Consider the following 62,459-nt stretch of genomic DNA (forward strand, 5'->3'; position numbering starts at 1 on the left):
GGGAATGACTTTTGGAAGAACTTGGTTTGAACAGGTGATCTTCCACTAGAAAGCCACAGATGGGGAAACTGAGGCTCCTTCAGTACCAAGGTAGCAGGTTTGTTGCTTTGGCTTATCTTGTGTGTCCAGTGAGAGAACGCCCGTGCCGTTGGCTAGCTGCCTTCGTCTCCGTTCCAGGCGTCTGTCTCTCTCCTGTCACCTCCTTGCTGATGTCTCTCACTCACATCGGCCTAACTTGGGCTGGCGTTAGTCTCTTCCTTGCAGAGGCTCCGAGCAGACCCTCCCTCCTGCGGCCCTGCCTCCAGCTCCACTCCTCAGATCCACCACCCCTATTTCCTGGATCTCCACATGTAGAAGTGCGAGGCTGGATGTGTTTCTACCTACCTAGTGCCCCCCGCCCCCCGGATTGGCACCTGCTCCTTGACCCTGACTCATGTCTCCAGCTAGACGGCCAAAGACTTGAACATGGGCAGATACCTTATGTTACTGCTTCCTATCGGAGGAGCTGAAGCCTTTCCAGGTCTCTGCTGGCCAGGTGGACCATTCCCCTGAGGGCTGAAGGACTGATGTGCTCTCTGAGGAACTTTCTTTTACAGTCGCAGTTACTCAGGGCTGCCCTTTCTTTCCAGGGTGATGGAAATCCCTAGGGAGACTTTCCTGCCAGTCAACTCCTTCCAGGAATGCACCCTGAGAAGGGAGGGCGCTCCTGCGGGGCTGCCATCCTTGGTGGCTCCACATGCTGCTTTTCCTGGCCATTCCTGAGGTCCCGTCCTAAGTGAAACGACTTAAGGTCTCAGACTGGCTGTAGGGGTGTTAGGGGGCTCCAGGTAGGACGGAATGTCTGCTGAAACTCAGAAGGGAAGGAGAGACAGGTGTCCAGATGCTGGCTCAGCTTCTGGGTACCTTGAGCAAATGGGAACCGCCTGGGATGGCGTATCATTAACAGTCTCCATGGATCCCTAAGGTTTGTTATCTGAGACCTTAGGGCCCAAGTGTGGTCCCTGACAGGCCGTTAAGCGGGGCTCTGCTGTCAGCCCCCAATTACAGACAGATAATAGTGAACACAGAAAAAGATTTACTAATGTGGCCATATTGGGAAGACGACAAAGAGCTGCAGTGACCCCAGAGTCTGTCTTCCAGGCATGGACATAAAGTTTGGATTAAATTTTTAAAGGTATTTTGTAATTTTTGTGTATGAATGTTTTGCTTGTGTGCATGTCTCTATACTACATGTGCATGCCTATCGTCTACAGATTCCAGAGAAGGGCATCAGATCACCTGGAACTAGAGTTACAGAAGACTGGCCACCATGTGGATGCTGGGAACCAAACCTTGGTCCTCTGGAAGAGCATCCAATATGTTTAACCACTGAGCATCTCTCCAGCCCCTGAAATTCCGTTTTAAATGGACTGCAAGGGGTGTGCATATTCAGCAGTCTCGGTCAGATGTAGTCCCACTGAGGTCACAGTCGTCACCGAGCCACCAGTGCCTCCTCTAGTCACACTTGTAAGATGGTTGACAAGTTGCCAGTGTGGCATTGAAATCTCTCTGAGAAGTTCCTCCTGGCTGGCACCAGGCTCCAGCCTTTTCATTATTTCAACGTGAGATTCTTTAGCGCTGCAGTCTTCTCTCTTCCCAAGACTGTTACAGTCCTGAGTCCTAACAAAGGCAGGCCTCTGAAACAGGGTCTCACACGGGCCTCCCAGTGTGGCAGAAAGGGGGGGTCTTACTCCCTTTGCTCGAGTTGTTGAGCAGGGAATAGCTTAGGGAAAGTGGCTGGCTGGCAGAGCTGGGCATAAAGTCCTCTCCACACACTGTTCACACCCTGCCAGATTCTTCATATAGAGCTAAGGGATTCTTTACCGTGTGCCCTGAGGGTCCCAGCAAGATCTTCAGCCCCAAGAACCCCTCACTGGCATTTCAGTCGGCAGCTACCAGTGAGCAGAGATGAGAGATGGTGGTCCGGTTCTGCTTCTGTTGCTGTGAAAAAAATACCGTGAGAAAAGCAACTTTGAGGGACAGAGGGCTTAGTCTGTTTGCAGGTTATAGTCCATCACTGGGGGGTCGTCAGGTAGGGACTCAAGCGGCTAGCCCAGCCATGGTCAAGAACACAGAGGGGACGGATGCATGCATGCATACCCGCTGCTCAGCATACCTGCTGCTCAGCATACCCGCTGCTCAGCAGCTCTCTCTACTCATTCATGTGTAATCCAGCCTAAGCCCAGCTGACGCCCACTTTCAGGCTGTGTCGTCTCACATCAATTCATAATCAAGACAATCCCCAGACATGCCCACAGGCCCACCTGATATATACAACCCCCCACTAAGACTCTTCCCAGGTGACTGTAGATTCCGTCACATTGACAACTAAAACTAACCACCACCGATGGCAACTATGGTTCCCAAGAGCTTTCTGATCCAGGGTCAATAAGCACACATGTGGCAAGTGTTTCCCAGCCCAGGGCCCCATGCTGGGGGATGCCCTGGGGACTGGTGACCAGAGACTTCCAATATGGGACTTGAACTGAGGAAAATGGCAGCTGTGTCCTGCATGTGGAGGGGCATGAGAAGGGACACCTATCCTAGGATGAGAGAGGGAGGCTGGGAGCAGGGTGGTGGGAGTGGATGACGGAACAGCTCTTGTAACTGTAGGTAATGACCACACAAATTCCCTTTAGTGATTCTTGTGCTTCTACGCCTGTGGTCTCTGTTCTTCTAGCTAGAAGTGATTTGACTCGATGCAAAGGCAACCAGTTTGAAAATTACCTGTCCATATCAAGTCACTGGTTTTTAAAAATCTCAACTCAATATAACATATATTTAAAACATTACATTTTTGGCACTGGAGAGAGGGTTCCGTGGTTAAGAGTGCTGGCAGGTCTTCCAGAGGACCTGAGGTTAGCTCTCAAGCACCCGTTTCAGGCAGCTCATAACCACCTGTAACGTTGGCTCCAGGTTCTGGGGCTTCTGACCTTCAAGGGCACTTCCACTCACAAACCCAGACACACAATTATAATTGTTAGTCGGGCGGTGGTGGCACACGCCTTTAATCCCAGCACTCGGGAGGCAGAGCCAGGCAAATCTCTGTGAGTTCGAGGCCAGCCTGGGCTACCAAGTGAGTTCCAGGAAGGGTGCAAAGCTACACAGAGAAACCCTGTCTCGAAAAAATAAATTATAATCTTTAAAAGGTAAACTATTAACATCTTGGTCACATTAGCCACATGTCAAGCTGGCCAACTCATATGTGGGTGCTGGCTGCTTTACTGGATGGTAGATAATACAGGAAGAGTTATCAATCATGTGAGTTAAAACTAAGAATGAATCATACTTGTCTACTGTCCATAGAGATACATGGGATCTTTCTCGAAAGAAAAGAAACTTATAATAGTAGTTGCCTGTGAGGGAAGGAAACTGTACCTTATTTTTAAAACTTTCTCAGCCTGTGGATAATTTGTCTATTAAACTTCAACAGTGATTCTAAAAGCTTTAAAAAGTTACACATAGGGGCTGGCACACACACACACACACACACACACACACACACACACACACACACACGCACGCACACACAGTGCCATTGGGGTGGTTGTGTATTGAGTAGAGTGGAGAAGGTGTCTTTATGGGAGTCAGTTGCAATCGTCTGCATGAGAGAGGAATGGAATATGGTCAGGACAAACATGAGGGCTGAGATGAAGGAAAAAGGAGACTGGACATCCATTCCCTGTGAATAGAGCATCAGGGCTGGGAAAAGGTAAATCATATCTCTGCACACCTAGGACTCCATTGTAACCCACCATGGTTGAATGGAACAAGTCCAAGGATTCGGGGCTGGTGAGTCGTCGTGGGGCTCCGTGGCTGCTGAACTGGAGTTGGTGGCTGTGGCTTCTCTGAAATGTTTTCTGTGCAGCGGCAGTCGCTGCTCCAGCACTGTGTATGGAGTGGCTGCCCCTTTTCAGGACTGAGACCCAAATGCTGTTGGAATCATTCACTCGGCTTGCTTTTGCTATTGCCCCCAGCTGTAGCCCACTGAGCTTCTGGTGACTTCTAATACAGTGGTTCTCATCCTCCCTAATGCTGCGCCATTAATACAGTTCCTCATGCTGTGGTGACCCCCAACCACCAACCACAGCATTATTTAGTTGCTACTTCATAACTTCAATTTTGCTGCTGCTATGAATTGTAAGGTAAATATCTGGCATGCAGGATACCTGTGGTGGGATCCCCAAAGGGGTTGCGACCCACAGGTTGAGAACAGTGTGAAAGGGACACAGCCGTTTAGCCCATCCTACGGGGATCTTAGCCCGTTCAAAAGCTTCTTGAGCCGTTCTGTCCCAGCCCCACATGGCCTCCTTCTTTACCAAGTGTTTCCTAAAACTGTAAAGTGCTCAGAGGTTAGCATTATGTCATAGGTTATAGGGTGTGTGTTAGATTTCTGAGACAGCTCAAAGGGACAGGAGGCAGAAAAGAGACAGGCATCTGGCCGACAGACAGGACTGTGTGTTAGCACGTAAGGTGAAGGGGAGCTTTTCTCCTGCAGAGGTGATCTGCCTTGGGGAAAAGCTGGTGCAGCCCTTTATAGGACAGGGTGAAGGGCTTGAGAGTGGGGGGATTGTAGCAGCCATGGGAGCTACGTGCAGTTCTGCAGTCTGTCTTTCCTGAATTGTGTGACTCTGTAAACATTATCTCTGTAAACAGTCTTTCTGGGATGACTGAGCAAGACCATCTTTAATGTTGTAGGAATCCTGTTTCACCACCAAGACTTTCTATTAGTCTAAACTCATAAAAGATATAAAAACGGGGGCGCGGGGAGTAGGGGTGTTGATCCTTTTTTAGCCGCTTTCTGCTGAGGAGGGTCATCTTCAGGAGGAGATAGTTTAGGGTCCATTGAAGAGGGGTCCTCTGGTCACTTAGCAGGAGGAGCGTTTTAAGTTGATCGGCTTCGAAGGATCATGCAGTTGCTGTGATGCATTCCTGGGGAAACTTTGGAAAAATAATTAGAGCTGTAAATAGATGGTTTGGTTATAGAGCAAAACAGAGAGGTTTCCCAGAAAGGTGGATGGAGTTGGGGGAGAAATAGGGGTGGGAGGCAGTGAGCTGGTGGAGGAAGTGGTGAGAGTCCATTCAGGGTGACAGTGACAAGTCCCACTGCCAGGAAGGCTGCCCCGCAGTGAGCTAGCAGAAGCAGCAGGAGCCATAGAGCACTGGGGGAAGGGACCCGGAGAAAATGGAGGACTGATGCCAGGAGCTGGCCTGGGGTGAATGGGATGAAAGTTCCTTCCAGCCAGAGTTGCTCTGCTGCATTTGAAGGTCTTTTTGCAGATGTATCAGGAAACAGTGTTGTAGGGTGAGAGCCATTGGGAGAGCTTACGTGGAACATTTTGTTTGGTTATAACGTGAAGTTCAGCAAGTAAAACATTTAAAAGACAGGGTAAAACCATAAGTATATGGACAATAAGGAGGAAAGGAGAGATCCGAGGGAGGAACCAAAGTTGGAGGGAACCAGAAGCCATACGCAGGAGGAGGCTTGTGGTTGAATTTTGCCTGGGTCTTGTGTCTTTAGCCCCATCTCAGACCAATTAGAATTTGTAGGTGCAGAAGCAGCATCATTTGTGGAGGAGGGCACAAATCCCATCCTTAGCAGCCATCAGATCTAGTCTTGGAGTACCGCAGTAGACAAAGGATTGAGTTGGTGCTCAAGGATGTTAAGCCGATCTGAAATGTAAGGGTTTTTTAGTTGTGAGCTGGTGAGACAGAAAGGTTATTTGATGTGAAGACGGCTTCAGTCCAGCTGTTTTAGTTCCGAGTCCTGAAAAGAATGGCAAGAAGAGGCATGAGTCGGATGGCCCATGGCCCAGTAGTCCACCTTTTAGGAGTCACTGGAAGTGCTTTCATGGGTTTGGAGGTACTGATCTATCTTTAACTGCTTCACACTGACAAAATGGGTGATGTAGAAGGGGCAGAAGTTAGAGCATCTTAGAGGAGGGTCCATCCATGGGGCCACAGTAAAACCCAACAGATGACAGAGATCCAAAACATAAGTCAGGAGATAATAACTGTACAGCCTGTGGGGAACGTTAAGAGACAAAGTTAATGAGGAAAGTTTTTTTACATCAAGATTAATGTAAGTTAATATGAGGTTAAATATAAAGTTATAATACATATGGTTAAATGCAATTGTACAACTGCCTGGACCATGTACAAGAGTTCTGTAGAAGGATAAGGTAACTGTAATCAGCTGTTTGTTTGCATCAGACTCCTGTCTAAGGAACAAGCACCTGGAAGCTTTAGTAAAAGAAATCAGTTAAAGTCAGCATCAGATTGACAATTTAGAAGAGAAATAGAATCCTAGTGCATCATTTTTATAGCACTGTCAAGCAGAGTTTCCAAAGACACCGCTTGGCTAGTCTGAGTGACTTTCCAAAGCTGTGAGTTTGGTGACAGTATCTGGCAGCCTCTTTTAATCGGGATACATGGGTAGTTAGGGTGTGGACCCTGGGATTAGCTTTTGCTAAGAGGCAGAATTAAAAAAAACAGGGTAAAGATTATGACCGATTGAACTAGCATCCAGGTCCCATACCAGTCAGGCTTAGGGACAGTGTTCCCCTGTTCACAGCATCCTCATATGTCAGTTCAGGAGACATTTGAGTGGAGAGTAATTGTATTTGTCTCTCTGTTGTTTGAGACATTTTGGATGTGGGTGCAGACTCTGAAATCCTCTCCCAGGCAAGAGAACCCACCCCCCTGTCATGTGAGACGTGAGGAATAATTCATCTTCCCTGTAGATAGGAGGAGGTTCCCTGCTCTGGCCTACACAGCCACAGACAGAAGCAACAGACTTTTGGAAGGTCTTGTTTCCCCGAGTATCCTTATTCCATATTGAGGCTAGCCTGCAATTTCCTGTGGTGGGGAAGGGTACACAGCATGGGGATGTCCTGCCATGCAAGTGCATTGTCAATTTCAGCCGTGTTACTCAGCATTCAGTTTTTCTATAACCTGTTTTTTTTTTTTAAATATACCTGATTTTTAATATTATTTCACATTAAATAAACTTTCAGTTTACTAGAAACATATTTTGAGTTACTTGTTTTAGGCTTAACTTTGATAAAATATACAGAAGACTACATAATTGGAGATATAAATTGGTCTCTCCCGCTAAGCTCATCTCTGTAAATGAATTGTATTTGTATTTATTATTTACAAGGTGACTGATAATTGGCTTTTTTTGTTTGTTTGTTTTTTTGTTTTTTCAGACAAGGTTTCTCTGTGTAGTTTTGGTGCCTGTCCTGGATCTCGCTCTGTAGACCAGGCTGGCCTCGAACTCACAGAGATCTGCCTGCCTCTGCCTCCCAAGTGCTGGGATTAAAGACGTGCACCACCACCCGGCGATAATTAACTTTTATTTCTTAATTATCTTCAGCAGTTTTTAATAAAATAGTAACTTTTGTTGTTGTTTGTTTGTGTTTTGAGACAGTATTTCTCTGTGTAGCCCTGGCTGTCCTGAAATTCGTTCTGTAGACCAGGCTGGCCTTGAACTCACCTGGGCCTGACTCTTAGCCATTTTACTTTTTATATGTGTTTCTCCAGAATAAAAAAAATTTAAGTACCATGAGACATAACAGTAACAACTAAATTTACCGTTTGTTGTAAGAAACCTTTCTAAGGGGAGGAGTTAGGCAACATTTGGGGCCTTTACTCAGTATCGATAACCATTTTCTCATTGCTGCACAGGTGGGCGACCTCCCCATTTTTTTGTTCTTAGCCTGTACACCCAGAAATCCTTGAAGTCTCCTATAATTAGGGTCTAATTGCATACAGCTGGGAGGAGTGACCCACAGGTGGAGGCCTGATGACCTGGCTATCTTAAATCCCAGCTGTGATTATTTTAAGCCGGCAAGGCTAAAGTTATTATTGAGAGATTTTTTTTTAGACAGAGCATCTTTTCCATCCATAACCAGTTTGTTCCTGTTTCACCCGCAGATGGAAGCAGACAACCTGGAAAACTTAACCAATATTTGTTCTCTTAAGAAGATGTCAAATTGTTGCCGGGCAGTGGTGGCGCACGCCTTTAATCCCAGCACTTGGGAGGCAGAGCCAGGAGGATCTCTGTGAGTTCGAGGCCAGCCTGGGCTACCAAGTGAGTTCCAGGAGAGGCGCAAAGCTACACAGAGAAACCCTGTCTCGAAAAAACCAAAAAAAAAAAGATGTCAAATTGTCAATAATATCAATATCTGTAACCTAGAGACCATCAAACAGAACACTATAAAAATACAAGCAAGAGTACCCAGACTTGAGGGGGGTGGGCAGAAACAAAAGCAGACAACAGACACGAGGCAAAGGATTCTCAAGAGCAGAAAGATTATCCTAGCTCAGCTGAGAGAAACAGGCTTGGAGACCCAGCAGAAACAGCAGGCATTTTGCTTCTGGATGTGGTTGCAAGCTGGGGCTGAGTGGCGGGGATGAAAGTGTGTATGGGGTGTGTGTGGGGGGGGGCGGGGGGAGGTGGCTTGGACTATTTTCAATTCTCAATTTCATTTTATGAGGATATCTAAATCAATTTAGATACTGAAATTTGTAAGTTCCAAATTCGGCTAGCAGTGGCCATTGTCCAATATACATGGAGGAAAGTTTTGGGCCAATAGCTGAACAAGTGTGGCTGGTCTGAGGTCTCCCAAATGGAGCTCTTTTAGATTGGCCTACAGACAGGCTAAGGAGGTATCTTTTGGTGCAGACAATTTGGAACCCATGGTGGGTGCAAAACTAAGGTAAAAATGGGTCAAATCAGGCCACCTGGAGATGTCCCTCAGGTTTCAAATTGACCCAACAGATCTGAAATGTAGGAGGGACATCCCCACTCTTGTATGTTTCCAGGAGCTGAGAGACTGTGTGGCCACTGGAGAGTTCTCAGAACTCTCTTCCAAGCAATTCTCACAGCCTGTGGAAAGCTCCGGGAACCCTCGACCAAGAGAGTCTCAAGACGAGACAGAGTGGGACTCCTGGAGCCCCTGAGGCCTAACTGGAGCCCCTCTGAGTTAGGCCCCATGGGTTACCTTGTCCTGACATTTTGCTGTGTTGGATTCCTGGTCTGATAGAATGGAGAATTAGCCTTCCCCCTGGAGGTCAGACTGAGTCAGAGCAAGACAGAGAAAAGAGAGAAGGGTGGAGACAGAGTGGAAGAAATGGCTGCCTGAGGGAGGTGAGTGGGGCCCGGGGACAACCAGATGAGAGCAAGGGAGACCCATGTGGAGGGGTCGGCTTGCTAGTGAACCTTGGATACCTTTCCCAGGTTTTAACACCAAATGTTAGATTTTTCGGCGGTGTCAAGAGACAGAAGGCAGAAAAGAGGTCGAGTCTGACCTTCAAGGGATGAGATTGTCTTTGTTAGCACGCAGTGAGGGGTAGCCTCCCTCCTGCAGGAAGCTGAGGGTCTGCCAAGGAGAAAAGCAGACTGTGACCCTGTGAAGGGCTTGAGAATCGGGAAGTGGTTGCGGCCATGGGGGCCACGTGTAATTCTACAGTCTGTCTTTCCTGAAATGCCTGCTTCCCGCAAGACACTGTCTTGGGAGATGGGTTATCTCTGCAAACATGCTTTTCTGGGCTGACTGAGCAAGATCATGGGAACCTTGTAGGAATCCTGTTTTACTATCAAGGCAGTCAGTGAGCAAGATAGAAAGCTAGCCATGGGCCACGGCTTCACGACAGATAGTGGGTCTGTGACAGCAAACTTGGGAAAGTACCCAAGATCTACTGTTGCCCTTTCCAAGTGAGTTCAAATTGGTCTTAAAATCCAAGAATGACTTCATTTCCCTTCAAGGGTGTGAGGCAGGGTGTCCCCAGTAGTACAATACCCCCAATGTCCTCTGGAGGTGGGGAAAGCACCCTTTACATATGTCTGCCACAGTGCTGGTCTGCTCCTGCGTTTGCGTATATGGACTTGTCCTATGCTCTGTCTCACACAGGTGGTCCCTAGTCCTGAGGTCTTTTTAGTCTTTCTCTCTGCCAACAGGCTCATTCCATATGCTATTCTCATAGCTCTCATGCACCAGTTTTCCTGCCCTTATGCGCCTTCCTCAATGAGAAATAAAATTTTAATGTAAGTGGGTCCATTTTGACAATGCAATATATGTATACATAACAGTATTAAAAACTTTGTAGTTACTCTTTTAGAAAAGTTTAACAACTAACAAAAAAACTTGCGTCATTACAAAATAAATATTTCATGCTCGCTTAATGAGTGAGAAATTTTTTTTAAAACTCAAAGTAGTCAGAATGCAAATACTAATCTGGATATTGAAGACACCCAATTCAGAGACCATAAAATGCACTCAAGGATCTACCACTAGATGGAGCAGCTGAGCAGGAACGGTGCCTATTCTTCAATTGGGACATTCTAAAGGTTTTTTTTATATATATATTATTTTATAATTTAATTTAATTTTGCATATCAGCCACGGATTCCCTTGTTCTCCCCCCCTCACCTTTCCCCCTGCCTACCCCCCATTTCTATCTCTTCCAGGGCAAAGACTCCCCTGAGGATTGAGTTCAACTTGGTAGATTCAGTCCAGGCAGATCCAGTCCCCTTGTCCCAGGCTGAGCCAAGTGTCCCTGTATAAGCCCCAGGTTCCAAACAGCCAGCACTGAGGACAGGTCCTGGTCCCACTGCCTGGATGCCTCCCAAACAGATCAAGCTAATCAACTGTCTAATCAACTGTCTCACTTATCCAGAGGGCCTGATCCAGTTGGTCTAAAGGTTTTCAAATCATAGGGCTGTAGAATTTCTTCCAAACTTGCCAGCCTTCATTGGTTGTGACTTAACCCTAAGAATACCTTCCAACTCCACTCTGACCCAAACTCATGTCAGTTTATGGTATTGGTTTTCTTTTCTTTTCTTTTCTTTTCTTTTCTTTTCTTAATGTGCATTGGTGTTCCGCCATGGGTGTTGGGTCCCCTGGAACTAAAGGTGCAGGTAGCTGTGAGGTGCCATGTAGGTGCTGGGAATTGAACCTGGGTCCTCTGGAAGAGCAGTCAGTGCTCTTAACCGCTGAGCCATCTCTCCAGCCCCCTGTGGTATTGGTTTTCTACCCCACACATGTTTGCTTGGAACTGCCGTCCAGCATGGCATAGACAAGGGGCCGGAGATCTGGGAGAGACGCTTTGGTAATTTATTTTTGTCAGTGTGTATATGTGCATGCATGGGGGGAGGGTACACATGTACCTGTGTGCATGTGTGTGGAAGCCAGAGGAGAAATTTGGGTATTGCTCTTCAGAAGCTACACACCTTGTTTTTGAGGCAGGGTTCCTCACTAGCCTAGAACTCACCAAGTAGGCTAGCTGGGCTGGCCTTTTTTTTTTTTCCAAGAAAAACCTTTAAAATATTTTATTATGTTATTAAATATACTACATATTATGATACAACATACCATTCATAAACTATAAATGTGATCTGTTAAAATTCTAGTATGGTGTCAGGTTGACATGATAATGGGATGTTATTATGTAGTTGTTAAATACATCATGTTCATGTTGTTGCAGTATTTTGTAATTTCAAATAATATCAAAACAAAAGCTTTCTTAACTGGTGCTGAGATGTGTTTTCTGGTGTCCTAAGAAAGCCAAGGCAGAGGCCTGGCAGTGGTGGCGCACGCCTTTAATCCCAACACTTGGGAGGCAGAGCCAGGCAGATCTCTGTGAGTTCAAGGCTAGCCTGGGCTACAGAGCGAGCTCCAGGACAGGCTCCAAAACTACACAGAGAAACCCTGTATTAAAAAACCAAAAAAAAAAAAAAAAAGAAAGAAAGAAAAAAGAGAAAAGAAAGAAAGCAAGCCCAGGCAGACTGCTGATGTGACACCTGAGATTCTGGGCTAACTGAAGATGTATGCAGGTTTGGTCTTGACAGCATACCTGAGGGTACAGACTGAGGTGGAGGAGACTGTATTGGTCTCCTTTCTGTTGCTATGGTAACGCACCACGCCATATGGAAAGATAGTTTATTTGGGTAAGTAAGAGTCCATAATGTTGGGGGGGGGAGAGGCATGGTAGCAGGTGGCCCTACCAGGAAGCTGAGAGTTCACATCTTAAACCAGAACATGAAGTAGAGAGAGTGAAGTGGAAGTGAGGCAAGGCTATAAACTCTCAAATCTTGCCTCGAGAGGCATACTTCCTGCAGCAAGGCTGCACCTCTCCCTAACCTCCCTAAACAGTGCCACCAACTAGAGACCAAGTGTTCAAATACTTAGGCCTATGGGGGACATTCATTCAAACCACCACACTGACGCTAACAATTCTTTCATGTCATCTGAGTGGTTCTACTGAAAGGGAATTTGGGCAGGCAGGAGCCACAGCTGAAGGTTTTGGTTATTTGGTAAGCAAGTACAGATGGCACCTGCAAACAACAGCACCTGCCACCGCAGGAAAAAAATACCCATGATGCATCTGTTCTGCTGAACCACAACGCCTCCGCAGGGACGGGATAGAATTTCTGTGCCTTTCCAGGCCAGACCTGGCTTTTAGGAGACATTAAAGCAAGGGCAAGTAGGTACACACTGGCTTCTAAATCTGTTTTCTGAATTAAATTGAAGGTATTGCTGAATCCCAGCTAGGCGTTAACAGGGGTGTGATGTTGCAAAAATAGACAGGGTCTGACCTTGAAAGGCTAACAAGGACTTTTTAACCAGGCTAAGCACGTTCTCTCCACTGAAGCACATGATGACTATGACGTTCTCCTGGCATCACCCAAGACTGTCACAAAAAGGTGTAAAAGCAATTGTAGAGTACCTTCTTCCACCAAGTATGTTCCTGGGTCATGTCAAGTCCTCTTTGGAATAAGGACTCCCCAGAGAGTCATGCACCCAGTTAAAGCCCTGCTGCAGAGTCCGTCTGGGTAAGCTACAGACCTAAGATTTCTGTTTCTGGTTGGCGGCTGCTCCTGTGTACTGACTGAACCTTTCTCCATGAAGAGGTGGTACTTTTCCCTCACGGCTCATGCTCGCAGGCTTCCATGTCCTGCTTAACAAGGGCAGCCAAGGGAGAAGCTTGGACACGTCTGTGTGGTTCCATTAGATTGGCTCAGCCATGCGATGGAGCTGACGTTGACGCATTCCTTTGTCCACATTACTAGGCACCTCAGGCCAGACACCTTCCAAGATGCTGACTGTGCATTGGTAAAAACAATAAACCAAAAACCTGTCTTCCCGTGGATTATTTTGTGGTGGGGAGCAAGAAAAGAGCCATGTAAACGTCTGACTACATCAACAGGTGCTATGAAGAACAATAAAACTGAGCACTGGGCTGGAGGGCATGGGATGGTGGGATGGGCCAGATAACAGCCCCCACAGGTGAGCTATCTCTAGTCCCCTCAATCTGGGAGTGTTCCCTTACATGACAAAAATCACTTTGCAGATGCAAACTGTGAATTGTGACGAGAGGGGGTTGGAGAGGACCTGAGTTCAGTTCCCAGCATCCACACTGGGCAACTCACATCTGCCCTCTTCTGGTCTCATCAGGCACCTGAATGCATATGTGTGCGCACACATCTTGCACGTGTGCACGCACGCGCTCGGCCGCGCACACAGACACAGATAAAAAACAAAGCATAAATATTAAAATAGTTTTGAAGTGAAGAGATTAGATTGGTGAAAATAGTTAAAAACAAAATATGATAACCCAGAAAACTTCAGGATAAAGACAGAAGAGAAAGAAAACAGCTTCAATTTTTAATGTGAACCAGAGTGAGAGCCACAACACATGTGATCTGTTGAGAGTGCTGACATGGAAAAAAACACCTTTTTACACAGCCTGGGAGATACACCCACTACAGTGCTGCTGCACACTGCTGCACGCTGCTGCATGCTGCTGCATACTGCTACAGTGCTGCTGAATACTGCTGCATGCTGCTGCATACTGCTACAGTGCTGCTGAATACTGCTACATGCTGCTGCATACTGCTGCATGCTGCTGCATACTGCTACAGTGCTGCTGAATACTGCTGCATGCTGATGCATACTGCTGCACACTGATGCATACTGCTACAGTGCTGCTGAATACTACTACATGCTGCTGCATACTGCTGCATGCTGATGCATACTGCTACAGTGCTGCTGAATACTGCTGCATACTATTGCACACTGCTGCATACTACTGCACACTGCTGCATGCTGCTGCATACTGCTGCACACTGCTGCATACCGCCACTGTGAAGGTTCATCTTCACTGTCACCTTGACAGGACTTGGAACTGCCTAGAAGACACAGCTCTGGGCATGCCTCTAAGAGAGTCTCCAGAGAGGTTTAGCTGAGGAAAACGCACCCTGAATGAGCAGCATCATGGGCAAGGGTCTTAGACTGGATAAAAGGAGAAAGCAAGTTGAGCACCAGCAATCATCTCTCTGCTTCCTGACTACAGAGGCAACATGATCAGCTGCCTCAGGTTCCTGCTGCCACACCTAGCTCTGCTACCCGCCGTGATGGACCGTTTCCTCAAACCATGAGGCAAGATAAACTCTCAAGGAGCATTTGTCGGGTGTCCATCACAGTGAAAGGAGCACCTCCTGCCCCCCACAGTCGGGTGTCCATCACAGTGAGAGGACAGCGCCTCCTGCACCCCACTGTCGGGTGTCCATCACAGTGAGAGGACAGCGCCTCCCGCACCCCACTGTCTGGTGTCCATCACAGTGAGAGGACAGCACCTCCCGCACCCCACAGTCTGGTGTCCATCACAGTGAGAGGAGCACCTCCTGCCCCCCACAGTCGGGTGTCCATCACAGTGAGAGGACAGTGCCTCCCACACCCCACAGTCGGGTGTCCATCACAGCGAGAGGACAGTGCCTCCCACACCCCACAGTCGGGTGTCCATCACAGCGAGAGGACAGTGCCTCCTGCACCCCACAGTCGGGCGTCCATCATAGCGAGAGGACAGCGCCTCCTGCACCCCACAGTCGGGTGTCCATCACAGTGAGAGGACAGTGCCTCCTGCACCCCACAGTACACACCAGAAACTTAGTTGGCAGTGCACAGTGTCAGAGGTGGGACCTTTAGAAGGTGATTGGGCAGACTGAGAGAACAGATTGCCACTGTTACCAAATGTGCCGGTTCGTCCTCAGGGGAGTGGATTCCTGAGAAGAGGCTGTGAGGGCCCGGCCTGCTTCCTTTCTCCCTCTCACGTGCCTTTGTTACGGCGTGTTCACTCTTCCACTGTCCATCATGAAGATTCTCATCAGCTCTGAGCCCTTGGACCCCGACTTCTCAACTTCCAGAACTGTAAGAAGTAAATCTCCGTTCTTTCTAAGGTCCCAGATCTGTGCTGGGCATGGCAGTGCCGGCCTGTGATCCCAGGAGTGGTGTAGTCGAGGGCATGGCAGTGCCAGCCTGTGATCCCAGGAGTGGTGGAGCCCAGGGTGGAGATTTACAAAGTCCAAGCCAGCCGAGACCACACAGCAAGGCCCTGTCTCAAAACCAAACCAAATCCAAACCAACACCAAACAAACAATGACTCACTCTCAAGAGAGCTGTTCTAACAGCACACAGCACAGGGGAAGGCACAGACTGTCCCACAGCTGGAGGTGGTCCCCGGGCCAGAGGACTTGATCACACCGTCTGTCGGTGGTGGTTCGCCCTAAATTTCACCTCGTGATTAGAGAAAGCCTCCTTCTTTTCCGTTGTCTACATCCAAAGGGAACCATGTGTGTGTGTGTCTTTGTTTTGAGACAAGTCTGGAATTCACTGTGTAGTCAAGGGTGGCCTGGAACTTCTGATTCTCCTGTCTCTATTTCCTCAGTGCTGAGATTACAGGCATTCACCACCTATCTTTATGACGGGCAGTAGGCCTGCCATTTGGAAACTTAAGAAGTTCCCCACCACCTGGAGCCTGGATGATCGGTTCAACTTCTTTTGATGATTACAATTCCACGAGGTGACTCCTGTCCTGGTGTTAGACAGTGAACTCGGAAAAAGGTACTGTAGCTTTAAGAAAGAATTAAACAGGCCTCAAATAGACAGAAGTTCTCAATTACACGTTTTCTGGGGTGAATGCCTTTACCAAGGGGGAACCTGGGATAGGGAGTCTTTTACTTCCCCCCCCCCCCCCAGAAAGAATCAAAATAGTGTTTCTGATTTTCAGCTTACATTTGCTGGCACAGTGACCCTGGATCATCTATCTGGGCACACTCACCCGTGCCTTTATACACTGATTCAGGGAAGCTCCACACAGCAAGGGCTGGACACCATGCTTTCCAGACGGTGGAAGGGGCTATGAGCCAAGGTCATGAGGCTACAACTCCAGATGGGACAAGGTAGCGAAACAGGTTCTCCCTGGAGGAAGACGCCTGGCCCCTCAGACACCTTGATTTCATCGCTTTGAAGTTTTGGACTTTCGAAAGGGCAAGTGGAGTTGGTAAGCCTGCGAGCTGGTGATATTTTGTTACAACAGCTCTGGGACATGTGTGAGGATGGGAGAGGCGAATCAAAATGGGAACTCAGGCAAAGATGGAGCCTGAGAGGAACCACAGGGCATCATCTGGGCAGACAGGACAGTAGCTCCAAAGGCCCGCTTGGAAGCAATTTGTGACTGGCCAGGGCTGAGTCCAGCAGGCATTCATGATGCCTGAAAGTGGCGGGTGTCGTCAGTTCATGCTGTGGCATTGGTTTGGATGCTATTAAAAGTCGAAAGGGAGGGATAGGGATGGGGCTCAGTTGGTAGAGTCCTTGGTGAGTATTCACAAAGTCCTGGGTTCAATCCCCAGCACCCTATAAACTGGGTGTGGTAGCATATACCTGAAATCCTATCATTAGGAGGTAAGGCAGAAGGATCAGAAGTTCAAAAGGCCATCCTTGGCTCCATAATGAATTTGTGGCCAGTTTAGGGGATATGGAACTCATCTGCCATCAGAAACACAACACACACACACACACACACACACACACACACACACACACACACACACACACACACACAGGCAAGGGAGCCATTTGCTGCCCCCAGGCAGGGGTGCAATCTGGCCTGATTCACCTTTCAAAGTGTCAGGCTGACTAAGGGATGGGGCTGGAAGCTGGAGAGACAGACAGCTGCTTCGGGGTGGGCAGCAGATCCTCATGGCTTCGAGGCGCCCGCACAGACTCTCTTCCTCTGCAGGAAACTTGAGGTACCTGCTAGCTTCCTTCCTACCAACTGTAGTCTGCTTCTTTTAGCAAAACAGACTCTGGGAACTGGGTATGCAATAGAAAAGTGCCTCCTGTAGCAGAGCTGACACCCAATCTCCACCCAAGGCTGGAGGGCCTCTCCCAGCCTTGTCCTTCCTATGCAGTATTCATGTCTTCATGCAGCTACAGCTATTTTTAGAACACCATAGCTGAAGCACTCTGATCTTTTCCACAGATCCTTTTCACCTAAGATGCTCACCCTAGGAGTGGCAGGGGCTGACTTTGAACGTTTTTTGTTCCTTGTTTGTTAGTTCTGGAGATGGAACGTAGGGCCTGTGTGTGCTCAGAAAGCACCCTGCCACTGAGCTCCATCCTCAGCCTTTCTTTTTTTCTTTTTCTTTCTTTCTTTCTTTCTTTCTTTCTTTCTTTCTTTCTTTCTTTCTTTCTTTCTTTCTTTCTTTCTTTCTTTCTTTCTTTCTCTCTCTCTCTCTCTCTCTCTCTCTCTCTCTCTCTCTTTCTTTCTTTTTTGGACAGAGTCTTGCTTTGCAACCCAAGCTGACTTCAAATCTAAGATCCTCCTGCCTCAGACTCTTGAGTGCCACCATTCCTAGCCTCTCGGTCTGGTTTCTATTGTAATGAGATACCTGAGATTGAGAAGCTTATAAGGGGAGAGGTTGATTTTGGCTCGCCATCCTGGAGGCTGGGAAGTTCAAGTCATCACTTCTGGTGAGGGCCTTATAGTATTTCATAGTGCGGCAGGCTTCAAGAGGAAGTGCAGGCGTGTATGGAAGAGCAAACGAGACAGGCGTCCTTTCTTTATACCAACCTGCTTTCATGAGAACCAGCCCTGTCCTGTAAGAAAGGCCTCAGCCTTTCACTTAACACCCCAGTCGTCCTTAAAGCCTCCTATCACAAGGCTTCCGCATCTCCCTCCCATCACGGCTCTTGGTGTAGGAATTGGACCTGACGGTCAATGCATCCTTTAGAGGGATAAACCATCTTCACTCACACCTGATGTGCTGCGGTCTGTCAGGGCTTCTGTGGAAGAATTCCTTTCCTCAGCCTCAACAGATTCTTAGTTGGGTCAGAACCCTGTAACAAAAGCTGGATTAACCAGGGGAAAACAGATAGCTTTTATTTATTTTTATTTTTTTCCTATTTTTACATACAGGTGGGAGACACCCAGGGATGAGTAGTTCTCAGCAAGGTAGCTTTGAATTCCAGCCCATTCAGTATCTTCAATAAACAACAGTGAATTTTAATTTTTTTTTTTTTTATCACTAGTTTTCCACTGTGTTGGAGACCTAACCCAGGACTCCCTTGGCATTCACGATACCACGAGTCAGACCTTCAGCACAAATGGACAAGGCCAGGGAAAGGACTTTGAGCCTCTAGGGGCGGCACCTTGTAAAGGGCAGCTAGTAAGCTTGTTGATGGTTTAATTTGCTGCTGTCTCCAGGCCTCCCAGGGCCTCAAGCTGCCCTCAGTGCCTTTGCTCTCCCTGGTGGTGGGCGTCTTCTGTCTTGTAAATGCTTCTCCTGCTCGGAGGTCAAGCTGGACAGAGGGACTTTCTGCATCTACTCCTTAACTGTCCCCAGCCTAGCAACCCTTTGTATCTGAAAGTGACCTATTCAGCGGGTCTCTCCCACTGCTTTCTCTTGTTCAGCAGCTGGGAGAGCCAAGGAGGCAGGGTTGTGTAGGCTCTTACACCCAGACTGTGTGGGATGTGCCTTCTGCATGCTCTCCTGGAACAGCTCTGGGAGCCTTGTAATCTGCCTCAGGCATATTGTCAGAGGCAGCAGTTACGATGGAATAGTTACAGGAAATCCACCAAGGTGAATTCTCCCTTCTCCTCTCCCATTCCTCCATCTCCAGCTTTTCAACAGCCAGACATTCAGAAATCATTAACAAGGACTTTAAAATTTTGTGTTAACTAACCCAAGAGGTATTTCCAATGATACACACAGTTAAAAGCCTCTTGCCATCCTTTCTTATTCTAGAAAACCAGCATGGACCACTTCTGCTGGGTCATGAAGAGACTCAGTGCCTGCACAATGGAAGATTTTTCACACTGATTAAATAGTTGTGAGATGTATGGACTCATACTGCGGGGCAGTCTTGGGGCTGCTGCCAAGCAGTATGTGGGGATCTTCAGAAGATGGGATCTCTAGAGACATGGTTCCATCCTCCAGCTCCTCACGTGTTTAACCATGTAACTCAAAACAAAGAGCAGGCTCTTCAGGAAGAGAAAAGGAATCTCCCAGGGCCCTCCAAGGGGCCCTTGGCTCAGTCTGGCTCTATACTGCTCCAGTAAACATGCCAAAAGCTGGAACATTCTACATTAGGCCTAGATCACTTGGCCATTTGGCTGGTTGAGGGACCGCGTCTTCCTACCTCTGACATGGTACAGGCTGAAACCCCCAATTCTAAGGCTTTACATTTCTGACCAGTACAAAGGCTCGGGAATCTTTGCCCAAGTCCCTGACATTTATTTCCCCTTGCAGAGTCAAGGCTGGTACTCTGTCTCTTTTATTGAGAAAAAAAGCACAGGTAGCATCTACTGAATGGGGATGGTAGGGGGAACAAGGTACTTCTTTCCAGGGTCAGGAGAAAAGGAATGCTTTAGCGCTGTGGTTCTTTCTAATGCTCCATCCTTCAGTACAATTTCTCATGTTGTGGTGACCCCCAGTTATAAAATTATTTCATTGTTACTTCATAACTTTAATTTTGCTACTGGTATGAGTCATAGTGTAAATATCTGATATGTAGAGTATCTGATATGTGACCCTCAAAGGCCTTGATATAGGGCCTTGTTTAAGAAAGGAGAGGGGCTGATCACAGATCACGGAGGGGTCTCTTTGAGTGTATGAAGTCTGCTTGAGGGGCTCTTGCAAAAATGCAGTAATCAACTCTAGTGATCTCGAGGCATCAGATCTGCACACTCATTAACCACAAGCATTTTACATTTCACACTCACTCTGCTGGGCCCAGCATGTGGTGCTCCCCCGCCCCCCAAGCCCCCTCTTCCCTGCTCCCCCACCTCTGCACACAACTGCAGTGGGTAAGGGTGAGGCTGGGTAGTGCTGCCCCTGTTCCCGTCACCCACATGCAGCATCTGGCCCCCAGTTAGCCCTCTAACATCTCCAAGGCTCAGCTGTGTCATCTGGAAAGTGAGGACCAGAGAGTCTGTTTCGTAGGGCTGTTGAGGGGATGAAATGAGATGTGTAGAGGAGGGTTTTTGTTTTGTTTTTAGAGACAGGGTTTCTCTGCGTATCCCTGGTCTTGGAACTCACTATGTAGATCGGGCTGGCCTGGAACTCACAGAGATCCGCCTGCCTCTGTCTTCAGAGTGCTGGGATTAAAGGTGTGCGCCACCACTGCTCAGCAGTGAGAGGGGTTTATCACCACACCAGACACAAAGTTAAGTCCCCCTGAGGGTTTACGCATTCCTATAAAACATGCAGGTGGAACTGGGGGGGGGGGTGTCTTACTGCATATTCTTTTGCAACCACTGTGCTGGACATATGCTCCACGGATGCTCCACCCATGCTTGCTGAATGGGAAGCTCTGCAATCTGGGGTGCACTTTACAGGAAGAGTGAAAGGCCTGCGTGCAGCCCACATGTCAGCGACTCCACAGTGAGAGGCAAGTGTGACCCCAACAGTGCATCTATTCCATGAGTGCGCAAATCTCAGTTCTCTCCCAACACAAACAGGGTTCCAAATATTGACAAGTTCTAAAGTTCATGTGGAAAGACAGAGGAGTGATTCTAGACGAGTTTTGAAAATCAAATTAAACACGACAGACTCGCTGTAGGGAATGCTGAAACTGAAGTGTTAAAATTCACTTTCTGCAACGAAACTGTAAACAAAGAGTAACTGGGGATGGAGGATATAACGTTCTAAACACAAATCTAAAGGCAAACACCAGAAAGAAAAGGGTGGGCAAGTTTCAGCACATAAAACCAAAATTTTCTCACTTCAAAAATTGAAGTTGCTGAGTGTGGTAGACATGACTGTAATTCCAGGTTTGGGTTCGAGGCCAGTGTGGGCTATATAGAGAGACCTTGCTTCCCATATCCCCCAAAAAGAACAGTCCAAGGGAAAACATTTTCCACATACACAACAGATTAACACCTTCAAGCATGAACCCCAAACAACAAAACCAACTTCCCAACCTTGAAACTGGACAAAGGACAAATTCTCAAAAGTCATAGCATAAACTGGAAAAAAAAAAAATCAAACTCATGTAAAAGAAACAGTTCAGCAAACTAGCAATCCAAGAAACAAAAACCAAAACAAAGTCATTTTAATTAACTTTGGGAAAATAGCCCATGTTGTCAAGGAAATGGGAAAATGATCATTTCTCGGGGATAGTAAGTTTTGGATGATCATTTAAAAATACATACCTTGTCTTTGACCATCTGTTTCCACCTCCCAAAGTCTGATACTGGGCATGTACAGTGAAACATTAATCTATAAGGATATAGCAATTTGTAATCTATTTGTATATTCATGTAGCCATTAAAATATATGAAAAAATATAAAAGAACAATGAAATGGGAGAAAATTTGCAATATCTTAAGTGACGAGCAGCATATACAGTTGCAATGGATTACCTCAGGCAACCCCAACATAAAATGCTATTCAGAGCATCAGAGTATGTCAAAACACCGAATGTAATTGACTCTAGGAGGCTATTATATGAAAGGGCTAGATGGCCCTCTATTTCCTACGTATGGGAGAGATTTTAAAAGTGTTTTTAAAATAATTGTACAATTCAAAACTTGTCTTTGTTGAAAGCATGAAAGGACACGAAATTGCGCTGGTCTGGAAGCTCCAAGATGGGGTTCCTTTGGAAAGCCAAGGCCACCTGCTAGTGGGTGAGTCATCACCACAGGCTTGCACCTGCCCCCGCAGACGCCACACTGGCTGCTGTGCGTTTCCAAGCGTAAATGACCCACTTGTGCCAACAGCCACCTGGGCCCGGCCTGCGGCTCCAGAGAGCGAGCAACTCCGGATCTTAGTTGTGGGAATAGAGGGCCTTGCAGGGTTCACAGTCGCGGGCCATTCATGCTCCATCCGGGTGCGTGCGGGGTGCACTGGGTTGCCATGGGATCTGTGGCCCTGGTGAGCGGACGCCCCGCAGCAGCCCCAAGCTGGAGCGGCCTGGGCAAAGCCCCGGGCTCGATGCCAGGGGAACCGTCGGTGGTGCCCTGTCCAGTTCTCTCGGCCTGAGTCTTTAAAAAGGCAGTGCAGGTGGGCCAGACGCACTGACCACAGCCTGGCCACGAGGTGACCCAGGGGCGAGCGTCCTTCGCTGGGACAGAGGGGTGAGAAACTGGAGTTCTCGCCGGTGGCCAAAACTCGAGCTGGTGGCTGCCATGGTAACGGAGCCGGGCCCTCCCCGGCCGTGCGCCCAGGCGGGAGGGAAGCGCGGGTGACCTGGCCCGCCCCGCCCCCAGGCCGCGGCCGCCTAGCCGAGACTGACCCTCCGCAGCTCCTGTAGTCACGTGGCGCTGGGAACCCGGAGGGGGGAGGTTGGGGACGGGCCTGGCAGTTGTGAACTCGAACCTGCCGCTGTCGCGGCGGCGGGGCGGGGAGCGGGCCGCAGAGGCCGGCCGGGGGCTTCATGGATGGGCGCCGCGTCCCCGCAGGGCACGCGGGAGAGGTAGGGCCCGGAGCAGGGGCGCAGGGGCCACGGAGGGCGCGCGGGGGCAGCTCCACCTGCGGGGCGCGTGACCGTGTGTGCGGCTGGGGGTTCGCGCGCGCGCGCGCGGGGCGGGGGCGGCGGGGGGGGGGACGCGGAGTGCTGCGGCGCGGGGCGAGCGCACCTGCGCACAGGCTCCGCGGGCTGCGCTCTGCGTGGGACCCAAGATGGCCCGCTCCCTCGTCGGAGCCGGTCCAGCGTGCCAGCGACCGTGGACAGAGGACACTCACCAATACAAAAGGGGGGTGTGGGCCTGCCGCCACCCGGGGCTGTCCTAGATACCGAAGGGGATCCCGGCCGAGTCCTGGGCACACTGGCGCGCCCCGCGCAGACCCTCGGGCCACAGGCCTGGAATTGCTGTTGCGGGGAGAGTGGGGGAAGGGGGAGCCAGCAGGGATTCCTGAGTTACTGCTTAGGTCGGCCTTTGGCCACAGAGAAAGATCGTCGCCACAGATCAAGAATTCGTCTGTGACCCTTCCAGGCTAGGAGGTGCCCCCCCCCGGCCCCCCCAAAGGCAGCACTGTGCTTCCTGGTGAAGGGCCGTGTTCATGCTTTCGTCCAGTGGCCGTTAGGTCATTCTGCCAAGCTGGGGTGTGGAACTCAAGGCAGAAGTCCGTGGCTTTGAATGGGGGAGGGACTGGGTGAGGACACAGAGCCGCCTGGCCGAGCGCGGAGCCTCACCTAGGTTTTCTCTCCCTTCCCCAGGTAAGGCTGACCTCTCTGCAGTTAGAGGTCTGAGCTCTGCCATGGGGATAGGGATGTCTTTATTGCTACAGTTTTCTCTGACATCCGGGGGCTACCAGAGTGTGGGCCGAAGCAGGCGCTGCGGCAGAAGTTTCCCCAGGAAGGTCCCCACGAGGAGCTGGAAACCGCCTCGTCCCCAGCTCCGCACTCTCCAGGGTAGAGTCTGGCCTTTCCTGTGTCCTCAGACAAACCCAAGCTCCAGTGTTCGGGTCTCCCTTACCAGCAGGACAGGAGCGGACTGGGGAAGGAAGGAGTCCCGGGTTCAGCCAGCGGGGGCGGGGGTGATCCATGTCGCCAGTCCCGCAGAAGAGAGCTGGTTGTGAAGGAGATCGGGAGGTTGTCCCTGGACAGAGCTCCTGAGCAGGCGTGACCGGTCCCTGGGGAGTCTCACTGCCACCCCAGAACTCACTCTGTGCAGCTCTGGCATCTGGGCTCCCCTGCTGTGGTATAGCTGAATATGGGACAGTCCTTGGCCAGGTTTGGGCAGCACCAGGCAAGGGAAACAGAGATCACAGTCTCTCTTCCCTCCCCTTCCTTACCCCAACAATCCCTCGTACCCCTGAGAGATGCTGAACCAGGGATTGTCCCCTCCCTCCCCACAGCAGACTGTGGGTGCTCCTTGGATTGGAAAGCACGTTCCTTCCCCAGTGTCCCAATCGTAATGGCTTGGGTGTGGGTGACAAGGGCTGGTAGGCAGAATGTGGGCAGTCTGGACAGGTGGTGGCCTGGCATTAGTCTGTGCTGGGAGAGGCACCTTGCTCCCCTCGTGAGGGAAGGCGGTTCCCACTTCCTCCAGGCTTAGAGCTGAGGGTGGGGAGGCTGAAAGTACCTCCCTCAAGGCTTTAGCCAGATGGTTTTTAAGATCTTTGCACACCTCAGTGTTAAGAGGAACACATACTGGTCTGGGGGTTCACAAGACCTGTCCCCTCAGCTTTGGTCTGCTAGTGGTTTCCAGTGTCAGGCAAGTACTACCACCATTTAAAGCCCCACACTCGCCTCACGTGTCAAGTGGAGAGCTCTCATGGGGTAGAAAAGGGTTGCCACGGGAAAGGCAGCAGGCGGGTTCGCAATAGGTCAGGCACAGTAGGGAGACGCTGGAGTATTCTCTGTAAGCCCTCCTGACACTAGGGAATACCCTGTGAGAATCCCAAGGAGTGACAGCATGTCTCCCTTCTGGAAGTTTCCAAGGCAGTAAAGATATAAAGATCCTTGAAATGTTGTTTAGAAACTCAATACCAGCATATAGAATAGAATGGTGCTAGCAGTTCCTAGAGGGCAGCCTTTCTAGGGGTGGGAGGGAGAAACGGGGGTCAGCTCGTGCAGTGACTGTGCCTTTCCACCCCCAGCCGAGGAAGAACCGATGCTGGAACGGCGCTGCAGGGGCACCATGGCCATGGGCCCAGTCCAGCCCAGGCTCCTTTCTGGGCCCTCCCAGGAGTCCCCCCAGCCCGAAAGAGGGTTGAGGCACCAGGGCAAGTCAGTAGCTCAGCCAGGAGGCCAAGCACCAGGCAAGGCCCATCGCTGTGCCCACTGTCGGAGGCGCTTCCCGGGCTGGGTGGCCCTGTGGCTTCACACTCGGCGGTGCCAGGCCAGGCTGCCGCTGCCCTGCCACGAGTGCAACCAGCGCTTTCGCCACGCCCCCTTCTTAGCGCTGCACCTTCAGGTTCATGCCTCTGCCACCCCTGATCTGGGTTTCACCTGCCACCTCTGTGGGCATAGCTTCCAAGGCTGGGTAGCCCTGGTACTACACCTCCGGGCTCACTCAGCTGCAAAGCGGCCCATCACTTGTCCCGAATGTGACAGGCGCTTCTGGCGACAAAAGCAGCTTCGAGCCCACCTGCAGAGGTGCCATCCCCCTGTCCCTGAGGCTAGGCCCTTCATATGTGGCAACTGTGGTCGGAGCTTTGCCCAGTGGGACCAGCTGGTTGTTCACAAGCGGGTGCACGTCACTGAGGCCCTGGAGGAGGCAGCAGCCAAGGCCCTAGGTCCCCGGCCCCGAGGTCGCCCGGCAGTGGCTGCCCCCAGGCCGGGCGGAGATGCCGTGGACCGCCCCTTCCAGTGTGCCTGCTGCGGCAAGCGCTTCCGTCACAAGCCCAACCTGATCGCCCACCGCCGTGTGCACACTGGCGAGCGACCACACCAGTGCCCAGAGTGCGGGAAACGCTTCACCAACAAGCCCTACCTAACTTCGCACCGGCGCATACACACCGGCGAGAAGCCCTACCCGTGCACCGAGTGTGGCCGCCGCTTCCGCCACAAACCCAACCTGTTGTCGCACAGCAAAATCCACAAGCGCTCAGAGGTCTCAGCGCAGGCCGCCCTGGGCGCCGGGAGTCCCCAGATTACAACGGAGCTCATGGTGCAGCCCGCACTTGGGGCTCCCCTGGGGTCCCCGCGGACCCCGGCAGAGGCATCAGTGCCCTTGCACAGCTGCGCCGACTGTGGCCGCAGCTTCCGTCTCGAGCGCTTCCTGAGGCTGCACCAGCGACAGCACACAGGCGAGCGGCCCTTCACCTGCCCCGAGTGCGGCAAGAACTTCGGCAAGAAGACCCACTTGGTTGCTCACTCGCGAGTGCACTCGGGTGAGCGGCCTTTCGCCTGCGAGGAGTGTGGGCGCCGCTTCTCACAGGGCAGCCACCTGGCAGCCCACCGGCGCGACCACGCACCGGAGAGGCCCTTCGTGTGCCCCGACTGTGGCAAGGCTTTCCGCCACAAGCCCTACCTGGCAGCACACCGGCGCATCCACACCGGCGAGAAGCCCTACGTGTGTCCAGACTGTGGCAAAGCCTTCAGTCAGAAGTCCAACCTGGTGTCGCACCGGCGCATCCACACGGGCGAGCGGCCCTACGCCTGCCCGGACTGTGACCGCAGCTTCAGCCAGAAGTCCAACCTTATCACACACCGGAAAAGCCACATCCGGGATGGTGCCTTCTGCTGTGCCATCTGCGGTCAGACCTTTGACGACGAGGATCGACTCTTGATGCACCAGAAGCAGCACGATGCCTAAGAGGGGCCATAGGCTGAGGGAAACAGGCCTGGATGTCCTTGGCAACAGCGGGCAGGGGGCCCGTGTGGGGTGCCTTCACTGACACGGCTGGAGGGCATCCCAGGGGGATAGAAGAGGCGGAGTGATGTGGGCTCTGTTCAGGATTGGAGTTTCCCCGGGTGGTCAAGGAACCCATTTTAGAATGCAGGGACCTGGCTTTGAGGTAGCAGGCCCCCACCTGGTTTTTGTAAGGTCTACTCAGACTGCCCTGTACCCTGGAAAAGTAGCAATAGCAGCTCCATCTACCCTTTGAATCCTCGGCTAGAGGAGCCACCAGTGGGAAGGGAGCTACTCCACCCCTGGTGTTGACGCCTTAATGTCCCAGTCTTCACTATGAGTTACTTCAGGTCATTTTTTGGAAGTAGGTGTGGTGTAGTCACTAGTAAATGAATCCCGGGGCAGGGAAGTGTGCCAGCTGGATACACCTTGGTGAGCCTGCTGCTGGCCTTGTCAGGCAGCCGGAGAGGTGAAGCTGAGCTGTTTCTTTTTCCTTTTTCTTTTTTTAACCAGTACCCTTCTGCAATGCCTCCTGCACAGGTACCTAGAGGTGTCGAGGCCCATCCTCGGTTAGCAACTCCATCCACTTGCAGGTTATCCTCCCAGGGCATTTATTTACTCCTTCACCTGCCTGGCTTTATCTGCCCTTCCTCCCCGAGTAGAGGGCTTCCCTGGTGGTTTCGTTTAAACCCCTGGCTCTCCCCAACTCTTTCCAGAGCTTCAGGAGTTCTGGGAAAGCCTAGCCCTCTGATGCTGGAGGTTTGACTGCAGGGAAGGTCCTGGGTAGATTTCCTTTTTAAGGTTTCCCGGGTGTGGATGCAGCCTCCACCCGCGCACCTCGGTGCTGGGGCACTCTTACCTCCAGAGGCACTGGTTCTATTGTAGGGTGATTCGAATTGTTAGAAATCCTTACTTATAATGATTGGATTCTGCTTTCCTATGATTTCTGCCCACTGGGTCTTATTTTGTTCTCTGGACCGAAAAAGAACCATTTACCCTCCTTTTCAAACTAGAGAATAAAGATTTGGTTTTAGAACTAGTGGCTGGCTGTGTTCCTTTCTGTGGGAGCTATGTGACAGGGGAAGGGACATCACTCTGTTTCCAACAAAGAAGTCAGGCTCTGGGAGCTTTGACAGCAGCTGAGTGCCTTATACTTTCCTCCCAGTCCTTCCTGGAGGCAGAGCTAGACATACCTGAGCTTGAGCAAATTCAGGTGTGTGCAAAAGCACCAGAGAACAGACATGCTTACTTTGGAATCAAGGTCTTGGAATGTTGGGCCCGAGACTATCATTGCTTTCTTCCAACTTCAGCCTTCATGTCACGTCACTGAGAGCTTCCTTGGAAGGATGGTGAACCTTACATACTGCGGTCACATCTGCAGCTTTGTCAGGTTGTTATGAAAAAAAAAAAAAGTCTCTGGGAAAAGAGGTGTTCTGAGCAGCAAAGAGCTTTCAGCTAACACCCCCACACTGATTACAGATCCACACATGAGCACAGCCTTCTCTGGGGTCAACTCAAAATCAGCAGGTTCCCTACGGGGAAAAGGGATTCCCTGGCAGGTTGCTGCAAGCCCACCATGAATAGTTTCACACACAGCTGAATGCTGCTCTTGTGGGGCATCCATAGGCCCCTTGCCTGTGAGCTGCATCAATCCCTACACAGAGTGGTGCAGAAGAATAACTAACCTTTTGGGAATGCACTTTGCTAAGAAGTTCTACCTGATCCTGCTGATGGGCTGCTCTGGATGCTCTTCTCCCCTTAAATTCATGCAAACGCTCGCACATGATCCTGCAATGCTGATTACTAGAGGCTGACTGAGACTCGTCTGTCTGCTCCTGCCCCCTTTTCTCTTAGAGATGTATATGTGTATGTATTTGCCTTCATGTATGTCTGTGTACATGTGTGTACCTGGTGCCTGTGGAAGCTAGACCAGAAGAGGGTATTAGACCCTCTAGAACTGGAGTTATGAGACAGTTGTGAGCCACTGTGTGAGCTCTAGAAACCAAACCCGTCTTCTCCAAGAGCAGCATTAATTAGTCTTAATTAGTCAGCCATCTCCCCAGCTCCCCTCTCACTCTTGACTTCCACTACATATCAAAAAAAAAGTAAATTTGTGTGCTGCTATTGGTTACATAATATTGAGGTTGGGGAGATAGCTCGGTTTGTCGAACATATTCCTTTCAAGCATGAGGACCGGCCGGAGTTTGGCTCCCAGGGGCCATTTGACAAGCTGAGTGTGGTGGCTCACAGTTGTAATCCCACAGGTAGTGCAACCCCTGCATCTTGCTGGTCACCTCAGCCTAGGCTACTTAATGAAGTTCCAGGCCAATTAGAGACCCTGTCTTGAGAAGATAGCAGGTGCCTGAAGATACCTGCTGGGGTCCTCTGGCCTTCACATGCATTTCCCATACACATACACACAAATTTTATAATGCAGGTTCTCCCTGTGTGTGTATATATGTATGTGTATCAACACCCATGTAGTTTTGTTTTGTTTTGAGACAGGATATAACATAGCTCCAGGCTGGCCTTGAACTCACTATGTAAGGTAGGCTGGCCTTCAATTACTGATCCTCTGAACTTTACTTCCCAAGCACTGGGATTCCAAGCAAGCACCACCACATGCAACTTCTCTTTAAGTGCTTTACATATCCCTCTTGGCCCTTCTTTCTCTTCATACCTGAAGTTCAAAGGATTTTCTCCCAGCCATTTCTTTTTGTGCATTTTCAGCTGCCCTGTTTTGGCTTGGTGGGAAATACTCCCAGATGTGCTTCAATCTTGCACTCCAGAATGGAATTGCTTGCTGTTCCAGGGCCACACTAGCTGGTGGAAGATCTGGAACTAGAATGCTGCTCAGAGAGGAATGAAAATCCAGAAAGATACAAGCAGGTGGAAAATTATTCATCTGTTTCACAGACAAATACGTCAAAGTCCAGAAACAGAGAAGTCTCTCTTGTGATGACTGCACGTGAAGTCAGTGGGAAAATGGGTAGAAATTCCACCCCAGTTTCTATTATGCTTAAGAGCTGGACAGCAACTGGGCGTAGAGCAAGCCCAGATTGATCAGCTGCAGATTGGTCCCATGGCAGGGGTCGTTGGAAGTCATCCACCTTGGTTCCAAATGCACCTTCAAAGTAGCTCTGGAGAGAAAATGCAGTTTCTCTCCAGTTGACCCCACCGTGGTTCCTAAGCCCGGAGTGAGAGAATTTACCCAACTTTGACCCAACTAAAGGCAGGAGTGGGAGGAGTTCTTTCAGATGAATGGAAGTGGTTGGAGATGAAAACACTTCCCTGAAGGTGTTTGGAAACAGTCACCTTCCTTGGTGGCCTGGACCGGGTTAGCAGCTTGAAGATATTTCACTCAACTGAACCCTAGAGTGCAGTGAAACCTGTTGCGGTAAAGTAACCTCTTCAGACCTGTTTCCTCAGCTAGAAAAATCAAGGATTTCCAAGGCCACTCCCAGACAGCACCAAACATCGTTTATCATGACTGTGGTCTGCTGAGGTGCTGCTGACCATGGCTCATCGCATACTCATGAGGTACAAGAGTCCTGCAATGTTTAACAGGCGGGCGTGTGCAGTGTCACCTGAACACAGCTCTCAGGGAATAAAGAAAAAGGGTCACACTAAAATGGACATACTCTCGAGAGGGCTCCTAACAGTGGTGGCCCGCGACGGCTTCCCAGGACCGACACCAGTAGCACCACGAGAATACTAGCTACTGCCGGACCCCGCACCTATGTTACGAGTTCAGATGTCAACACGCGCTTGTGCGGGAGGCAGAGCACGCAAAGGCGGGCAGATCCGAGGCACCCGGTGGACAGGGGAGGACGACGTAATATCGCCCAGCCCAGGACGCCGCCGGAGACCACCGTTCTCATCCCAGCAGTGCTCGGCGCAAAGATTGACCGCTCAGGGACGCTCGTCCGCGGGCGAGGTCAGACCCTGGCTATTGGCTCCGGAGAACAAAGGGGCCGCCCCGCGGGCTGCTCCGATAGGGCCGGGACTGTCATCTGAGCCGCACAGCCAATCCGCAGACAGGGCTATGCAGGGCGGCCAGCCAATCACGGGCGCCTGCCCGCCCCGCCTGCCCCGGGACTGGCCGTGGCCGGGAGCCGGGTGCCCAAGTCGCCCCTTGGGTAGCAGTTCCCGTTAACCTTAGCTACAAAGTCAAAGGTATTTATTTCCCAGCCCCCCCTTCCCCACCCCGAGTCCCTGTGCATTCCAGGCAGGAGGGGCGGTGCAGGGATGGACCAGCGCCCGGCCGCTGCTCCGGTGCTGCTCTGCTGTCCCGGGCTGTAGAGGAAGGATGGGTCCCGGGCCCTGAGGTGCCCTGAGTCCCGCGCGCACCTCAGTTCCAGGCCCCAACTTTCTGCACCACCAGCACCCTGCCTAGCGCAGCGGGGAGAGACCTGAGGCTGGCTGGGGGGCGGCAGGCCAGGGCAGCGAGGTCAAGGGGTCGGACCGTTGGAGAGCGGAGAGTCTACGCGCGGCCCCTCTGGTTGTTCTGAGTTCTCTGTCTGCCCACCCCACCCCCACCCCCGCGGAGACGCGCTTCTGGAGACAGGAACCCCAGTGTTGGTTACAGAAAGACTCCGAGTAGGTGATCCCTAAGTGAGCGATTCGGTGACCTGGGATGAGGATGGAGGTGGAGAACAAGCGAGAGAAAAACACACAGAAGTTACAGCTGTGTGCGCGTTTTCGGGGGAGGGGGTTCCCGAGACTATTCAAGTAAAATGCTTGCAGCAGCTTCAGTGGGTGTGGTGTCCGGCGACCTAGAGTCCGGAATGGTCTCCAGCTGCAGCGGAGGCTGGGTGTGGTCACCTGAGGTTGGAGGCAAGTGACAATCCAGGCTCCGCATTTTTGTTTGTTCGGTTTTGTTTTTTACCTGTGTTCAGCAATTGCATGAAAACATTCCATAGCATTTGTGTCCTGTCAATTCCAAGGTTCCATGATTCTGTGCTTCTACCAATCAGTTGTGGCTGACGAACTGACATTTATTTAAGTGAGCCCTCATAACCGTGTTTTGTAATGGTCTACAAGGCTGCGCCTGGATTGTGTGCTGCGGGAGAGGCATCCTGTATTAGGATGTGTTTGATCTCCTCTGATAACAGAAAACACTGATGATGACAGTTACCCTGAGTACTTGTTTGGATGACACAGAAACATTAGCTTGTGTCTCCAAAAGGTGTCTGTCTCCGGCAAAGTGACCCCTGATTTGGGCCGGAAAGGGGTATGGGCAAGGTCACTGCAAGACAGGTCAGAGGTTGCGGGTGGGTGAGGAGACAAGAAATCTGGGTATTGGGTCATAGCATACATGGGACAATGGGGAAAGGTAACCAGAGACTAAATTTTGAATGACCTTGCCAAGACGTTCTGGCTAAATCTCCAAGTGTCTGGGAGCCCTTGAAGCATGTTAAGGGAGAAAAATGTCCAAATTGCAGTTTTAGAAAAGTATTTGGGTTCTGGGTGGCAGATGGATTGGAGGGACCAAGAAAATCAGTAAAACTTTCAGATTGTATTTATTTTGTGTGTGTGGGGGGGGAAGGAGGGAGGGAGGGAGGGAGGGAGGGAGAGAGGGAGGGAGGGAGGGAGGGAGGGAGGGAGAGAGAGAGAGAGAGAGAGAGAGAGAGAGAGAGAGAGAGAGAGAGAGAGAGAGAGAGAGTTAGTTTTGGGAGTTGGCTCTCACACTCCACCACGTGGATCACATGGGTTCTGGGTATCAAACTTAGGTCAACAGGTTTACATGTCAAGCACTTTTACCCACTCAGCCAGTGGTTCTCCATCTTCCTAGGGCTGCAACCCTTGAATACAGTTCCTCATGTGGTGACCCCCAGCCATAAACTGTTTCGAAGTTACTACTTCATAACTGTGATTTTGCCACTGTCAGACTCGGACTATAAGTATCTGTGTTCTCTCATGGTCTTAGGCGACCCACAGGTCGAGAACTGATGTATTAAGTGCTCTCACTGACTTTTTAAAGTCAGTTAGGTGAGAAACAGTGAGAACTGAACTCAGAATTGGTGACAGGTGGCCCGGGATGGGTTCCTGATTCCCGTTCTAGGTGTGATGTGGAGGCCTGGAAGAACTTTGCCAGCCTTGGTGTGGGCTCAAGGGAGAAACTTGGGCTGATGATTTAGACTTGGGGTAACTGAGCTCACCGAAAGTGGGTAGAGGGGTAAGGACCTGCTGCTTCTGTGTGGGCTAGCCCCTGGATGAGCTCACACTGCACGGACTGCTGGGCACATTCTAGTCATCATGTCCCATAAGGCAACTCAGGGTTTCCTCCCTCCCTAAATTCTGTTTCTTGGAGTGAATGTGTGTTAATATGGCTCTGGATATTCAAAGACTTAAAAAAAAAATTTTAAAGATAGGGTTTTATGTAACCCAGGCTAGTGTTGAACCTGAAATATAGCTTAGGTTGGCCTTGAACTCCTGGGGTTCCTGTTTACTGAAAGCTTGGATTACATGAAGGTCCTACTACATTCAATTTGAGAAGACTTTATCATGATTGCTTTTGTTTCTGTTGTCACAAGTGGACCGTGTATTGATTTGTGATGATGTGCCTCACATCGGCATGCCTGTATGATGCTGGAAATGCATCTTTTTTTTTTTTTTTTAAGATTTATTTATTATGTATACAGCATGTATGACTGCCCGCCAGAAGAGGGCGCCAGATCTCATTACAGATGGTTGTGAGCCACCATGTGGTTGCTGGGAATTGAACTCAGGACCTCTGGAAGAACAGTCAGTGCTCTTAACCTCTGAGCCATCTCTCCAATAATGCTAGTATGTCAGGAAATGCATCTTTTTAAAAAGACTCAGTGTTGCTTTATGTGTCCGGGTGCTTTGCCTGTGTCTATCTCTATGCACCACATACATGCATGCAGACCAGAGCAGGAGTCAGATCTCCTGGAACTGGAGTTACACACCGGTGTCAGCCATCATGTGGGTGCTGGGAACGGAACCCCATCCTCTGCAAGAGCGGCAAGTGCTCTTATCTACCCACTCACCTCTCCAGCCCCCATGCCTGTTTTAAGACACTTTCCTGTGTTTACAAGTCCGGTCCTCCAGCCCTCCACGTGTCTGGAGGACACGCTGCAGTGTTGCCCAGCTCCTAGTGCGTGTTTGAAACTGCAGCTAATACTGGACTGTACTCAGTCTTTTCCGCACATACATCTGACAGTCTACTTTATACATTAGACAGAGAGGGTAAGATCAATAAATGTTACAATATAACAGTTATGACAGTGTGCTGTAATAAATGTCATGGGATTCTTGGGTCTCTCAAAAGGTCTTTTCTATTCTGCCAGGTGAGGTTGGCCATGGCTCACTGGATCTGGAAAGCACACTGTGGGGGAAGGGTTAGTGTGCAGTGTGGCAGGTATCCGTTCTGTGTCTTTGAACTTGTGTTTGCTCAGCTGGTTTGGATAGGGGGTATTGCTCGTGTGTGCACTTGGTTGTGTTTCTCAGCTTCCTGTTGGCCGTTGGTCTTGTTTGACTGAAATCCATTCCAGACAGAGTCAATGTGTTGGTGATGACAAGGGACTGGAGCCAGGGAGTGTCTGCTTTAAGTCTTCACCTTAACTACCCAATTCAGTGTGTGTGGGCTCTTTTGTGTCAGGGCTCCAGCAGGGCAAGGCTCTGCCCTCCTAGATCTCACCCCCCAGGAAGACAGCAGTGGCCTTGGCTGTCAGTCACAGTGGGACAAGCACATGTGGCCTTTGAGCACTTGCATGTGACCAGCATGCTTAAGAAACTGAATTTTTTTTTTTTGTTTGTTTGTTTTTTTGTTTTTTCGAGACAGGGTTTCTCTGTGTAGCTTTGCGCCTTTCCTGGAGTTCACCTGGTAGCCCAGGCTGGCCTCGAACTCACAGAGATCCGCCTGCCTCTGCCTCCCGAGTGCTGGGATTAAAGGCGTGCACCACCAATGCCCGGCTGAGAAACTGAATTTTAAAAGTTAATTTATTTGAATTTAAGGATGCTTGTTATTGTATCTGTTGATGGTTTGTGTATTTTTATTTTATGGGCATTGGTGTTTCACCTGCATGTATGTCTGTGTGAGGGTGTCAGATCCCCTGGAACTGAAGTTACAGGCAGCGTAAGCTGCCATGTAGGTGCTGGGAGTTGAACCCTGGTCCTCTGGAAGTGCAGCCAGTGCTCTTAACCTAGGAACCATCTTTCCAGCTCTTCTGAATTTAAATAAGCACATTTGGGCATAGAAGGCAAACTCCTGAAAACGAGGGACGGGGAGTTTAGGGTTGTCTTGGCTGCTGGTGCCCTCCAGGTAAGTCTCGTACCTTCTCCTGGAGGCTACATGGTTTTGGAGAGTGCTCCATCTCACCCCCCATCTATCCTGATGCCACCGTTTACATGACCCAGGCAGGATTTCCTTAGCTAAAGGACAGTGTGGGCTTTGCTGGCTGAGTGCTTGATACTTGTCAGTTTTAGCAGCTGGGGACATTCTCCTTGTTCGTGCTGACAGCTCTTCTCTCTTTCCCCAGGTCACTGTCAAGGAAGCCCGTGACCCCATCCTCAGATCCGTGTGGGCTTGGGTGATGCACATCCTCTTCCCCAGGGGAGAGCCAAGAACCTCCTTGGCACAGAGGTACAGATGTTACTCTCCCCTGTCCCTCTGCAGATGCCGTCCCTGTTTTCTGGCAGTCCCCTGGGAGGCTGGCTGGCAAGCAGGGAAGGCAGGCAGAAGGATGATGTCACTGGTGGGTGCCCTGAGGCCCGGCAGGGTCAGTGAGGGCTGGGAAAGATGTGTTTGCCAGAAAGGGAAGTGGGGGAGAGGACAGGTGGGGAGGGCCCTGAGGCGGGCTGTCGCCTGCCTGGGTCTCCTGGGAAGGTAAAGGGTCCTTGGTGTAGATGAGAGCTCAACAGGACTGGGACCTCGTGGGACCTCTGGGCTGAGAAAAGCCAGTGGCCGGGCTTTTGTCATTGGATGACGAGATACGAAGTACCGAAGTGCCGTCCACTTCTCACTTCCATTCCCGGGCAGGGGCCTGCATTGTGGGAGGGGTGAGTGGGGAGACCTGGACGGGCCCCTGAGTTGCTTGTCTCTGTCACTGGGCCTCACCTCAGTTCCTCTTCTTCACCCCGTGCACTTCGGTCTGTGCTGACACCAACGTCCCTCGTTATTCCCCCGTGTCCCAGCCCTCACCGCCTGCTGCAGGCCACAGTCCCCTCTTTGTGTTTCTGCAGATGGCAGAGCAGCTGATGGCTGGGGACTTCCCATCAGGGGAGTTCACAGCCAAACCGTGGTCAGAGGCCTTACCTTGTGTATGTCCTGTCCTCGCAGTTCTCGTGGTGATGGAAAGAAGAGAGGGTCAAGACTGGGGTTAGGCCAGCCTGTCTTCCTGTCTCTTGGCTATATAGGAAGTAGTGTGTGGGGGTGCACCTGCCCCTTAGCTCCTATGTCTTGCTAGGGTGTTCAGGTGGAAAGCCTGCTGCTCACTTGCTTCCTGGGTGTCTCTCCTGTCAGCTGGCTGGTGTGTCAGGTGGGTTATGGGGAGGGACAATGTAAATGGCGCGGCAGAGTGATAGGTGGAATGAGAGACACACTGGGAGGGTGTGGCATGGAGGCATGGAGGACTCGAGAGTGGCCGTGTGTGACCTACCCTGGGCTTGGCTTGCCCAGCCTGTGTTCTGCAGACATGTAACACCTGAGCATACAGGGAGTAGGTCTCAAAAGACATGGCCTGCCTCCACGTATCTCTGTCTTCTCTGTATCCCCCTCATCTCTCTCCCTCATCCCTTTGGGCCTGTGTGGGTCTCCTTCCTTCTTTTCCCATGTCTGTTCCTGCTGAGACCCAGGGCAGAAGATTGCCCTTCCTGACATCTGTACCTCTGTGCCAAGGAGGTTCTTGGCTCTCCCCTGGGGAAGAGGATGTGCATCACCCAAACCCACACGGATCTGAGGATGGGGTCACGGGCTTCCTTGACAGTGACCAGGGCAGAAGATTGCCCTTCCTGCCTGGTGTGGCCTGGCAGTGCTCAGGCTGGGTCACCAGGAACCAAAACCCTTCCGGTTCCACTTTTGAAATAGTTCTTAGAAGCCAGAGTGGGTGAAGTGGTGCTCTGACTGGGCGGTTTAGGGGTGCTCTGACTGGACGGTTTAGGGGTGCTCTGACTGGGCGGTTTAGGGGTGCTCTGGCTGGGCGGTTTAGGGGTGCTCTGACTGGACGGTTTAGGGGTGCTCTGGCTGGGCGGTTTAGGGGTGCTCTGACTGGGTGGTTTAGGGGTGCTCTGACTGGACAGTTTAGGGGTGCTCTGACTGGGCAGTTTAGGGGTGCTCTGACTGGGCAGTTTAGGGGTGCTCTGACTGGACGGTTTAGGGTCTCTCAGGTATGGTGTAGGCTGACTCCTGACCCTCTTGCTCTGTTCTGCATTCCAGGCCCGCACTCTCTCAGTCTGGCCAGGTGACCTCCGTTTATGGTCCTCTAGGCCTCTAGATCTAGGTGGTCTCCAAGGTGTGGGATGCAGAAACTCACTTACATAAATAGAGGGACCTGGAGGTAACGGGTGGTGGGCAAGAGGGAGCTCCAGTCCCCAGATGTCCCTCAGGTAGGGCTTGCTTCGGCTTCCTGCTGCTCCCTCCTCTCTGCCTCCAGTGGTTGTCAGTGTCTATGAGAAAATGCAGTGACAGTGCTTCCCAGACCCCCATGCGGAGACAGAACTGCAAACAAAACCTGCTGCCTCCACAGAAGAGTTCCCACAGGGGTAAAGGAGAAAGAAAGGTCGCCCCCCTCCGCCATTGGATAAATATTAGTACGAATGATAGCTTGGCCAGACAGTGGAAATCAAGCTCCAGATGTAGCCTAGGAAGATGCCTCCCACTGCACAATCATGTTCTCACAAAAACCATGGCTGGTCGTCAGGCAGGAGGATGTCACATGTCACATGCCCCTCATTATGAGTCCAGCTGGTCGTTGGGGTGACGATCTGTTAGATAATTGCCCTTTTCCAAATTAAAAATAAGCATCATTTTTTCCCCCAGTATCAGAGCTTTATTGGGGGGGGGGGTAGGACAGAAGAGAGTGACCAGACCTGTGAAAGACACGTGCAGGGAGCGGGTGGAGGAGAGAGCAGAAGGTAAACGTCATATTTTTATGACAGAAAAAAAAAAGTTTGCTGCCCAGGTGCCAGCCTGCTGGAGGGAGGCATCCAACTTCCTTGAGGAGAGAGGCCTCTGGCTTCCTGCCTGCTTTATCTCCAGTGGATGGCTCCCGACCCTTGAAGAAGACAGTGGGTTGTCAAGCTTATTTAGAGGCTTATTTAGCTTTGAAAAGATTTACATTTGTTTAGAGAGGACAGAGCCAGAGCTTAGCAACTAGAAATTTCTAAAGAAGATGCTCCGAGAAAAGGAAATATTTCCTCCCTGCCTTGCATCTGGGGTTCGTATTTCTGGTCAGGGCTCTGATTTCTAGTCTGGGGAAGCACCCCCAGGACAAACTCGGGGAGGTGGCATGGGGGACGTCATACCTGAGGGCTGGTCTCCAGGGCCCAGAGTTGGTTTTCTAGTGCAGATAACCCAGACAAAGGTGCCAAGAAGTCCCTGTCTGGGGCTGGGTGAAACCAGCTCTGAATTTCCATAGGGCAGCCAGCCACAAAGTCCTGGTTGTGCTAAGGGGGAATTGTTGGGTGAAGCTGGACCCTAACCTTAGGAGAGACAGTCACACCAGCGTGGTGGACGGCACGAGCCCACCTGTGAGCCACAGCTCAAAGCCAGGCAGCGTGTTTGGGGATACACAGAGCCTGTCAGGTGGTCAAACACGTTGGAGGCGAGCTGGGGAATGTAGCTCAGTTGGTAGAGTGGGTGCAGAGCATGCTGGGAGCCTTGAGTTCTGTCCCTAGACCGCATAGAAAGCCAGGCCTGGTGGCCCGGGTCTGTGACGGGGTCATGAGGGAGATGGGAGTTGGAGGCCGTAAACTGAAGGTCATCCTTGAGTGCATGACAAGCAAGGCCAGCCTGGCCTACACAGGACAGTGCCCCACACTCTCCTAAACTGAGGGGATGGAAACGAACAGTGAGGGGTCCTGGGGCAAGCCAGCTGCTCTGGTAAGGTGATGCTTAAGCAGAAAGAAGGAAGGGTGAGATAGGCAGAGATTGTAGGGATGAACAGAGCAGAGGGGGGTCAAAGCCTGGGGCATCCAAGCAGCTGTGTGGTCTGTCTCAAGCCGTACCCCAGCTATAAAGGGAGGCAGTTGGAGAAGTTCAAAAGACGATTGTAAAATAAGATTGGTGAATGCTAGATCTGGAACTAGGGAGTGGTGAGCCTGCATTCTTGGTGGTGGTGGTGGTGGTGGTGGTGGTGGTGGTGGTGGTGGTGGTGGTGGTGGCGGTGGCGGTGGAGGCGGCGACAGCAGCTGTGAGATGTCATGGAGGGGTTTGTTCTAGGATATCGGAAGAATTTTCCACTGACGTAGGGAGTGTGGGAGATGGTCTGCCTTCCTGGGGTTGTCTTAGTGTTGGTGATAGTGTTGGGATAGAATTCCAGGCCTTGCACATGCTAGCCGAGCCCTCTGCCAGTCACATCCCCAGCCCCTCCAGGTGTCTTCTTGAACAGGTCCCCCATATCTAACCTTACCTGGGGTACCTGGCTCTCGGGTGCCATGCCCTTCGTATGCCCTCTACCCATGCTGAGGGTATGGACTCTGAGGCTTTGGTGTGGGAGTTAGGGAATTTGCACACATTCAGCTGTCTAGCCATCTCTGTGTCTCTGGGCGCATCAAGGCCTCTCTCAGGCCCAGTTTCCTCTTTGTCCGTGAGAATTGTGCCCGCTTCCCTTCCCATCTGCACATTTCACCCGAGGGAGCCGATAGAACTCTGAAAAAAAGCATGGGCTGTGAGATGGGAGAGCGCTGGGAAAATGGGTTTTGACTGTGCCACGGACCATTCTTTCTCTTTCCTTCCATCTTCCCGCAGCGGGCAGGGCTGAGACCTCAGCAGCACTGATGCAGGGGGAGGTCTGCAGGGATGGAGAGCATCCTCGTTGCCAACGGCGCAGGTAAGAGAAGCCAGCCTCCCTCTCCCAAACCCTTACCCTCCTTGGAGCCCAATGTAAGTTGCCTCCCTCAACTAGTATCTTCTAGAATGTAGAATTTCAGTGTGGGGACCAGGACTTTGAAGGTCATCCAAAGAATAAAACAAAGACAGTAATGTTGGGAGCATAAAAAAGGCAAAACCAGGCCCGTAGAGACACAGCAGGCCGGTAAAAAGCGGGCTGTTGTTTTCAGTGCTGGGACTGGGACTTGACGACGCCTTGCCAGTCAGACGTGGGGAGTGAGCTCTCTGGGTAGGGCGGTTGGCTAACAGAAGCTGTTGTTCACTGACCATCAGGCCAGACTACTAGAGATCCCAGGGTCACGCCGAGTTCAGGATCCTCATCATTCTGCAGGCTGCTGTGATGACAGGCAGCAGGCAGTCTGGGGATTTCCCAGGCCAATGCTTCCTGGAGTGGAAACATTTCCTGCCTGGCATTCTGTTATAAGAATGGGGAGCAGTACCTGGAGGCCCGAGACTTTCATCACACTTGCGCGCCTTGGGGCAGGCTGAGGTTCAAGCACACTCCCTTCCTCAGTCGTAGGCCCTGCAGGGGTCTGTGCTGGGTCCAGATTCCTCTACACTCTGAAGCATGCAGCTGGAGAAGAGCTCTGTCCGGGGTCATCTTTCTGGTTGGATGTCATCTAAGCTTAACTAGATAAGGCATTAAACTTGGGGGGCCTCTGGGTTATTTCAATAGGCACCTTGTCAATCAGGGACAGTGATCTCTTCTCATTGAATAAACTTCAGACTCACTGCCAGGTTAGATACTTGGCACCAAATACTTCCTTTGCCCAGATTTCAGTGCAGGTCAGGGACAGTCCTATAATCAATTTAACTCATTACACTTGGATATTCAGTTCCTGCCAATACAGAATTGAAGCCACTGCCCGCCTTCTTAAGCATGACTTACTAAAATGAATTCTCATGACCAAGCACAGAGAAGACCAAAATTAATTTAGAACTGATTTTTATTAATGCTATGCACCAGGAACCTGTTGAATTTCCCCTGAAAGAAAATGTCTTAGTTACTCTTCTGTTTCTTTGATGAAACACTATGACCAGGGCAACTTGTAAGAAAAATCATTTAATTTGGCTTACGGTTTCAGAGGGTTAGAATCCATAATGGTGGGGTGAGGGACCAGCTGAGGGTGCACATCATGATCCACAACCATCAGACAGACAGATAGACAGACAGACAGGACAGAGGGGAACGCACTGGGAATGGCTCCAGTCTTTGGAAACCTCAAAGCCTACCTCCAGTGATACTAACTGGGGACCAAGATTTCAACTCTATGACCCCCTTTGGAGGACATTCTTTCAAGCTACCAAAGAAAGACAGTTGGCACTAAGACCTTTGTCTCTTCAGTAAAATTTAGTGGTTTTCTTTACAAACATTTTCTATGCTTTTTAAGGCACTCACAATTATAAATGACTGTTGTCTGTTTTTAAAAGTGATTAATTTTGTATTCTTTTGTGCCTGACAGTCTTGCTGAACCATAGTATCTCCATTTGTTAGTGGGCTCTCTGGTACACCTAAGTTAATAGTCATAAGCACATGCGAGGTTTTTTTTTTTTTCTCTTTCAAGTATCTTTGTGTTTTTCTCCTCTATCTTTGGCTGATTCCTCAGGGTTAAATAGTATCAATGAGAATACTTGTCCTTACTGTGTCTGAATACTGTCTTCTATCCTTTGCTGCTGACTAGAAAGCTTGCTGTAGTTCTTTTGTCATCTTGAATTTCCTTATATCCCTAGTTTGCTAATGCCCTTCCTCCTCCCAAAATGATGACTGAAATTTTTTCATGTGACTTCTTCTGCATCTGTTGAAAATGCTGTAAGGTAGACTTTTTTTTTTTTTTAATATGCTGGGGAATCAATTACAGGCCTTGTGCTGCTAGGTAAGCACTCTACAACCCCAGCTGATATTTCACTTTTTATAAGATAATATCGAGCTGGGTGGTGGTGGTGCACACCTTTAATCCCAGCACTCGGGAGGCAGAGGCAGGTAGATCTCTGTGAGTTCGAGGCCAGCCTGGGCTACAGAGTGAGTTCCAGGACAGGCTCCAAAGCTACACAGAGAAACCCTGTCTCGAAAAACCAAATAATAATAATAATAATAATAATATCGAGAGTTATATCATGCCATCTTTACCTTTTCTAGGGAAAAATCCCAGCAAGGCTGTAATATTTCTAATTCTGCTGAACTTGCTTTGTTTGTGTTTGAGGTGCGGTGAATCTGCACTTTCTTGCCTGTTCCCATTCTTGTAGGCTTGTCTTATAGATGCTCCCTGCCCCTCCTTCTCTCCTCTCCTCCTTCCCTCTTCCCTCCTAGTTACTGACTAACTAGTTCCAGAGCTGGGAATCATCCTTTCATATCAATTAAAAGACATTTTATTTTTGAGTGCTGAGTGTGTGTCTGTGAGTGTATGCTGCACATGTGCATGTTCCCAAACTCCAGAAGAGAACGTCAGATCCCAAGAGCTAGAGTTACGGCTGGTTGTGAGTCACCCCACCTGGGTGCTGAAGCCGAATTCAGAGCAGGACATGCTCTTCAATGCTGAGCCATCTCTCATACTTCCTTTGAATTTTTTATAGAGTGTGTTGATGCAGCTATGTTGTTTATAACCCAGTTTGGGCTAGAATTTAGCTTTCACATTAATCTCATATATATATATATATATATATATATATATATATATATATATATATATATATATATATATATATATAAAATCAGTTTTTTAACCTGTTCTTATTTAAAATCATTTTAAAATGTGTTTTTATCTTTAAATTATTTATTTTTGTTTTTTTAAAGCGGTCTCTTTAGGGAGGTTATGTAGCCCTGGTTGTCCTGGAACTTACTATGTAGGTGAGGCTAGCCTTAAACTCACAGAGCTCTGCCTCCTTCTGCTTCCCAAGTGTTGAGATTAAAGGCTATGCTGGGCCATTTTTATTTTTATGTGTATGCATATTTTGCCTGCGTGTGTCTGTGCACCACATGCATGCAGTACCCATAGAGGCCAGAAGGGGGTGTCATTACAGGAGGTTTATGAGCCGCCTTGTGGGCACTGGGAACTGAGCCCTGGTCCTCTGGAAGAGCAACTGGTGCTCTTAACCACTGAGCCATCTCTCCAGTCCTTTTAACCTGCTCTTGAATTCATTTTAATTTATATTTTCTTGTAATATTATTTACTTTATATTTATAGATTTAGTGATTGATATAAAGGCTATTCATGATATTTTAGTATTGTTGGAATTCTTTTGTACTTTGCAAGACTTTATTTTTAACTTTATTAATCTTTTTTTCCTACCTTTTTGAATGTGTTGCTTTGCTGATGCTGAAATCTGTTGTTTGCAAATCTTCTTGGCTCATGACTGTTTCGTACTGCCTCTTTTTATCAGGTGTGAGCTTCTTACTGAAACATAGCACACAAAGGAAGGTGCACACGTTACAAGCTCATAAATTCTTACAAAGCAGCCCACCTTTGTAACCAGGACCTGCGTCGAAGAAGAACACAGATAGGACCTCAGAGCCTGTTCCTCTGTGATGGGCCATGATCTAACTCACAGTAGTTTTACCAGATTTCATGTTTACATAAGTGAATCGCGTCTATACTCTGCCCTTTCTAAAGCAGTCTTCGCTATGGCTTCTTACCACCCGGAGCCTGGGTGTAAGCTGTGGGCTGGTCACTCTTCCCCTGAGCTCTAGTGCAGTGGCTCTCAACCCATGAGTTGTGATCCCTTTGGGGGTGAATGACCCTTTCACAGGGGTTGCATATCAGATATTTACATTATGATTCATAGCAGTAGCAAAATTACAGGTATGAAGTAACAATGAAATAATTTTATGGTTGGAGGTCACCACAACATGAGGAACTGTTTAAAGGGTGGCAGCATTAGGAAGGCTGAGAACCACTGCTCTAATGGATTACCTTCACTAAAAGGGCACGGACTACCTTTTTCCATGCTGAGCCTTTGGGGCCTACCTCCTCATTCATGGTTTTGTGAGAGAAAGGTGGAGGTCCTTCCAGTGGGGTGTTCCTGCTCCATAGCTACTGTTTTGGAGCAGGGGCCCTGCCAGTGGAGACAGAGGGTCGGTGACTCGGGGTGTGGTAGCCCTAACCACTGAGGGACTGGGCATGCCTAGAAAGCTCCTGGTGCCCATTCTCCTAGAAAAAGAACAGCAAGTTTTAGTTTGGTGAGATGGCTCAGCAGACGATATTCTTACAGAGCAGGAGATGCTCTTACAGGGCAGGAGATGCTCTTATAGGGCAGGAGATGCTCTTACAGGGCAGGAGATGCTCTAACAGGGCAGGAGATGCTCTTACAGGACAGGAGATGCTCTAACAGGGCAGATGATGCTCTTACAGGGCAGGAGATGCTCTTACAGGGCAGGAGATGCTCTTACAGGGCAGGAGATGCTCTAACAGGGCAGGAGATGCTCTAACAGGGCAGGAGATGCTCTAACAGGGCAAGCCTGACAGCCCAAGTTCAACTCCCAAAACCTACATGAAAATGGAAGTTGTCCTTGGACCTCCGCATATCGACCTTGCATCTGCCTACCCACACAAACACACACACGTGCACACACATGCATACACACATAGTCACTTTTAAAAAACAATGGTAATTTTGAACATTGGCCATTGTCTTTCTCCCTGGCTCAGGAAGTGTCATTGCCTGGGTTCATTAACATCTCTGCATCCACTGGACCTTGGGTATTGAAGGCAGGACAGCTCATGCATGAGGGACCCCATGGCCTTGTCAAGCCAGCCGTGCACTTGGTTTTACACTTCTGTGGGCTTTCTCCACTCTTCACCTTCTGCCTGCTCATCTAGGTCCTTCAAGTCTTCCCTATCCTCGTTCTTTCTTATCCATGTTCTTCCCTCTATTGAAAACTTTTGCCTTCACTCTTTCAGCTGTTTCCACCCTTCCCCGCACCTCTTCCTCTCTAAGCTCTCTGCATCCCACGATGATGTCTTCTGACTTCTCCCTTTGCCTCCGTAGGAGATGGGCTGGCGGGGATCAAGCAGGAGAAGCCAGAGTGGCCGCTGCAGACTGTGGTGTCTCAGGCCGCGCTTCCAGAGAAGGACAAGGAAAACATATTTCAGCAGCAGGGCGTCCTCCCACCGTGCCAGACCGCGGGGCGGCCCTGGGCTCTGGGGTCACAGGAGGAGATTGGAGGTGCATGGTGGGTCCCACCTCCTGAGCAGGATGCACGGCTGGCTACTCGAGTTCCGGGAACAGCCCCAGGCCCACTGAGCCCGGCACTTTCTGCGGGTGGGGGTCACTTCGTGTGTGTGGATTGTGGGAAAAGGTTCAGCTGGTGGTCATCCCTGAAGATCCACCAGCGCACACACACGGGCGAGAAGCCTTACCTCTGCAGCAAGTGTGGCAAGAGCTTCAGCCAGAAGCCTAACCTGGAGCGCCATCAGCGCCACCACACTGGCGAGAGGCCCTTCTGCTGCCCAGAGTGCACAAGACGCTTCAGTCAGAAGCAACACCTGCTCAAGCACCAGAAGACTCACTCTCGACCCGCCACCCACGCGTGTCCAGAATGCGAGCGCTGCTTCCGGCACCAAGTGGGCCTCCGCATCCATCAGCGAGCGCATGCCCGGGACCGCCTGGGTGCCCGTGTCAGCTTGCAGGAGATGCTCCGGTATGCTGCTGCGCGCCGCCGGGTCTGCCGCCTGCGCCCTGGATCCCCACGCGGGCGCCCCGAGTGGGTCTGGCTGGGGCTCTGCCAGGGCTGGTGGGGCCAGCATGGGGTACGGACAGCAGCCCATGGCCGCTTAGGTCCCAGTGAGCAGCGCCAGTTCATCTGTAATGAGTGCGGTAAGAGCTTCACGTGGTGGTCATCCCTGAATATCCATCAGCGCATCCATACAGGCGAGCGGCCCTACGCATGCCCTGAATGCGGCCGCCGCTTCAGCCAGAAGCCCAACCTGACAAGGCACCTGCGCAACCACACGGGTGAGCGGCCGCACCCATGCTCGCACTGTGGCCGCAGCTTCCGCCAAAAGCAGCACCTGCTCAAGCACTTGCGCACACACCTGCCTGGTGCCCAGTCTGCAAGGTGCACCAGCTGTGGACAGAACTACCCCAGCCGTGCGGCACTGCGGGCCCACCAGCGGGTACATGCCACGGCAGAGCTGCTGCGTTCGCGGTCGGCAGTCCAGGGTGGTGTGCCTGGTTCAGAGCCACAAGCTGAGATGGCCCGGAGTGTGGCTCTGAAGCCCCACGGTCCTCAGGGTGTCAAGGAAGTGCTGTGTGGTCAGGGGTGCGAGACCCTGGCTGCACCCAGTGAGCAGCGCCAGTTCATCTGTAACGAGTGCGGCAAGAGCTTCTCATGGTGGTCAGCGCTCACCATCCACCAGCGCATCCACACTGGCGAGCGGCCCTATGCGTGCCCAGACTGCGGCCGCTGTTTCAGCCAAAAGCCCAACCTCACACGACACCGGCGCAACCACACCGGCGAGAGACCCTACCTGTGCACTGCCTGTGGCCGTGGGTTCCGTCAAAAGCAGCATCTGCTCAAGCACCAGCGTGTGCATCGTGGAGCTCAGGCACCACACCCCCGCCCAGAGGAGGAAGAAGAGCCGTAGTGTGTGCCCCCCATGCAGCTAATGGTGGTGGGTGGTAGAATGTGTGCCTGCAGGGTGTTATTTGGGGGATCAGGAGGGACAGGAATGCTGACTCTTGATGCTCCCCAAGTTAGAGCCTGTTGAAAGGCTCCCCAAGGTTCGCAGGCCTGAGGATGGTATTCCAGAAGCCTGAAAAGTGCCTAGCGGGGGAGGTGAGATCAAAGCTCCGAGTGTCCTTGATGGGAATGTGTTCATTAGTACACCATTCAGAACTGGCCCTCAGCCTTAGGCGCCTTGTGAAGGGATGTTGGGGTCCCCAGGAAAGCCTCCTTGTGTGCAATGGCCTGGAACTGATCAATGGTAGCACTGTCCTGTCACATAGGCTACAAGATGGTTAGCGGGGTCATCCGCATGGGAAGATGTCACAGGCTCCAGGATACCAGCAGTAGAGCAAAGGTTTCTATTCCCCAGCACCAAGGACAGTGCCACCTGTGCTGGCTTGGATGATTTGATGGTCTCTCTCCATCTGAGTGTCGTGGTAAGGCAGACCTGGCCATAGAACTGATGATGTGTGTGATGACTAAGGGTTGGGGTACAGTCACATGGTTTCAGCTCTAGCTCGGCTGCTCGGGAAGGTGGCTGTGCGGGAGTGGGCCATCTGTTCCAAGCCTGTGGGTTTCTTTGGCTGACTTGGGTCCGTACCCATACTGCTGTTGGAGGAAAATGAAGGACTGAATATTCCACGTGGTGTCGCTGTCCTTTCTGAGTCATCCTTACTGGAGACCAGCTATGTGTACTCCCTAGGATTCCGAGGGTGTTTGTGAGGGCTGCCTTTCATATGTGTCCTGCCCAGGCTGGAGGGTAGTTTTCTGTCTTCCACTCTCCTTCAGGTCAGTTCCATGTCTCTTCCCACATACTGATCCTCTGTCCCCTGCTCATCCCTCTGAGGTCACCTCTCCTCCCCCTGTAAAGCAGAGGGGCTGATGTCCTGGTGTTGACAGAAGCCAGGGCTCCAGCTCAGGCCATAGCCTTGGATGTGTTCTTCCCCAAAGATGAGTTCCAGGGCTGGAGGCAGGAGGAAGGTGGTCCCAGTAAAGTTCTGGAGAAGAGAACTGCACACACTGGCCTCCTGGGGCCTCTATCTTCCTGAGGATGCCAAGCAATGTTGAGTTCAGCCTGGCCTCTGGTCGAAGCCACTCTAGGGAGAAGAGTTTAACCTTTTGTTTTGTTTGTTTGTTTGTTTTTTGAGACAGGGTTTCTCTGTGTAGTTTTGGTGCCTGTCCTGGATCTTGCTCTGTAGACCAGGCTGGCCTCGAACTCACAGAGATCCACCTGGCTCTGCCTCCTGAGTGCTGGGATTAAAGGCGTGCACCACTGCAGCCCAGCAGAGTTTAACCTCTTTATTTTGGAAATGCTTCAGTTGTTACAAAAGGCCACGAAAGGCTAGAGGCCAAACAAATCCCCTGCAGCCATTGCGCCTCTCCGAGGAGCACGTGGGCAAGCCTGGCCTGCTCTTTCTTGGTCAAGTTATTTGACCCTAAGCTGGGTGAAGTTCTGCAATGGCTGAGGTGTGCTGATCAGCTCTGAGGACCAACAGGAAGCCAAACCTGCAGAGTTTTCCCAGCACCCCCTCCACCCCACACTGGGAATAGCTTCTCCCCTGCCACCCTGTGATACCCTATTCTCTCCTATCCAACCTGTCCTGCCCTTCCCTTCCCAGGAGGTATTCGGGGTCCTGCATTATTCCGTGCTTCTTCTTTCTCATCTAGCAGATCCTGGATCTAGCCTGGAAAGCTCCCCTACTACTGAAAGGCATCCCAGAGCACCACCATTTGGGGCTAGAGCACCATTGCCTTCGGGGTAGGTCCTGCAGAAATACCGGCTCCCTATAGAATCCAGGGGCAGACACTGAAGAGATTGGATAGGCTCGGGCCTTCAACGGAACGGATTCTGTCCCACAAAGGGCCTGTGATTAATTTCAAATCACAGTGGAGTGTGAGTAGGACTCAGGGTTAATGAGGCCTAATTGTAGCTCTTGCTTGTGCAAGTTGCAAGTTAAGAATGCCTGTTCACTTTTCCTGGGTGACGAGTCTCTCACAGGGTCAGAGGGCAGACAGGGTCAAATCTCCCAGAAGGCTAAATTACTGATTTATGTGCATATCAACCAGATTGGGACTGCAAAGCCCCTTAATGGATCTGTATACCAGGCCTTGTGCTAGATGAGCAGACCATGGCCTCTGCCCTTGCTGAAGGACTTCCTGGGGAATCATGTTAATATGCTGTACACTGTCACAGCCTGTAGGCTCTACTCTTGAACAGATGGTTTTCAGCCTTGGCCCTGTTAACAAGACTTTCTTATTCATGATCTCATCTAATCCCATGAGGTCAGTGATGCGGGCTAAGCAGCGACATGGACATTTGACATGAGGCAGGGGGTTGGTAACTCGACTTCTCCACCAGGTCATGTTCTACACTGATGGCAGGTCCAGACCTTCTGTCAGCCTGAGGTCCCTTGTCACAACTATCGGCTTCTCTAAGGATAGCTCAGGGCTGGCAACTTCAGTTCTGATTCTCTTTCTTTGTAAAGTGGGTCAGAGACTATCAAAGAGGTGACATCAAATCAAAGACAAGGTCACACTTGTCCTAGTGGTTTACAATGTGGGGTACTGGGGTACATGGGGGCCAGTCCATGAGAAAGGAAACAAGACCCCAAGCGTTCCTATCCTGTCCTCTGCCAGGTAAGTGAGTGTGAGCCTGCAGTGTGGCCCTGTAGCCAAGTTTACAAAAGGCTGTATCAGCTGGGTGGGGCGGCATCCTGGACCCCTTCTTGTCTTCTGTGAGGAGGAGGCTGAAGGCTAAGACAGATAACCCAAGGTGCATGAAGAGCAGCTGGCTTTAGGCAAACAAACAAACAAACAAACAAACAAATCAAGTTGGACAGCAAAGGGGTCAGGCTCCTTGGGAGGGTTTGGAGTACACTGCTCAGGTCCATGGGTCAAACCTGCCCTGGGAAGCTGATGGAGGGAAGTTGGGGGCAGGATACAGTAGCCCTGAGGAGCAGCTGTCCAGCAGGTGCACTAACCTGGAGAGAGAACAGATCCTTGCTGGGCGGGGTGGGGGAGTGGGGGGTGGAAAAGCTCACAGAGTGGAGGGTACCTCTGAAACATTCTAACATGGTCTGAGTTTCATAAATATCTTTGACCTTTTGGTAGGAGGAGCATTGGAGCCCAAAATAGTATGTCACCATCCATCCTGGATGGGACGGGGACAGCAAAGAGAGGGAAATTAGTAGAGTCTTAGGTTGTCCCTTTGGGGAAAGGGGATGGAATCTTGTGCGTCTCAAGGTTTGGGGGTGTCCTGGGTCATCTCTGTGCTACAGCACTTTCTGCAGTGATGAAGTGTGTGTCGTCCAATGTCATAGTCACTGACCACATGCGGCTCTAAACACGTAAGCCTGGAGGCTGGGGATGTAGCTCATCGATTAGATGTTAGTGCTTGCCCAGCATGCACAAAGCCCTGGGTTCTGTCCCCTGAACCCCATAGAATTAGCCACCATAGACACATCTGTTAATCTCTGCCCTTGGGAGGTGGAGGCAGGAGGATCAGAAGCTCAAGGTCATCCTTGTCTACATGGAAAGTAGAGGCTTTTGAGGCTAGCTTGGGCTACAGACTCTTCTCAAAAACAAACATCCACACATGTATAACCGATTCCTGAATTTTAACTTGAATTTTATATAAGAGCTACATGGGGCAATAATGTACCCTAGTAATGATGCTTCCATAGGCAAAAAGCTAGAAGCCTTGCCTTCTCCCACCCTTTCTCCTCTCTTCCTTACCCATGGCTCAAATCTAGAAAAAGATGGGTTTTTGCTGTTGTTAATCAAGGATGGCGTTACAGCTGTGGGGCTGAAGATTTGGGCCTTGGTGGGCGAAGAACAAGGCAAGCTCACTATGAGGTTGCCTTTATTGTGATCCTAATAAGCTCCGGGTGTGGCTACTGGAAGAGCATGCGCACTGTGGAGAGAGAAGGAAAGGAGTTTCCCTGTTGAGCTCAGTTTCTATGAGGAACTGTGTTCCTCAGTTTTTCTGTTGCTGTGAAAATACCTGAGGACAGCAAAGGCTGCAGTCCCATCCTAAGGGTGTGCGTGGCTGTGTGTCAGTCCATGCAGTCCACACAGTCCTATCCTAAGGGTGTATGTGGCTGGGTTTCAGTCCATGCTCAGTCCATGCTTTGCTGGCTCCATCTCTTTAGGCCTGAAGTGAGACAGAATATCATGGTGGTGGCATTGTCTGGCATAGGAGGGCTGCTCACCGAAAGGCAGCCAGGAAGCACAGAGACAGGAGGGGTCTGGGACAAAGCATATCATTCCTAGGCACTCCCTTCCACCCAAGGAAGAGCCTACTTCCTCCAACGAGGTGCCCTCTCCAACATTGCAAAATCCTCCCGATACTGCCATTGCTGTCATCGTATGAATCCATCAGTGGATTAATCTTGGAGCTCTGGAAGGGAGGGGCACATTGTATCTAAATGGGAGAATGGCCAGAATGAACCAGTTCCTCGCATTCAGCAGATCTGCCATGTGTTTGTCTGGCTGAACCGATGTTTTTGGCCCTGTCTTGGATTTTAATTGTGAGGAAAGAACTTTGGAAGAGATGACACCTCACAACTAGAGCCCCACATCTACATTCAGCTGCCTCCGCAGCCCCTCACACCCCTCTAACGTGTAGCCGGATCGGGAGTTTTCCTCATTTTCACCTTGTCCCTGTGGCTGCCCATGGAGACGTGAGATGTACCATGTAGACATGCGTTATTCACTGAATAGACATTGAAAAAGACTCACTATATGCTGGACTCTTGGGGGAACAGGGATCCTAAAAACACAGTCCGTGCTCTTGGAAATTCACAACCTGATGGGGACGACACAAGTGTGTTAAATTCCAAATTGAAATCGGTACCAGGCATTGGGTGAGACAGAGACCATGGCCTGATATCTGGGGACAGAAAGTATATGAAATGGGAGGAGACAGTAGTGACTCGGCCGGAGTTCAGCCTTCGTCCCTGTCATTCCCTTCCTAGGGTTTTAAATGGCACCCCTGTCCCCCATTCCTGCCCACAGCCATGTTTTCTTCCTCTGTACTCACACAGCTTACCTAGGAAATGCCACTGAGAGCATGGCACTGTCCTGCCATGTAGTATTGTATTTGCTTTGGAAAACCTTGCTCTTCCCTGAGTGTCCCCCTTTCTCCTGTGGCCTGCTGAAGAGATGAAACTCAGTTGACAGCTCCCCTTGGCTGTCGAACTTGATGTTTTCTTTGTTTGCCTAAGACCAGCTGCTCTTCATGCACCTTGGGTTATCTGTCTTAGCCTTCAGCCTGCTCCTCACAGAAGACAAGAAGGGGTCCAGGATGCAGCCCCACCCAGCGGATGCAGCCTTTTGTAAACTTGGCTACAGGGCCACACTGCAGGCTTGCACTCACTTACCTGGCAGAGGACTGGATAGGAACGCTTGGGGTCTTGTTTCCTTTCTCATGGACTGGCTCCCATGTACCCCAGTACCCCACACTGTAAACCACTAAGACAAGTGTGACCTTGTTTTTGATTTGATGTCACCTCTTTGATAGTCTCTGACCCACTTTACAAAGAAAGAGAATCAGAACTGAAGTTGCCAACCCTGAGCTATCCTTAGAGAAGCCGATAGTTGTGACAAGGGACCTCAGGCTGACAGAAGGTCTGGACCTGCCATCAGTGTAGAACATGACCTGGTGGACAAGTCGAGTTACCAACCCCCTGCCTCATGTCAAATGTCCATGTCGCTGCTTAGCCCGCATCACTGACCTCAGGAATGGGGCGTGGGGCTGGTTGTGGGGGGGTGGCTGGTCCAGAATGAGTCAAGCTGGGCCTGCTGACACACTGGTCCTAAGTAAACTGAAAGGTAGGCATGGCTTGCAGTTCTAGCGTCCCAAACAAGAGGCGGTTTTCAGTGTCTCAGCCCTCTGGAGCAATTCTGCAGACGCACTGGACACTTGTAGAGAAGAAGCAGGGAGGACCCTCACACTATCCAAGTTTCCCAACGCCCATGATGCACTGTTTTCCTACTTAACAGCCAGTCCTAGAAGCTGCTAGAATAAGCTCTACTTGCTTCTGGAAAGCCCGCTTTCTCTGGCAACTACTGAAGGGCCACAGAGGAAGTCTGTCGGTGATTTCTCTGGTGACTATAACCTTGAAATCACCCTCCCCACAGGCTTGTTTCCTCATCAGTTGTGAACTCAGGCCCTTTCCTGTGTGAGCTTTGTTACTTTAAAAGTTGTGGGTGCCAGAGGAAGCTACCTTGTGTTTTGTTTTAAATCTTTTCCCATCTATAAATAATAATAATAACTTACTATCCCATCTCATAGATGCAAATTGTTATTGGAGGTTCCCATGAGATAATACATGAGAAACAGTGGTATAGAAAGCCAAGGTTATGGACAGGCAAGCTGTATTATTAAAGGACAATGGGAAACTGCGATTTAGTGCTGCCCCTCAAACCTGCTGCTTCTCTGGGTGCATTCATTCATTCATTCATTCATTCATTCATTCATTCATTCATTCATTCGAGACAGAGCCTCACTATATAGCACTGGCTGGTATGGAACTCAGTATGTAGACAAAGCTGGCCTCGAATTCCAGAGATCCACTTGTCTCTAGTGCTGGGATTAAAGGCGTGCAGCACTCCTGACTTCTCTGGGGGTTAGAAGCAGCGCTTTTGGGAGACAGCTCTGGCTTGATCACAATAGATTGAGCAGAGACTGTTCAGCACTGCCCACACCCACACCCACCGGGCACCTCTCCCTTCTCGCTCCTTGGGAATGTCTCGCTGCTCCCAGAGACTCAGCCTGCTTCTCAGGAGCTGGGGCAGGTCAGGCGCCTGGCTAGGCTGCTTCTGCCTAGGGATGATGACGATCAAGATCGCGCTCCTCCGGAAGGGGGGCTGGCTGGGGGGCGGGTGTTGGGCCACTAGGGTGACCCCTCCTCTCGGCAAAGCTGGCCCCAGAATCTGGACTCTCTTCTTCCCCGGGCAGGCGCAGCGTTGTTGCCTCCCTTTCCCCCCCACCCCGCCAGGCAGGTTGTTGGCGAGTTAGACCTCCCAGCCTCACGGGGCTGCTGTGCGGCTGCGGCGACGCTGGCGACTGCGGCGCTGCAGCAGAGACGAGGGCTCCAGAGGCGGCGCCACGTGAGTCTCTGGCTAGGGCCCCAGACTGGGAGGGAGATTACCGTATTTATCGAGGCCAGTGCGGGACCCTTGGGGGCGGGTCACTGCGGGCCTGCTACCGTATTTGCCCGGAGCCATGCAGCCCTTTCTGGGAGTGGCAGTGCCAAGACTTAATTACTTGTTTACTCGGGGTCGCGCGGGCCCGTGGGGGGCGCTGCGGGCACGGGGGTGGGTGGATTGCATGCGTTCCTCCAGGAGCTGGGGCTGGCAGCCCGGCAGGGTGGGCTGCGGCAGCTGGGTGGTATAGCCTATGTCTATTCCTAGGGGTGGGGTTGATACACAGCTTATCACATTTCTCCAGGGTCGCTCGGACCCCTGGAATTAGCAAGGCTGTGAGAGGGAGTCATGCCGGGTGGGGGGAGCTCTTGAGATTAATGCAGCGGTTTGACTGCGGGAGGCTCTTCGGCTGTATGGGGGCGGGGAAGAAGGGGCGCAGCGCTGCGGGAGACTTAACTGTGTTTTCCTTGGGCTGCCCAGACAGAGGAAAAAGCTGCTGCAGACTGCAGAAGGGGAGCAGGTTGGGCTGTGAGTGTGGCACCTGATGGAGGAACTTGGGGGAGGGAGGCAAAACCACGGCCTTGGACCCTCTGGGCCTGGTCAGAGGTCTAGTGGAGAAAGTGGGGAGGTTGCCCAGCGACCAGGCTTGGACTGGCCAAGGAGACTCTGATGGTCTGTCTTTGCAAATGCCAGCACAGCTATCTGGGGAGGGATTGTGGGTGGAGGCATGACAATGGGTCCTAGTCCCTTTCTCCAGGGTGAGTGCCAGTTCTACCCAGGCTTGGAGGTAGGGGAAGACAGAGGGTGTCTCTGAGACCCCACCCTGCAGGTAGATTGACTGAGGCTGGAAGTGTGAAGACCTTCAGGGAGGCTTGAGGGAAACCCTGAGCAAGCTTCTCTGATGGAGGGGGTGAGTGAAGTGGGTCCCAGTGCCCTACATGGCGTGGGAGTGGAGGCAAGACACCGTGGGCTTTAGGAGCAGTGGCCCTTTGAGAAAGGATGGGTTTGTGGTGGCTGAGGTGTGGGTAGGTGTGCATGCGTGTGCGTGCGTGCGTGTGTTCGTGCCTGCGTGCATGCCTGCGTGTGTATGTATGTGTGTGAAGGGGTGTTTTGTTGCCGAGCAGCTCATATAGCCAAGTGTTTTTTAACAGTGAGTCAGGAGACTTAGGGCCTAGGCCTGGCTCACCTTGCTGTGTGACCTTGGACAAGTGTGCTGGTTTCACACAGCTCCCATGATTCCATTCACAAACCTGGGCTCGGCGTCGCTGCTCTGCCCCTTATTCAAGGATGTTGTGAGGGCGGTGGGAAACTGTCTCAGAATGATAGTGAGTGGCCTGGGAAGGCAGTCTTTAAAGCAGGCCTGCGGGGAGCCCAGTGCTGGGGATGTTTGCTGGAGTGAGTGTGGTTGGTGCTCACTCAGCCTTTGGACCAGACCTGGCTCCTTGGGAGCTCTTGCTTTGGTTCAGTGACCTGCAACTTTTCAAGTGTAGGATTCATCGTGCTAGACAGAGGGACTACCTTTAATGTTTAACCCAGGGAGGTCACTTTCAGGTGTATGGGGGTTTATTTTGCTTCCTGCTTGAAGCCACTGGTGCCCTTCCTTCCTGCAGGTTTCAGGTCACCTTCTATCCTTGGGCATCTGAATGGAGAAGCTGCTCCTGAGAACTGCCAGACAGTATTTAGCCCATGAGTTGTGTGTTGCAGGCACAGGGCTTGATGTGTCTTTTAAGAGAAGGTAGCTCTCTGTTCTTGAGGTGCTGGGTTGGAGTTAGAGGTGGCATGACCACCCTATCCCACGGTGAAGGGCACAGGTCTGGGCAGCAGACTGCAAGGGGATGCTGGAGAGGCCAGGGAAGTCTTCTAGGAGGTAATGGGTCTTGAGAAAAGCCAGGACGACAGGCTGTGAGGAAGCGAAACAAAGCTGCAGATGGGCAAACGCTGGGGGTTATTGGAAGTGAGTGATTCAAAAGGCTGGAGAATGGCTGATCCGATCCGTGGGGTCTTCCTTGATCCCTCTCTCCGCTTCTGCTTCCCCAGGGGCTGGTGACTGCATCTGGAAGTGCCCATGACAGAGCTGGTGTCCTCCAGGGAAGGGTCTCCTACGGGGGACGGGGAGGAGGGTCTGGGGGACGACCAAGGCCTGGTTATCCACCACCCGGCAGAGGAACAGCCCCACCGCTGCCCACTGTGCGGCCAGACCTTCTCCCAGCAGCCCAGCCTGGTGCGGCACCAGAAGGCGCACGTAGGGGCAGGTCGCACCGCCGCCTTCGTGTGTCCCGAGTGCGGCAAGGCCTTCAGCGTCAAACACAACCTGGAGGTGCACCAGCGCACACACACCGGCGAGCGGCCCTTCCCTTGCCCCGAGTGCGGCCGCTGCTTCAGCCTCAAGCAGAACCTGCTCACGCACCAGCGCATCCACAGCGGCGAGAAGCCGCACCAGTGCGCGCAGTGCGGCCGCTGCTTCCGCGAGCCGCGCTTCCTGCTCAACCACCAGCGCACGCACGCGCGCATGCCCACGCCACACCCGCGTCGTCCCGGTGTCTTCGGGGAGCGGCGACCCTACTTCTGCCCACGCTGCGGCAAGAGCTTCGCGCGTGAGGGCTCGCTCAAGACCCACCAGCGCAGCCATGGCCATGGGCCTGAGGGCCAGGCAGCCCATTTAGGACGCGTGCTATGACCCGTGGTGGGAGGCCTGCCACCACCAGCTGCCTCCGATCCAGGAGCCACATCCAGGGGTGCTGAGTTGCCCCTGCTCTGGATGGGCTCATGGGAGAGGGGCAGGGCCAGCTTGGGGTGTTGGAAGGGCTTGAGCCACCCCCTTTCCTTCCTCCCCCTGGACCCCTTGGCTGGCTGCATGCATCTGCTATGGGTTCTGCGTTAGTTTGCCTCCTCCGTCTCCTGTGGCCTAGAGCAGGTGAGCCCCAAAGTTTGGCCAGAGTCCCCTGGGGCGTGGAGGTGGTGGGAGTGGGGGGTGGGTGGGTGTACAGTGTTGGCCGTCTAGGTCAGAAGTGGGTGTGGGCAGGCCAGTGTCGGTCTCCATGACTGTTGCTTACCTGATCTTCATTCTCAGCACGTCAGACTTGAAGGCGACTTGGAGAGGGCCGCGCTTTCCACGGTCCCTGGGCCCAAGCTCAGTCCCCAGAGCCTCGGCCTCCTGCACCCACTGTCTGGTGGCCTTGAGAAGCCATTTCACTCCATGTCTCAGTTTGCATATCCGTAAGTGGGGCACGAAGATGAGAGACTTTTCCTTTTCCCTGGGGTGTCGCGAGGCTTGGCTGTTCGCAGACGGTGAAGTCATTTGTCCAGAGAATTTTGCTCAGTAGCTCTGGGTTGTGTGCTCTGCTGCACTCTTGGAAGGACCCCAGGCCCAGGCACTTGGAAGCCCACGCTCATGCCTGTGACCAGGTGTCAGGGTGTCTGCACAGACGTGTGGGCTACAGTAGGGACATCCCTGGGTCAGGAGAATGACTGGCTTCACCTGAGGGGGTTCGAAGGCCCTGCACTGCGTCCTAGAGAGAGAACTGCTGTAGGAAGGGCAGGTGTGCAGAAGGGGGACTTCCAGATGGCAAGGGCTAGGATTTGTTCCACAAACGACTTTGTGTTCAGGGGGAAGGGACCCTAGACGTTGTAATGAGTGCGGTGAGCGCAGACCTGGGATTTAGGATGAGAGCCGAGGCCCCGGGAGCACAGATGATGGGAGAGACGAGGGAGGCCTCAGCCAGAGGACTGAGCAAGGTCACCTGGTGAGAAGGAGAAGTAGCACCTTTAATCCTAGCACTCAGGAGGCAGAGGCAGAGGCAGGTGGATCTGAGTGAGTTCAAGGCCAGCCTGGTCTACAGAGCAAGATCCAGGACAGGCTCCAAAGCTACACAGAGAAACCCTGTAAAAAAAAAAAAAAAAAAAAAGAATGATAAGCAGGGCTTGCTTCCAGGACCCCTGTGTACAAGTTGTCACAATGAGGCTCTGGCCTTTTCTGCCATTTGACAGACAAGGACATTCCAAGGTTTTCCCAAGCCTGTTCCAAATCACGGTTAATAATTAGTGCTACAGTGGGTCAAGGATGGGCTTTGTTTTGGATTTTGGACCCGAAGATCTTTGACCTTTGTTACTGAGTGGTTGGAAAGGCAGTGAGGAGAACTTGGGCTTGTGGGCAGGGCATCGGTGGGTTTGGCAGGTGCTGGGGTGCGGGGGTGCGGGGGGGGGGGGGGGGATCTGAGAGGCCCCTATTCCCTGAGCCCTTGCCTCCTGCTAGGCCTATGTCCGGTGCTGGAGACCCGTCCACTCCCTCTGCTCTCTGCCCTACCTCACTACTGTGTGGCTCCTCTGGACTCACCGGCCTCAGCCTGAGATCCTTGGTGGTTCACAATGTGGACTGCTATTTGGTGGTAGAAAGTCAACAAGGCCCTGGGGTAGCAGGAGCTAGTCAGTCACTCAAGAACTCAGACCCCCAAATAGCCCATGTTGACAGGTTGATAATCTTGGCAGTATTTGTTTGGGGGATGGTGGCAAGAGGGTTGTCGTGAAGTCCCAGATAGATCCAGAGTGGGCCCTGTGAATGTGTCCATGTAGTCCAGATGGGTGTGTGGGCAGGGCCTTCGTTACTACAATGTACTGATCATGACCTCTCTTTCTGTGAACAGATACAAAGCCGACAGGACCTTGTGGCCCAGGACATATCTGGGCATGGAGACTAAGAATGGAGTCCCATGGGGTCCTGGCATCCTGGCATGAGGCTGTGTCTCCTCAGAAGACCTACCTCTGGAGGTGCCCTGTGTTGGTAGAGCTGGGAATTAGAGGCTGGGTCCATGCCTTTGGTGGGAGAACTCCCCAGGTCTGACTTGAGTCACAGCTGGGCAAGCCTCCTTTTGGCTTCCTGCCCCTCGATGTCCACTCACATGTGGAGGCAGACAGCGCCTGTGTGGGAGGGCTGTCCTCTCTCTGCAGCCCTGCCCACCACTGGGTTGAGGGACAGAGACAAGAAGCAACTGGTCTGCATCATTGCAGCAAGCTGATGGCTGTCCTGGCTGGAGAGGCAAAACTCCCCTCGAGACATGAGCAGCACCTGAGTGCTCCTGCGCCCTCTCTGAACTAGAAAGGTTAAGACTTCAGGGGCCTGTGGCCCTTTAAGTTCTGATGGAGGCTGTGGCCCTTCTAGAAGTCATATACTCATGTAGCTCTCAAAATACCAAGCGGTTTCAGGAGCCTCGGGACTCCAGACTAAAGACCTCGGCCCTGGGGGTTTCATCTGCCATCCCTTTCTTACTCCGTCCAAGTGTGTCTCTCTCCTCCCGGTCGCCTCTTGTTTGGGAATAAAGCATTCTGAGGCTGAGCCCCTTTAGTCCACCCACCCCTTCTCCCCAATCTAACGACACACCTGATTTGTAGGACCCGGTCTCCCTCCCTCGGCATTGCCCAAGGATCCCTGGGCTTGGTCCTTTCCTCCCTTTTTGTATCTGACAGGCTGTGGGATTTTACAAGGAAGCCCCCTGCTTGGCCTTGACTCTGATTTCACCGTGGAGTCTCAAGGGGAGGCTGGACGGCTGAAGGGATAGTGGATCATTTTCTCTGTGTCTGCCCCAGGGAGAAGGAATCCTGTTTCCTTTAGCCCTACGCAACCCATCAGGCCTCTTGGTTGGCCAAGACTCTCCCCTGGGAAGGTGTGGGTAGAAAGGCACCAGAGCCCTGCATGGGCATGTGCCCATGGGTCTAGGCAGAGGGAGAAGCCGGTGGAGGAGTTGTGTGTCCCCTAAGCAAGCAGGGGGTACAAGTAGGGGGTGTGGGTCTTGGGCTACTGTTAGTCAAGGACTCCTGTCTTCAGATGTGAGCAGGTCAGTCGGGAGGCTGTGGATATTTCTCTTTTTCCCTAGAATGAACCACTCATTAGGAAAGGGGAGGCTTCTCTTTTCTGCTAGGGCTTGGTAGGAGCCTGTGGATTCCTAACCTGGGGTCTTACTGCCTGTGTCCCCCATGCAGTTTGGGTTACAGGTTCTTACTGAACCCCTATGCCTTATTCTGGGGGTCACTGAGTACTAAAGCAGTCTGAGAAAGGGGCGCATTCCCCGGACCCCAGGGACTCCCATGCGGCTCTTTTTCCTGGCTAGTCTAGAGGAGCCCTCGCCGCGCCCCTCAGCTATCTGCTCAGCTCGTCTCTTCCCTGCTGTAGCTGTGCCCTGCCTTCCCCTGTACTGCCCCGAAATGTTCTTTTCCCCACCCCCAAAACCTCCCTTCTTCACCAGGGCTGAGCCTCCCAGCACCCCACCGCCATGCTCCCTCCGGACAGTACTCACGTTAACACGCGGTGTCTCCCTTGAGTACTGTGTGCTGTGTAGTCTTGTGCACGCTGCTTCTGTGTCTGTGTATGCGTCGTATACGTGCTGTGTGTGTGCACGTGTGCACCTCTAGTCCCCAACCAGACTGTGAGCTCCCTGAGGGCAAGGGGCTGTCATTTCTTCTTCAACCCCAAGTGGGTCCTAGCACAGGGCTGGGCTCCTGACTCTCAGGAAAGCGCTTGTCAACCGGCTGATGGGAGAAATGTCGGAGGTTGGGGGTGGCGTGGGAGCTGTGCAAGGGGAGAGTGCACTGGAGTTAACTACGGATGCATTGGGTCGGGTTGTGGGCTGGCTCCTTGGATCAATAATGGATGCTCGAGGCCTCAGGTCCTTGCATTTTGGGGGTGGTAGAAGCAGAAGGGACACCCCCCCCCAACACACACTATGGCTACACAGGAGTGTACTTGAATAGATGCCCAGGTTGGGTAATCCTGGAAGTCCCTGACACCTGTTGGAGTCGACTCAAATAAATGTTCTCTACAACAGTTGGTATGTGCGGCAGTCTTTGGGGGACATGGCCAGGAGGGGGTAGTGGCTTCTACCTCAACCTGTGTCTTGGCCCCCATCACTTGGGGAATTTCCTCCAAGGTAACATGGACTGGTGTTCAAAGCGGAATAGTAACCAAAGACTGCAGGGAGCAGATCAGCAGCTACAGCAGTTAGCACAGACCTCCCTGTCCAGGTAGTGACTACTACTGGGGTCTGAGTCACCCTCAGCCCACAGGGGAGCAACACCTGCTCAGAAGCTTTGAGGTGATTCCCACTGGCTCCCAAGCACTGGGCCACCAAGAAGATCTGAGTCAGGAGACTGGACTCCAGGGTGGGCCATCGGCCAGTCACATCTCTTCTGATTGTAGTCCTAACAGCCTGCTCTCTGACTTCGTAGAGCCGGGGTGAGAACAAACAAGTCAGACAGAATTGATGCAAATTCAAAGCATGGCCTCACCCATGCTCCCATCCTAAGGGGGAGCCTGTCACAGACCTCATTTTCTCTAGTGCAAGTGCAAGTGTGTAGGGTCCGGACCCAACCATGGCTGAGGAGTACTCTAGATTCTGCCATTAGCCAAGGAGGATCATGAGTGGGAAGTCACTCCGGGTCAGTGCCTGTGAAGCCTGGCTCTAGGGTGAGGGGATGGGTAGAGCGGTCAGGGCTGATTTCCGTTCACATTGCCCAAACTGAAGGCGACAGCAGGGCCCACCCCTCTCTTACTCTGTCCCCAATCCCAGGCAGAAGCAGCGGCTGTGCCCCCTGCCTCTCTTGGCTGAGTTCCTCACTGTGAGCTTCAGACAGGGTTGCAGGCCTGGCTCAGCCTGAGCTATGGCCTGGCGAGGACTTTAGGAATGGCTGGATCACAACCCTTCAGAGTCCTACCTGTCACTCACAGGGTGAGAAAAGGGGAAGAAAACCTATGTGTTTGCACCCATAGGTGTGTGTGAGTGTGTGTGTGTGTGTGTGTGTGTGTGTGTGTGTGTGTGTGTGTGTGTTCCTGTGTGTTTGCACCCATGGGTGTGTGCTCTCTGGGCATTACTGTCTCCTGGGAGCTTGTTATGTGAAGCCATGGGTCCAACCCCAGACTTGGCTTGGAAGCTTCATTTTAAAAAGATGTCATCCACACTGGGGAACTGTGCACCCTCTGAGGAGGACCTTCTGGCTCAGGTATTCCATTGGCCCTCTTCCCTTGGGGTGGGGAGGAGGAGATGGAGATGGGTTTTTTTTTTTTTTCCTCTTGGGCAAGCTTGAGGGATGTAGAGGCCTGAGAGGGTTCAGTACCTTCACGGGGTCTATCCGCCAGTACTGTTTGTTACCACTCTCTGGTCCCGGGGACTGGCCATATCAGCAGGGCCCATCCTCACCTGGCTTGTACAGCCCAACTTAATGGGAATGGGCGGGGATACAGGACACAGCAGAGAGTGAAAGGCTAAGAAATAACAAGTCTTGGACCAAAATGTCGCATCTTTCCTGAAGCAGGCTCCACCCCTTGTCTATACATCTTGCCTCAGCTGCTGTGTTCTGACACACCAGAGCCCCACCCCAAGTGAAAGAATGTCTCTGTGTGTGCTCTTGGTGTCCCTTGTCCCTTTTATAGCTTTGCTGATTGTTGGCCATTGTGATAGTTAATATTGTCATCTTGAGAGGACCTAGGCTCACCCAGGAGACGCCTCTGGCCGTGCCTGTGAAAAATTATCTAGATTAGGTTAATTGAGATGAAAAGACTCACTTTAACGGTGGGTGGTACTATTCCACCCGCTGGATCAAAAGAAGAAGGTGAGCTGAGCACCAGCTTTCATCTTTCTGCCTCTTGACTGCAGATGCCACATGACCAGCTGCCTCCTGCTTCTGCGCCCCCCCGCCCCATGCTCCTTCCCACTGCTACCATTCCGCCCCTGCCATGAGGGAATGACGCCTTTGAACTGGAAGCCGGAACAAGCCCTTCCCCTTTAGACAGCTTCTTGTCAGGTATTCGGTCTGAGAAGTGAGAATTAATACAGACACCAGGGCTTACAGCCGCCCAGCCTGGGCGTCGCCTCACTCCTGCCCTAGCTGAACTGGAAGCTGAGAATGGGAAGCAAGGAGCTTTGTTGCAGCTGACGCTCAGAGTTTCCGGGAGAGCCGAACAGACGG

The 62,459-nt window shown here is 51.5% G+C and overlaps 3 protein-coding genes across 13 annotated transcripts; all 3 read left to right on the forward strand.

The window, feature by feature from the left end:
• The first annotated feature begins 22,548 nt into the window (after positions 1-22,548).
• On the forward strand, positions 22,549-27,664 carry Repin1 (replication initiator 1). Of its 3 annotated transcripts, none has more exons than XM_006995436.4 (3): positions 22,549-22,799; positions 23,544-23,738; positions 24,929-27,664. In XM_006995436.4, the coding sequence occupies exons 2-3, from the start codon at positions 23,585-23,587 to the stop codon at positions 26,587-26,589; spliced, it is 1,815 nt and encodes a 604-aa protein (XP_006995498.1). In that variant the 5' UTR covers positions 22,549-22,799; positions 23,544-23,584; the 3' UTR covers positions 26,590-27,664. The 3 variants fall into 3 exon arrangements, with proteins under 3 accessions (XP_006995498.1, XP_006995497.1, XP_076422779.1); XM_006995435.4 differs by having other exon boundaries at positions 22,639-22,799; positions 23,615-23,738; XM_076566664.1 differs by lacking the exon at positions 23,544-23,738 and having other exon boundaries at positions 22,658-22,799.
• A 2,908-nt stretch (positions 27,665-30,572) lies between these two features.
• Znf775 (zinc finger protein 775) lies at positions 30,573-47,000 on the forward strand. Of its 6 annotated transcripts, XM_076566666.1 has the most exons (6): positions 30,573-30,801; positions 35,130-35,233; positions 35,930-36,128; positions 37,025-37,194; positions 39,557-39,638; positions 44,681-47,000. In XM_076566666.1, exons 5-6 carry the CDS (start codon positions 39,608-39,610, stop codon positions 46,276-46,278), a joined length of 1,629 nt encoding a protein of 542 aa, XP_076422781.1. In that variant the 5' UTR covers positions 30,573-30,801; positions 35,130-35,233; positions 35,930-36,128; positions 37,025-37,194; positions 39,557-39,607; the 3' UTR covers positions 46,279-47,000. The 6 variants fall into 6 exon arrangements, with proteins under 6 accessions (XP_076422781.1, XP_076422782.1, XP_006995501.1 ...); XM_076566667.1 differs by lacking the exon at positions 37,025-37,194; XM_006995439.4 differs by lacking the exons at positions 35,930-36,128; positions 37,025-37,194 and having other exon boundaries at positions 30,574-30,801.
• A 6,148-nt stretch (positions 47,001-53,148) lies between these two features.
• LOC107399791 (uncharacterized) lies at positions 53,149-60,321 on the forward strand. 4 transcript variants are annotated; one of them, XM_015988860.3, is made up of 4 exons: positions 53,149-53,471; positions 55,545-56,421; positions 56,578-56,723; positions 58,148-60,321. In XM_015988860.3, the coding sequence occupies exon 2, from the start codon at positions 55,573-55,575 to the stop codon at positions 56,182-56,184; it is 612 nt and encodes a 203-aa protein (XP_015844346.1). In that variant the 5' UTR covers positions 53,149-53,471; positions 55,545-55,572; the 3' UTR covers positions 56,185-56,421; positions 56,578-56,723; positions 58,148-60,321. The 4 variants fall into 4 exon arrangements, with proteins under 4 accessions (XP_015844346.1, XP_015844347.1, XP_042129131.1 ...); XM_015988861.3 differs by lacking the exon at positions 53,149-53,471 and adding an exon at positions 53,706-54,035; XM_042273197.2 differs by lacking the exon at positions 53,149-53,471 and adding an exon at positions 54,306-54,417.
• The last annotated feature ends 2,138 nt before the right edge of the window (positions 60,322-62,459 follow it).

This window comes from Peromyscus maniculatus, chromosome 3, assembly GCF_049852395.1.
Source record: "Peromyscus maniculatus bairdii isolate BWxNUB_F1_BW_parent chromosome 3, HU_Pman_BW_mat_3.1, whole genome shotgun sequence".
Lineage (NCBI taxonomy): Eukaryota > Metazoa > Chordata > Mammalia > Rodentia > Cricetidae > Peromyscus > Peromyscus maniculatus.

Bases quoted from the DNA above. Each gene is read 5' to 3' on its own strand.
- Repin1 (XM_006995435.4), top strand. From the start codon at position 22,761: ATGGATGGGCGCCGCGTCCCCGCAGGGCACGCGGGAGAG. The intron at 22,800-23,614 runs GTAGGGCCCGGA...TTATTGCTACAG, and splicing joins CCGCAGGGCACGCGGGAGAG to TTTTCTCTGACATCCGGGGG. The intron at 23,739-24,928 runs GTAGAGTCTGGC...TTCCACCCCCAG, and splicing joins CCAGCTCCGCACTCTCCAGG to CCGAGGAAGAACCGATGCTG.
- Znf775 (XM_076566666.1), top strand. From the start codon at position 39,608: ATGGAGAGCATCCTCGTTGCCAACGGCGCAG. The intron at 39,639-44,680 runs GTAAGAGAAGCC...TTGCCTCCGTAG, and splicing joins CCTCGTTGCCAACGGCGCAG to GAGATGGGCTGGCGGGGATC.
- LOC107399791 (XM_015988860.3), top strand. From the start codon at position 55,573: ATGACAGAGCTGGTGTCCTCCAGGGAAGGGTCTCCTACGGGGGACGGG.